Raw genomic sequence first — 72,089 nt, forward strand, 5'->3', positions numbered from 1 at the left:
TGACTCCTTTGCTGCCTTTTGTGACATTTTTTTCTCAAAGTGGGTTACCTTGTCCAGTCTTAATATAAACAGAATTACTTAGTCTTATTACAACTTGATATATATGCCATATTTGATTTATATGCATGGGAAGCCTGCCCTTTATTGAGTAAAAAATAGAGGGAGTGGATTTGAGGGGGCAGAAGGAAAGTTGCAGGAGGGATGGAGAAGAAAGGAGAAAGGGGAAGTTGTGGTTGAGAAGTAAAACCAATAATAATAAAAAACTGATTCTGTGGCCCATGTTCTCATGGTATCTTAAAGCACTCTACCTCCTACAATCCTTCTTCTCCCTATTCTGCAGCATTCCTTTGGCCCTATCTGGTGTTGCGGATGCTTGCATTTGTAGTTCTTCCTAATTTTCCTCAATTTTTCCATCCCCAGGAGTCCTTCAGTTTGTGTATTCTTTATTGCTTCTATTTCCATTTTCAGGTGTTGAAAATTTTTATTCATTCCTTTCACTTTCTTTAAGTTCTAGCTTTCTTGCCTTTCTTGAAGGGATTTATTCATTTCCCTCAAATGTTTGTCTGTGTTATCTTACCATGCTTTAAGGGATTTATTCATTCCCTCTTTAAGAACCCCTATCATCATAAAGTTGATTTTAAATTTGTTTGCTTGTCCTTCAGATGTGTTGCAATATTCAGGACTTGTTGGAGAAGGATAAATTGGACTCTGGTGGTAATATGTTGTTATGGCTGTTGTTGTTCATGTGTTCTTATTCTGGCCTCAAATCATCTGCATTCGTGTTAATTAAAGGTTTGGGTGACAATTTCTGAATTTATCTTTGTTATATTTGTTGTTTTCCTTGGTTTCTCTTTCTTCTATGCTCTGTGGTCTGAGTGTCCTACAGTTCTGATGGCTGAAGAGTCTTGCTTTTGTAAACTTCCTCTATTGAGATTCTTGCTGTCTACATGATCTTGAGTTTCTAGGTGCCTCACATACCTTCTGGTAGAGCAGGTGCCTTCCAACAATGTTGTGGCTCAGAATATGGTGATGGAAGTGGGAGGGGGTGTCTGTTTGTAGAAGGCTGGACACACTCTGAGAAAGTAATGGATGTTGTGGGCAGGGTTCTGGGTACTTGCATATCCTCTGGTTGAGCATGGATCTTCTGCTGGAGTTCTGCGGCAGGATCAACTAAATGCTTCTAACTATGGTGTCCTTGTTCCTTCACTACAGAGCATTCAGTTTATATTAATTTTAGTTGTGAACGCTTTCTTCAGTCTCCATTTGTGATATATAACATTTCTTTCTCAAGTTACTAGTTGACTTCTATTTAAGACTTCATTACCAAGAGAAACAGAGAAGTACACACAAACATCCCTATAGTACAACAGAAGCCTTATTTTCATAAATAACAATAAGCAAATATAGTCTAAATACATTGAAATATCTCCCTCATACAACCTTCTAGTACTTTACTGACGTACTCTGCTTATATATACTCCCAACTATTGTTCAATAAGGTAAATTGAAGTGGAAGTTTCTGGTTTCTTTGAAGACTAAGTTGTGTCACATGGTGCTTTGCTGAAAGCTGTCTTGTGAGAGATCACATGATTTTTTTCTGGAACATGTCTTGTGAGAGGGCATGTGATGTTTTGCTGTGAGCAGATATAGGACAGGGTGCCTGATGGTGGTAAGAAATATAAAAAGAACCACTGACTGTGGGATGATGCTTTGCTTGTCTTTGTTGGTCTTCCTTGGTCTTTGCTTTGCAGAGAGAAATGTTCCAGTGAACTTCTCTTGGGATTTCAGCTGATTCTGGCCACTTCCATGGACTTGTGCTGATTTGACAGAGCTGGGAAGGTTCTGCAAGATTGTGCCACCATGTGGTTGTTTATTGTTGGCTATTGAACTGGACAGCTAGTATCCTGATAACACAGAGTAGAATTTGCCCAAGAACTACTCCTAAACAGGTCCACAACCCTTTTTCCTATTAACATTTATTCTTTCTTCCCTATTTTGGTGGATTAGAAGAGAGGTTGAAGAGGTTAAAAACCATAAATAAAGTAGGTTGTGAAAAATCTAAGATTATTGTGTCATTATTTTTGCTAATTGAAAGGCTTGACTAAAGTCAGCCTTTTCTGTTATTTACCCTGAACTATTTTTCTTTGATATAATAAAATGTAACTGGTATGTTTAAGTTATATTTCCCTCATAAAGAATTATTTCTTCTGCTGTGCATCACATATTTAACTTCAAAGCAAAATGTTTACCATGCCAAATGCCCTCTGAATTTTCAACTTCATTTTTTCTACATTACTTTGAAATATAAAATTTGTTAGACATAGGATTTATTCATCAATACATCCTAGAAAAGTTTTCTTTATGTTATTTTATGACTTTTTGAACCATAGAACTCTGAAAAATTCAATCCCTTCTTGTTAACTATATCAAGTTAGAATATATTTAATTTGTTACCAATACTACTCCTGAAAAAAAAAAACACCCCATTGATGCATCAGAAATTGAAGTCTTTCACTATCAGAGTATGCAAGTCAATGAGTGATTTGAATTATTGTAGTAATTTTTTTTACAAAGATGGTTATGGTTATTCCTATGTTTGAGACATAGATGTGTTTAGAGTTGATATGTTATCTTAATATCTTTTTTCTTTCATGGATATAAATTATCTTTCCCCATATTATTTTGTTAGATTATTTTGTTAGATTATAAAATGGCTACACCAGATTGACTCTTTCACCCATTTGCTTGGAATAAAAATTTCCAACCCTTATTCTACGGTTATGTCTATCCTTGATTTTGATGTGTCTTTCTTTGATTTTGTAGAAGGATGGATCTTGCTCTTGTATCCATTCTGTCTTTGCTTTTTTATTGGGGAATTGAGTCTGTTGAGATATATCAATCATAAATAATTGCTAATTCCTGTTATTTTCTTGTCAGTATTGGTTGTAGTGATGAATATGAGTGAGTGTGTGTGTGTGTGTGTGTGTGTGTGTGTGTGTGTGCGTGTGTGTGTGTGTGTGTGTCCCTTCTTTGGTTTTGATGATATAAGATTACTTATTCATCTGTATTTTTGTCTATTTTTTATATTATTGTGTATTTATTTCTTGTGTAAAGATTAAACTCTTTGGCTTGGATATCTCCTTCTGTAAGGGTGTATTTTAAGATATATATTATTTAAATGTGACTTTACTGTGATATTTTATACTTTATCGACTTTGATGAAAAGTTTTTCTGGGCTGATATCTGTCGTCTACTAGAATCCACAGCGCATATGTCCAAGCCCTTCTGAATTTTATAATCTCTAAGGAGAAGTCCCTTGTCATTCTAATAGGTCTGACTTTTTATACTACTTGGTCTTTTTTTTTTTTTTTTTTTTTTTTAGCTTTTAATATTATTTGTTTGTTTTGTCTGTAGTGTTTTGGTTATTATATGGCAAGAGAACTTTCTTTTCCTTTCCAATCCATTTGGTGTTCTTATACATTTATAGACAGCATCTTCTTTGGTTAGGTTACTTTTCTTCTATAATTTGGTATCAGAGATCCTATAACGTAGAAAGAAGCAAAATTCTCCGACATAACGTTATGAAATAAAACACTACCCAATATTCCATTGAGTTTGTTTGTGTTGGACATCTGCTGCTGAGTATGGTATTTACCCTTAAGAGTGGTTTATTTCCTCACTGGAAGTCCCTTGGAGAAATTTAATTTTTCATTTACAAGGGGCTATTAATTAGAGATAACTTATGGGTTAGGGATGGGATGTGTGTCTACTCCTTTCAACTCTGGGATACCATCTGGTGCATACCTTTGCAGGCCCTGTGAATGATGTCATAGCTTCTGTGAATTCTAATACGTGCCAGCCTTGTTATTTCTAGAATGTCTTGATTCCTAGGTGTCTTCCATCCTCTCTGGCTCTAAAACACTTCCTACTCCTCTTTCCACACAGTTCTGTGAGCTGTGAGGGGATAGATTTTTTAGGACGTAACCTATTTAGGAAGAATGTTCTATGATCTCTCATTCTTTATAAAATGTCTCAATGGGAGTATCAGTATTTAGCCCATCTGCTGCAGGAGAAAACTTTTCTGATAATTTCTAAGCAATGCACTGATCTCTAAGTACAGTCAAATGATGTTATGAGTAATTTTGTTGCTATGTTCCTTTGGCAGATAGTTGTATTTTGTGTTTCCTTGAGTCTCTGAGCTATCTATTCTGTTTTATTTTAGCCACACAAGGAGTGTATCCAGTGGATTCCATCTCACCAAGTAGGCTTTAAATTGAATAAGCAATCAGTTGATGAATCTTACAAACTTTGTACCACATCTTGTATGTGGGTCTTCATTGTAGATTGAAGGGTTCATCCTGGATTGGTGTTTAAAAACCATATAGTTCAGCTCTAAAATAATCAGCTCAATGCTATAAAGCTGTCTCTTCCCAACATTACTGTCTTTAATGATAAACAATAAATGATGTCAGTAACTCTAAAGATACATTATCAGCAGTTGTTTCTGTATTACAGAGATATGATTTTAGCTGTTAAGGTATCAGTCATATATCTGAAAATACTAATGAGATGCTTTATAACTATAGTGGTAGAAACATGAGCTTAGTGAAATGAAAGGAATGATGTTGAGCAAGTACATCTCTCATACACGTTTCACACAGTGATTGCTCATACAGAACCTTGTCATTTTACTTATTCTCTTCTCTTCTGCAAGATTTTTATCCTCTCAAAGATTATTGTTTTTAGAGAAATATTCTTCTCCCTTGGTACAAAAAGTGAAAATATAATTTTAAAAATAAATTTTTTATTATATTATTGTTGTACATTTTGTGCAGATATTTACAAAATCGTCTATTATATTATATTATGACTACAGTGAGATCTGGCAATATTTTGTAATCAAATTTCCCATACATACAGGCTTACAAGTGCATGTACATTTAGGTAACTGATACTTGAACCTACTAAATAGCACAATATTTATTTATATTCATAATCTAGACAAGAATACTAAAAACATATATTTTCAAAGGTGTTATACAAGATGTAATACAAAAAATGTACAAGTGCATGTACATTTAGTTAACTGATATTTGAACCTACTAAATAGTACAATATTCATTTATATTCATAATCTAGACAAGAATATTAAAAACATATATTTTCAAAGGTATAATACAAGGGTGCTTATATACTTATAACTTATATTATTTATAACTCTATTTTAAGGGAGGTCTGTGCATAAAGGTTAAAATGAATCAGTCAAAGAAGACCCTAGTTTTGAGGCATAGGTGGTACTTTCTATGAGTCTCCTGGCATGATGGAACATGGAAAGCAAATCCCTTTATCTTTTATCTTAAGCACACTAATTCTATTTATAAGGTCTCTGCCCTCCCATTATTATCAATTCCAAATGATGCATCTCATATTATTATCACGTTAGTGACTAGATTTAAGATTGAGAGTTTGGAGGGTCAAACTTGTCAAGAACACAGTTATGTGCTAATTTTCACTGGAGCAAGAAAGAAGTCAGAGAGGAAACATTCAGGGGTCATTTTCTATGATCAGTAGCTATGCATTCTGTCATATTCCTGTTTACCTTTTAAAAGACATTTTTATCACAAAAGAACAAGTTCCTATAGTAACAGGACTTTTTCTGTGTGTTCCTGGTCAGACTATGTGGTGTAATTTAAAAATGGGAAACATGAGCTCATTCTTTCTATAGAATTAGTTAGCATATTGAGAGCACAGTGAGTCTGTTCTGTCTCTTAATCCCCAACTATAAATATAAATGAGCTCTCCTGACTTCAGGTTGATACTTATTATAAATAATATGAACATTTGAAATGTGGCATTGGTAGATATTTGATAACAGAATAGTGTAGTTACCAGTTTTATTTATAAAGTTAGCCCCATGACTGTAAGACATGTCATTAGTAAAACATGATGAAATTATAATACAAACGTGCCTTGAAATTGCATGGATCATTCACATTCCCCAAAATTATGGTCTTTTGCTTCACAATCATTTTCCTCAAGAAGTATAGTGCTAAAATGTAACTATGTTAAAGTAATATTAGTTTTAGAAATCTAATTTATAAAAATTATAAAAAAATATTTAATAGAGATAGCGCCACTGAATTACAAGCATACATTTTACTCCCATGGCTGCCCTGTTTATTATCCTAGAAATCCTGAGGTTCTTAGGAAATGTTTCCAGACCAGAGTGCTCTAAGACCTCATGACCATATTTCCACTCTAGGTATCCATCCTTTTTATCAAGTTACATAGATTATTTTGATAGATTTTACCTAACTCACAGACATCATTTTATTCTTTGTAACATTCAAAGACTAAAATACACAGAGCTTTGGTCTTACAGTGGCTTGACAGATACTTCTTTCTTAAAATTTTCTTTGTCAAAAAACAAAACAAAACAAAAAATAAACAAAAAACAAAAAAACAAAAAAACAGAGGCCTACAAACTATATGGGCCATAACTGAAATTGCAGAGTTTTATTTTACCTCAGTTCTCAATATGTAATACAGTACACACACAACTATCTAATGATTGGCAGCATGTATCAAAATGCATGAACTAAAAGAATGTAGATGATTTAATGTTCAGTGTGTGTATGTACTCTAGTTTAAAGTGATATGTTTATCACATTTTTGTGATGTTGCAAACCATTCATATAGTAGAAAATCAGAAATAATTATTGCTAAAGAATTCAATATTGGGATCAGCTATATATAGAGAGAAGACAATACAATATATTGAAAATTTTAATTTGAAACTATTTTATAAAAACTAAATAATGCATTATGTTTTAGTTGTTTCTTTACTTCTTAATACATATGAAACAAGAGAAATTATTAAACTAAACAGATCTATTTGTATTTAGAAAACAACATACAACAAGGGCATTTTTACAAACTGGCCTTGACATGCTCTAGAATGAGCTTGGGAGGTGCATGTTTAACGTGATTTGTACAATATGTAACTGAGGGCCTTATTCTGTCTCATTCATGTCATTGAAATTCTTTGTATTCAGTTTCAGGTGTTTCCTTGATTACCTTTCAGAAAAACAGACTTTAGACAATCACAATTGAATTAGTTTCATGACATGAGTATCCCAATGACATATTATTTTAAACTGTTGTTCAAAAGGTTGCCTATGTAGTTTTCGTTATATGCGGGACACTCTTATCATTACTTCAATGTATACACTAGAGGAAATGGTTTAAACTATCATGGATGGCCAGGCCCAGTAGTGAATGCCAATATACCCAGCCCTCAGAGAGGCAGAGCCAAGTGGAACTCTGTGAGCTTGAGGCCAGCCTGGTCTACCAAGCAAGTCCAGGTCAGCCAAGGCTACATAAATAAACCCTGTCTCAACACACACACACACACACACACACACATGCACAGAACTATCATGGATGTTTCAATATGATTTAATATTTGATGCTGAGGTTTAAACTGCCAGTTTTTTAAATAAATTCTTCTGTCTGAAAGAAAATAAATAATGCTCTGGGTTAAATAACTATTTTATTTAACAAACAAAATGTAGGCATATTAAATGTTAATGAAAGTGCTATATGGTAAAATATTTAACATTGAAGACTAAAGGCTAAATATGATTCAAAATATTTTAACTATTTTCAGTAATTTACAGTTATTATACCTTATCATCTATGAACATTTCAAAACAAGGAGGGTAATAGATTAATCAAACATTAAAGCATCAGTTCCTTTTACACAGTTATGTATAATAATCATAATTCTAGACTCAATTTTGTCCTTTTACTTTAGGAAAAGTGACATTTTAAAATCAGAAACTCATAAATAATGTCATTGGAGGGAATATAAAGATGACTCTGCTTATGTTATCATTTGGAGGCAAGATTTTCTTTGCTTATTATAGATATCTCTCTTCTGTGTGTAACAAGTTGGAAATATTTTTTATCACACCCCAGTTGATAAAAAAGGGTACCATTTAATTAGTACACATAGTGAAAACCATTCTGCATCAAGATAAATGAAAGTGTTAAAAATTTATAGCAGTAGAGCTGAGTGAATGTGCCATAAATCTGTCAAGATTTTACATATTAATGGTACTATAAAACTGCAGAAACAAAAGCAGCCATCAAGAAAAAGGCACATTCTGTTGTTCGGAAATTTTGAGATTTAAACTCGTGTCTAATTGACACCTCTTGACTTCTCATAAATAGATGCTTCACCTGTCTTCTCGTGTGTAGTAGATCTTAACTAAAACTTTGATTTTAACTTCAGTTAAATTACTTTTTCATTTATCAGTGAATATTTTCTTATATATCTAACTGATTCAAAAAACATATGTGCAAAAACAATCCTATACTTTGTGGAAATCACAAATAAATTTCTCTTTTAATTTAAGTGCTGACTTTTATTTCCTACTGCATATAAAACACCTATATAATCTATTGGCCTTGCATAAGAATTGACTGTTGTTTGGGGATTTTTTTATTGTTGTTTATTGTTTTTAATAAATTGAATATGTTTTCTTTGGTCATTTGAATAAGAATGGCCCCAATAGGCTCATATTTTTGAATGCTTAGTCAGCATGGAGTGACACTATTTGAGAAGTATTAGGACATGTGGTCTTGTTGGAGTAACTGTTTCTCTTGGGGTGGACTATGAGTTCATGTCGTTACTCGTCTTCTTGTCTCTCTTTGGGGATCAAGATGTAGCTCTAAAGTGTGGCAAAAGGGAAATGTCCATCATGCCTGGCAACATAATTCCTATCATAATGACAATAAACTAAGACTCTGAAAGTAAGAAGTGCCCCTAAATTAAGTATTTTTCTTTATAAGAGCTATTATTTTGTACCCTCACAGCAACAGAACCACGACTAAGACGCTAATCTAATTCTGTAGGTAAACCATGCACACAGTTTATCATATCTCACACCATAGTATACAATTAGTAATACACTAGAGCTGTGAATTACATATGACTTAGCTTCTAAGAGTTCTATTTTTCCATTAAGAGATTTTTTCCTTTTATTAAAAATATATATTTTCTTACGTAATATATCCTACTTAGAGTGCCCTTTGTCTCTATACTTCCCAGTTCTTCCTCTAACCCCTCCCATCATGGTCTACTCTCTGTCTCACATTAGAATTCAAATAGTCTTCTAAGAGACAATAATAAATAAAATAAAACCTAGTGTAATAAAAATTAAAACATAGGACTTGAACACAACAAATAAACAGAAGAAAAATAGCCCAAGGGAAAGCACAATAAAGAGACCCCACATTGAGGAATCTCTTTTTATTTATTTATTTATTTATTTATTTATTTATTTATTTATCTATTTATTTATTTTTGTTACATCTCATTAGTTATCCCATCCCTTGTATCCTCCCGTTCTTCCCTCCCTCCTATTTTCCCCTTATTCCCCTCCCCTTGACTGTTCGTGAGGGGGATTTCCTCCCCCTGTATCTGCTCATAGGGTATCAAGTCTCTTCTTGGTAACCTGTTATCCTTCCTCTGAGTGCCACCAGGTCTCCCCCTCCAGCGGACATGGTCAAATAAAGAATAAGAACATTAAACTGGAAGCAATAGTATATAGACATAGTACAGAACCATGTAGGATATATGCATGATCACTCATTCTCTGTGAGTTCATATGAGCTTGTATATTGTTGATATAGAGGTCCTTGTTTCCTGGTATCCTTAATTCTTCTGACTCAAATATTTGTGCCTCTTCTGTAGGGTTCCCTGAGCCCATATAGAGGATTTAATGGAGATGTTTCAAAGTCTCTAACTCTCTGCATATTGTTTGGATATTAATGCATTTTCCCACATGTATGGTACAAGAAGGCATTTTGGATGATTTCAGAGCAAGCCACTGATCCATGAGTAAAGAAGCATATTAAGAGTCGTTTTACTGACATATATATATATATACACACACACACAAAATTTTTACAAAAAAATGGTATAAAGTTTTACCTTAGGTTCCTGGCATTTATCTAATTTCAGAGTTTGGTCACCTATGCAGTGTCAGCAATGGGTTTCATCTCATGAAATGGCCCTTAAGTCAAATCAGTTCTTAGTTAATCTCATAAGTTTCTGTCAACATTGCACTATCATATATTGCAGGCAGGACTCCATTGTCATTCAGAGAACTTGTGCATAGTTTTTGGTTACCCTTATGGTATCATGCAGAATGCCTTACAATATCAAAGACACTAGAAAGTAGTGAAGGCTCTATATTGACACCAGCTCAACTTTTCCAAGTTTAGGGAGTGTATAGTTGTTATGTTCAGCAATGACAGCATGCTGTGAATTTATCAAGAACAAGTTATCATCTTGAATTGATTGTTTGTGGATTCTGATGGACCCCTTTGATCAGAAACTAAATTAAATATAACACAATCCTGGTCTAGGAAGCATCATTTTGTGGCAAGAGATGGCTTGTTGGAGCTGTGTCTCCCTTGTTATTTGGAAATTTCCTTTAGATCACCTTCGTATATGTAGTATTTTATAAAGATCTACTGTATCACGTTTCTATATTACACATTAAGTATCCATTAATATTTTGTTTCTATCCATATTTGCTCTTTACATCTACCAATCCCTGCTTGAATCTCTTGTTCCAGGCCCTGTCCATCCAAAATTATCTGTTTTCCTTCTCTCTTCTAACAAGATCACTCATCTGAAAAGCTCGCCCTAGTTCCTTATTCTCCACCTAATCTCTAGCGTTTTATGGATTGTTGCCTAATTGCCATTGACATTACAGCTAACTTCTACATATGAACAAATAAATATCATGTTTCACTTTCTGAATATGGGCTATTTCACTTCATATGTTTTTTTCTAATTCCATCCATTTATCTGTTAGTTGCATGATTATATTTGTTGAATGTCTGAACAATAAATACTTCCTTGTGTGAATTTACACATTCACTTTATTCATTTTTCTGTTAAGGGAAATGTATGCTGCTTCCTATGCCAGGCTATTATAAATAGAGCAGCAACTGAGTGAATATTCTTGCACAATTGTCTTTCTGGTCACATGAAGTTTAGCTTGGATATATGCTCAAGAATGGTATATTTGGATCTTGAGGTAAATTGATTCTCATCCTCATTGAGAGCTGCCACACAACACTGATTTCCATACTGGCTGTACAAATTTGTATGTCCATCAGCAATGGTTGAGCATTCTTTTTTTAAAAATATATTTTATTAATTAATTCATATTACATCTCAGTTGTTATCCCATCCCTTGTATCCTCCCATTCCTACATCCCTCCCATTTCCCCCTTAATCCCTTGCCCTATGACTGTGACTGAGGGTGACCACCTCCCCCTGTATATGCTCACAGGGTAGCAAGTCTCTTCTTGGTAGTCTGCTATCTTTCCTCTGAGTGCCACCAGGCTGCCCCGTCCAGGGGACATGGTCAAATATGGGGCACCAGAGTTCATGTGAAAGTGTGACACCACTCTCCACTCAACTATAAGGAATGTCCTGTCCATTGGCTAGATCCAGTTAGGGATTCATAGTTTAATGCATGTATTGTCCTTGGCTGGTGCTATAGTTTGAGCAGGACGCCTGGGCCCCGATCCACCCATCATGTTCTTCTTGTAGGTTTCTAGTACCCTCTGGATCCTTTTATTTCCCCATTCTCCCATGCTTCTCTGTCTTAGAATCCCAATAGGATGCCATCCCCTCTGTCCCACTTTCCTGGTAAGTGAACACTTTCATAGGAGGTGTGCATTGGGCTAGTGTCCAGATGTAAGTAAGTATATACCATTTGACTCTTTCTGGTTCTGGCTTAACTCACTCATTATGATCATTTCTAGTTCAATCCATTTGTCATCAAATTTTGGGAATTTCTTGTTTTTAATAGCTGAGGAGAGCTGTGGAGAGAGTGGAACACTCCTTCATTGCTGGTGGGAATGGAAACTAGTACAGCGACTTTGAAATCTATCTGGCACTATCTCAGAAAACTGGGATTAAGGCTTCCTTAAGACCCAGCTATTTTCACTCCTTGAAATATACCCAGAAGATGCTCCAGCACACAACAAGAACATTTGCTCAACCATATTCATAGCAGCCTTATTCATAATAGCCAGAACATGGAAATAGCCCAAATGTTCCTCAGCAGAAGAACAGATAAAGAAACTGTGGTTCATTATACTACGGAGTGTTCTTACTCCCATCCTAGCCAGCAAAAGATGACACCTTTTTTATTAGTCTTAGCCACTGTGACTGATGTGAGAAGAATTATCAAAGTAGTTTTGACTTTCTTTTCTTTTATTTAAGTTTTTACCAAGCATTTGGTTTTTTTTTCTCTTTTGAGAATTTTATTTATATCTCTATAGCATTTTTAATTGAGTACTTTTTGTTGATATGTAGTATTTGAGTTCTCTAAGTATTTTGAATAGTACCACTTTATCATATAAGTAGTTGGTGAAAGTTGCTTCTTACATTATAGGCTGCTACTTTATCCACATGGTGATGTCCTTTGCTATATATACTTTCTTCAGTTTTATGAGGTCCTACTTACTGTCAATTATATTATTTTTGCTAATAGTGTTTTGTTAACAAAATCTTCTCTTTTGCCAGAGTTTCAAGTTATTCCCTTCCCTCCTATAAGATTTGGTATAAGTATTTTTCTATTGAGGTAGTTGATTAATTAGGAGTTCAGTTTTGTGTATGTTAAATAGTTTTGATCAATTTTCATTCTTCTACATGCAGCTAGCTATCCAGTTAGACCAGTACCATGTATTGAAGAGGCTGTCATTTTACTAATGTTAATTTCTTGCTTTTTTAATAAAAAATCATAAATCTATAGGTATGTCTATTTATACCTGGGCCTTCAATTCTATTCCCTTGGCCAGTGTGTATACTTTTGTGTCAATATTGTCCTGTTTTTACTAGTTTTTTTTTTTTTTTTTTTTTTTTTTTTTATAGTACAACTTGGAATCTGGGATGGTGATAGTTTTAGTAGTTTTTTTTTTCCTTAAATTGTTTTAGGTATTCTGTTTTTGTTTTCCAGTGTTTTCATAAGAAACTGTGTCAGTATAAAGTTATTTTGTAATTAAAATGCTGATTTCTATAACCTCTATACCTAGTTGCAATCCCAGGTCAGAGAATCTCCTTTCTCTATGCCATGTAAACACTACTCCCCGATTGTCCCCTGGCATGCCAATAAAGCATCTTACAATTAATCACTGAGCAAAGGAGAGAATAGTGCTGGACTTCTTGCCAGCCAGAGGAGGAAGAGTTGAGGAAGAAGGAGTAGATTTGGCCATAGGCAGATATCCAAGAGGCATCACATGAGAGGATATGGAACAGAGAATGCTACAATGTGCAAGTGTCTATGGGATGTACACGGGAAGAAAACCATTTAGCTTATGGGGTTAATAATATATTAATAACTGCTCAGTTCTTGTGTTGTGAAGCCTATTGTTAAAATAATATAAGTCTAAAATATTTATGTGACATGCAGGTTAAGATAGAATTTGAAAACAAACACAGTTTTATAATATTGGCTTTAGCAGATATGAGAATAATTTAGTTGGAATTTTGATGAGGATTATGTTGATTCTGTACATTGATTTTGATAGGATAGCAATTTTTACTGTATTTATAAAGCTGATTAATTAGCATAGGAGTTTTTTCCATCTTCAGATATATTTATATATTTTTATCTTGTCCCAGTGATTGTTTAAAGAGTTCCTTTCAAATTGGAACATAATGAGACATAATGAGTAATATGAACTACAGAATTTGTTATAGAAGATTTCTTTCATGGGACATGCCCCTTGGGCTAGTGTCCAGATATAAGTGAGTATATACCTTTTGACTCTTTCTGCTTCTGCATTAACTCACTCATTATGATCATTGAGTAGAAAGTGGGGTCTGACTTTCACACAAACATTGGTGCCCTGTATTTGACCATGTCCCCTGGATGGAGAGACCTGGTGGCACTCAGAGGAAGGATAGCAGGCTACCAAGAAGAGACTTGATAGTCTATGAGCATATAGAGGGGGAGGAGGTCCCCCTCAGTCACAGTCATAAGGGAGGGTAGTAAGGGGAAAATGGGAGGGAGGGAAGAATGGGAAGATACAAGGGATGGGATAACAATTGATACGTAATATGAATAAATTAATAAAATATATTTAAAATAAAGGAAGATTTCTTTAGAATCAATGTTATTTCCCATGTTTTTACTATAGAGTATCTTTCTATATTATGTCTCAACACAACAAAGATAATGGGCATGTCATCAGTTTCAAAATCTATAAGACAAACACACTTGGATTTACAGTCTACAAAACCATGAGATTCATTCATATCTTTTACTTCTATAGTATCATGTCTCAGAGCTTTTGTCATATCACTAAGAGTTAAAATAATTATAATTTATCTTAGTTTGGCAAATTAATAAAATTATAAAACATCAATAATAATATTTGTACTTTATATTAAATAATAAATAACATGATTTAAAATATCAGAATATAAATGTATCTTGTAGTTGTTTTTAAGTGATAATCTTCTATATTAATGGTTTAATAAAAAAGACACATAAAACATTCTAAAGAACATCTGACAAATCAAAAAGAACAACAGATGTAAGAATACATGATGTCATCTGAAATTGTGGATATTTGTATCTTAATATCTATAAAATGGAAGTTTTATTTAAAAATGAAGCTTGATAATGAAAAATATATAAATAATCAGGTACATGGACTTAGTATAAATTAGTTAAAATAAAATCTCATCACTATGTAACTTTTTCTAAGATCCAGTAAGAGAAGGGTTGTCAGTAGAAAACTTGTTACAGAATACTTGAACACACTGTGAACACTGAGATAGTCTTTTTTCTTGGAAAAGCCTGTTTCTAATTGTGTATGGCTCAGGCTTAGCATACACCTTTAGTCCAAGACTTTTAGGTTGAATATTACAAACAGTCTTAAATAAAGTCAACCGTACACCAAGAGAAGAGCAAGGAAAGATTATACAGGAAGTGAATAAAGGATTACTAAGAAAAGAACATAGAGGGTAAGAGAGAACAATAAGGTCAGATAGAGAGATGCAGAGGTAGGACAAGGCAGGGCCCTTCAGTGTGAAGAGTCTTGTCATAGGACCAGTCATTCTCTCTGAGGTGTTGGCTAAGGAGGAAGATAAGTTGGGTGCTTTCTCTGACCGTTGGAGCTTTCAAACTTTCAGGCAATCATTTGGCTCCTGACTTTTCATTGGTAAAATGGAATATTGTTAAAAACAACGTTTGTCACTCTGATGCATGGCATGTCCACAGAGACAGATATATCATGCTAGCTGCACACAAACTGAAAAGCTATCAGATTTGTTAAGACATTGGGGAAGTCCTCAAGGAGAGAGTTAAGTAATATTAAAAGAAAAAAAAATCGTTCCCACCTTACGAATGGGAAATATCATGATACAGGGTAGTTAGGGCCCTGTATATTGCTAATTTAGATGGCTTGAACATAGGATCAGGAAATAAAAAGATAAGTGACTTAACTGAGCAACCTCAGTTATAATACTTATTATAATTACTTCTAGTCTGGTAATTCATATTTTACCCTTAATAGCCATAGTGGGTTTTGCCAAATATAAAAAGTGTTTTGACAATTGTGCCATAAAAGGAAAGGTGTTTTGATAAGATACAAGCCTTATAAAGACTTGCAAATGAATATAAGAAAATAATCACACACAGAGGAATGTAGACAATAACCTACTGTGAATCTACATGATTAAACTGAAGAGGGGCAGCCCAAGATTGTTAGAAAACATACATTTATTTACCCTGTTTTAATATGAGATCTATCAGCAGATAATTGGAGCCTCCAAGGACATATATAAGTTAATAGAATCATATATATATATGTAAAGTTTGATGTTATTTAAGTAAGTAATGGTTTTATATAGTATGCATTCATCCTAAGAGAAGCAGTTATTAAATTCTTGGACATTTCAAAACAGAATTATCCCCCAAGACTGAAAAGGTTTGACAACAGCAATATTGAGAGCTGCTGCTCAGATAAAATGGTGAACATGGTGGAAAGAGAGAGCTAAGGTGACAGAACAATGACATAAGGCTAGAGGTATTAATATTTCTCAGAATCAGTTTCTAGGTGATTGTCAATATGCTGGGTTAGAAAGGCAGCTTGAATTTAATGTTCACACCTTAGAGCTATGCCATTTATCAGCTTTAAGTTCTTGGGACAAGGTTGAAGAATCAGTAAAGATGTTTGACTGATTTAGTTAAATTATACAAGGCCCAAACAATCCATTCCTGATTTTTGCAAAGAAAACAGAAGCTATAGTTAGGATGGTATCAGATTCAAAATCTTATGTATACTAACCAAGCCTTTGGGTTTTGAAAAATGTTACTTTAGAATGCAAAAGGGAGAGTAACCTATAAAGCCAAAATTAGTATCAATAGATGAATGCATTAGAAATATGGCTGATATTGAGTCTTAAGTTTATGATGCCACTCTGTTAGGAAAGAAATTTCTAAGTGGATCTTAATTAAAATGTCAGATGTTTTAGTTGGGGAAAACATGGTCATCTGAAAAGGGATTGTAGGTGAAAAATTCCTAGAATCAGTTTTTATTCTAAAGATAATTAAAAAAGAAGGCTTGTCTTCTGGAGTACGCAGAAGGTGCAGCAAATGACACCATTAGACTAATGAATGCCGAAGAACAAGAGATAGGCAAGGTAATATTTTGTCTTTGTGGCCTTAGCAGTTCCTGTCAGCATGGGAGAAATGTATCCATAGAACAATAAAAATATTTATTCCCTGTTGTTAGAAACAATACTTCTTTGGATGTAATCAATGACAGAACAGTTTTAATAGTTAAAACAAAAAAAAAATCAGGAAAAATCAATAACACCAACACCCCCCAATTATTTAGGCCAATTGCTATAAATAATCAGAGTACAAAGCAAACATTACAAATAAATGACATTGAAATAGATGATTTCGTAGACACAGGAGCATATTTAACAACAATTTCCCCAAATTTTAGCTTCCAGATTGGCCTTTTCAGGAGTAAATATTCAGCATCCAAGGATAGGAACTTTATCTCAGGTAAAACAAAGAACAATGTAATATTTGTGTTCAATTTTCATTATCAGTTATCATTTGATGGCTATTATGTTGGTTCTGTTTGCTGGATATTGTAGGTAGTAAAGATAGTTATACAAGATTGTATATATACTTAATGCAACTAAATTGTACAATTAAGGTGACAATTTTTTTGTTAAAAATAATATAACATGTGCACACACAGACACACAAACACACACACACACACACACACACACACACACACAAGCCATTTCCAGATTATTCCAAAGCTGTAGACTTCTCCAAAGACCTACTTCCTATGAATATATGTATGTGTCTCCTATCAGTTGGTAATATATGAAAATACACAATTAAAAATGTAGCTTGAAAGTCAAAACAAAACAACAACAACAAAAAACAAAACAAAATAAAAATAAAAGAACAAGATGGGTTTAGTGTATATGGCCAAATGGCCAGGCAAATTAAAGCCATATGTGGCTAATATAGACATGAATTTATGGGGATGTGATTTGTTGCAAAAATGGAAAACACTGATTAACATTCCTCCAGTCTAAAAAGCAAACCAAAAAAATAAAGAACGGTTAGGAGAAAAATAAACAGTCACAGATCATTCACGTTGTATAAAAGCAGGGCACAACAGTTGATGATCTTTTAAAGGTTGTAAGAGCCCTACTTTTAAGATTATTAACTGACAAACCAGTGTAGGTAATACACTGGCCATATCACCTAGTAAAGTTTGGTATAAGTTACTTAGCTCTTGAATAGTTAGTTATTAAGAGTTAAAATCTTCCAACAATTTTTTAAAAAACGTTAAGTGTTTGGAACTGATCTTGCATAATTCATCCATTCTGTGGTGAAAATTTCTGTATACCTTTTTTATACCCTAAATAACTAACAGAATTTCCCCATTGTATTTTTTTCAGGAGCCATTTGTCATCCCCAGGAAGGTAAAATTCTTTATACATAATCAAATGTGTTTTCTAAGGTATGTTGGTCTGAATCAGGCAATCCGATATCATCCATTTAATGATAAATTATTTTAATAGCTGTGTAGAAAATAGTGACACAGTGTTCGACTATTTAACATTTCTTGTTAACTTTCCAATGATACCTTTTAACAGGTTGAGTACTATTACAAGTAGGCAGTCCAAGAAAATTATCAGCTGAGTCAGAGAGTGGCTCTTGTAGAAAAGAAATTACAAGATGCACATGTGGATTACTTAGATCCAAAGATTGATTGTTTTTTAGTTATTTTGCCTCTACTCATTCTTCCATAGGAATTCTTACACAGAGAGAAGAAAATGTATTAGACAGTGTTTCTCTGTGTACGCTTGGCTGTCCTAGACTCACACTGTAGACCAGGCATGCCTCAAACTCATAGGGATCCACCTGCCTCTTCTTAGTGCTGGGAGTAAAGTCATGTGCCACAACCACCCAGTGAATACATATTTTTTTATCACATACAGAGAGTAAAAATTTAAGATCTATGTAGAAAACATTTATGAATTGATTCTGAAAGAAAAAATAAGACTTCTACAATTAGCAGGAATAGAGCCAACAGAAATTCTGGTACTTTTTATTAATTCTGAAATTGCCTTATAATGGGCAGAAAATAAGCATTGACAAAGACCTTGCAGTAATTTTTGGAAAGATTAACTACAAATATTCCAAAATCAAGAGACTTAAGTTTATAAAATTGAACTAACTGGATTCTTCCTCTTATAGAAAAAAAGGACACTAATGTGCGGAGGCTCCACATTTTATACTGATGCAAATAAATCAGCAAAAGTGTGTTTTAAGTCAGCAAAAACAAGTCTTATGATTCAGTTCAAAAATCAGAGCTATGTGCCAATCTTATGGCATTATTAAGTTTCTGTGAATCTCTTAATATTGTTACTGACCCTCAATATTCATAAAGAGTTGTTATACATATTGAAACCACTGAAACTATTTTGGATGATTCATAATGAACTTTCACTATTTATTCAACTACAAGAATCTATTGTATCATATATTATCATACTCCATATGGGTCTATTAGGCCCTCTAGCACAAAGTAATAATAAAATGTATTAGTTATTAAGAAGTATGCTAGAAGCCTCATAAATTCATAGGAAACACAGTGTGTTTTTTATTTGTGGAATCTTACTGTTATTTATATGTTTTTAAATGTTTTATTTTTTCATATTTAAAAATAATTTTTATTACTTTTTCTTTTTTACATATACATTTATATTATACTTTAAGAAAAGTTTTAAAAACTCAGATTAGAGTCTTTAAAACTTTTCTTAAAGTGTAAATATTATCTCAAAATCTATACAATTATTTTTATATATAAACTTTCTGTCATGTTACTAGCAGTTGTACAGAGTACTAACTAGTTCTACAAATTAGCTTCCTTTATGTGTTTTCAGGTTTGAGTCTGAAGCAAGTAACTAGGAACAAGGTCTGTGTAACTCAGAAGTACTTAAAACATTGTTGTCTTCAAACCTTTCAATGATCTGCTGAATGTGGCATTTAAAATGTTTAGGTTTTCTGCAATAATCAGTGACCATTCCTAACAGTAACCTTTGCTGTCTACCAGAAGATGGTGATACCACTGGACTGTGGTAATGTTCTGCCTAGAGGTTCTCTGCAGAAAGTGGACACCTTTGGGATGACTGCTGAGTTCTGAGTCCTACCTAGTTAAATTATCACTAAGCTGACAAACACCACCCAAAGATCTGCTTCAGACTACAAAATGCTCAGGACATTTGAGTTGCTGAGTTCATATGAAATTAAAACATTTTACTGAACTATGAACCCAAATATATTTAATCCAAAGACTGCCGAATACGATGAATCTGGACATTGTGGAAAACTTGGCAGAAATACATTAGTTACTGAAAATAGTTTTACTGTGTTAAAACCTTTCCTTTTTGCTTAGAAAATACTGGAGAAATGTTGCAGGATATATGGTCACATTCTGAACCCTGAGATTATTTACAAGAAAAAAATTAGTCATGAGTCATTTTGTGGCTCAGCCTTAGTACATATCTTTACTGTAATAGATATTTGCTTGAGTGTTGTAAACAGGGTTAAATATAGTCAATCATAGGTCAAGAGGTGGAGCAAACAATAAGTTGACAGGAATGGAATATTAAGAATATTAAGAAAAAACGTAGAGGGTAGAGAGAGTTGGGTTGATGATAAAAAGATGCACAGAAAGGGGGAAGGAAAAGACATTCTGTTTTAGGAGTCCTGCTTGAGACGGCATGAGAGAACCCATCATTCCTTCTGAGATGTCTACTGAGGAGTAAGTTCATCTGGGAGCTTTCTCTACCTGTCTGAACTGGCAGGCTCTCACACCAGTATCTGGCTCCTGAGTCTTCATTGGTAAAATTGAGTGATTGAGATTTTTGTTAAAAGCAATAAAAACTCACTATTAATAAGACAAAAGTCATTGTCCTGCTCATATTTCTCTTCCCAAATTAGTTATTCCTCACCATTCATCAAAAATTTCACTAGAAGAGCTTTGTGATTCCAGTAATAACATGACTCCCTAATAGAGTTATTATTTATTAATTTATTCAGATTACATCTCAATTGTTATCCCCTTGCTTATCTCCTCCCATTTCTCCCTCCCTCCCTCTTCTACCCTATACCTCTCCCCTAGGTACCCTCCTCCCAGTCTATCAAGTCTCATCTTAGTAGCCTGCCAAGTATTTTTCTGAGTGCCACCAGGCCTCTTTACAATGGGGAAGTGGTCAAATATGGGGTACCAGAGTTCATGTCAGAGTCAGTCCCTGCTTTCCACACAACTATCAAAATATCTACACAATTCTTTAAAGACATTGAAAGATCAATTCTTAACTTCATATGCAAAAACAAACAAAACAAAACCCAGAATAGGCAAAACAATCCTTTACAATAAAAGATCCTCCATAGGAATGTCCATTCCTGATCCTAATAGTTATTTGAGGAGGTAGGATTTGATAGAAGTGTTAATATCAGTGACTTTCATTTTGATTTCAGAAAGAGTCTTTCCGCTGTCTTTCTGCTATAGCATTCTTTGGATTTGGCTATGCTTAAGGGAGCATCAGGTTATTTTTACACATCAGTGGCTCACTTAACAAGTTCAGTCTGACAATGTTGAGATGCTCTGGACCCTTGAATAAGCTCACATTCCGGCTTCAGTCCATTTTAGTAGTGACTTGTGTTAATCTTGGTTTCTGAGACACCCATAGGGACTCAGGCTATACATCTAAGGAGGAAAAACTGCCGATTTTAGTCTAAGTAAAGACACTGAAATTGTTATGTAGTTAGATTCCAGAACATCTCAGCTATGGTCTGAGAGAAGTCCCATTTCCCAGGCCCAATATAGGACATTCAACAACATGCTCCAACTAAGGATACTAATGAAAACATGCTCTCTCTTGTTAACTCTCACATATAATATTCCAATAATTTTGTCTAACCAGTTGATGGAGATGCTTTTGTGTTGTCCTAAAAGCAACCTTGTACACCTTGCTCTTGTAATGATGCAATCCTATTTTTGATTGACCCCTGATGAGTGAGTAATAATCTGACCAGTAAACCCAACATTGAAGATTCAATGCTCAAACAAAATGTTCCCAAGGGAATAGGCTGGAGATACCCTAAGAAAGAAACTTGCTGATAAATTATTATTTGCATAATTTGAAGAACACTCTCTTCTCAAGAAAAGCTTCAATGACCAGTGTCCTGGGAACAGTCAAGCGGTTTACAGAAAAAGAACTACCCATGCCCAATAGATGTCTCAGTGACAGGGTTATAAACATAAACCTCACTGTGAACTAAATAGCTGCCGTGAAATAAAAGCCTGTACCTCAAGTCCAGCAACTGCATTAAATGAGTCCCAAAATATTTCTAATGTAATTTGGCTCTAGTTTAACCTACACTTCAGTTCCATAGACAATCACACTAGCGATTCAATACAACTGATCTATAACCACAGTACAACGAGTAGAAAAGATACGAGATATTTTTTTTTTCAGAGACAGTGATGCTAACCAATAAGGATTGTGAAAAATCAAGAAAACCACTGTTTTTAACAAGGTCCATTGAAATGGAAAAACTATTAAGTCATGACAAAGAATTAAAAATAAACATCTTAAAATTAGAAGCAGAAAAGTCATCTTATCAAAATAATGAAAACTATACATAGAAAAAATAATTTTACTACAAATAGAAATCACACAAAATCAACCAATGTTTGCAATCAATCAATTGCTTATGTCACATTATGAAACACAAAAATTCCTAAGAATATTTGACAATGATCCAGCCTTTCTATTTTTATATAAAAAAGCTACTCTTCAGTAACTCACTCTTCTACCATTCTTGAGGATACAGAAACAAATACAAGGGCACTTTCTGGGTTTCAAATACCGTTGTCAATTTAAGAAAATAGAATAGAAGTATAGATAAGAAAATTGAACATAATATATGTGGTGTTCTGAAACAGTTTCCAGAGACTGGAGGAAGATATTTCTTAAACATTTCCTTCAAATGGCTGTTTGTTGATGAAAGAAAAAAAAACACTTAAAACATCTGAGATGTTGATTTTGTTTTATGTAGGAACAAATATCAGTTGACAGTTATATCTGAGACTCAGTGTATGTTCAGTATATACATTTAGGTTTCACATTTCATTTATTTATTTGTTTGTGATAGTTCTAAGAATTTCTAAAATTTCATAAACACAAATTTATCTTCTATTCAATTTTGATGTCCTTTTTCATTTATTTGTGGGTAATGGCTATAAAGATTATTAAGTTCTAAAAAATAAATATATATTCTATCTAATTCAAAGATATAATACAATACTTTGCCAGAGAATAAGTGGCGCACAAAACAAAATGACTACAGTCTTATAAATAGTCGTGAATGTTCACTGAAGTCAGGATACCATCATTGATGGTACCTTCTGAGAGCCACAAAATGAAAACTTCTTCCAATTTTGCACGTTGTCAGTCTGTCTGCTACGTATTATGGCTGAAACAAGACAAACCCAACATCATAAGTTCATGAGTTTGGTACATTTTTGGCAGCTAGTGAAGTTGTTTAAGAGGCTGGGGTGAAAGATAGGTCTGGAAGTGTTCAATCATTGTAGTTCCAGCTTTGCAAAGTTACAGCCTAAGCCCTATACTTCCTGTTTGCTACCTATTTCTGCTGAGAAAGTGCTAGCTACCTCATGTTCATCTTGACCCTGTTCTAGATACCATCCATTCCTCAATAGGCTAGTAGGGATAACATTAAACTGTAAGCCAAAGTGAGCCATTTCTTTCTTTAGTTTTTTTATTCCAACATTGTGGCACAGTGATAAGATTAATTATAATTATGGGTGGGTCTTTAAATATTTTCTGTTGTGTGAATGTTTATACAAGTTCTCCTTTTTTACAATAAGGAAATAATTTACCACAAAATAGGTTCTCACTAAAGCAGCCTATTTTAGGTAAGTTCAACTTTTAAAGAATCTTTGTCTAAAAACTGTCACATTCTAAAGTAACTAGGATTAGAACTTGAATATATAAATATCATATAGAAGTAAAGTTATAGAAATGTCTATTGTCTCATTCAATTATAATATATTTTTTGGTAATAATATTTCAACTGCTGCTGTTTTTTTTTTTTACTTGTGTATATTTATTCTTTTGTTTTTGTTTTTTTTTTTTTTTTTTTGTTTTATTTTATTAAACATTTTTTTATTAATTTATTCTTGTTACATCTCAATGTTTATCCCATCCCTTGTATCCTCCCATTCCTCCCCCCCCCATTTTCCCATTATTCCCCTCCCCTATGACTGTTCCTGAGGGGGATTACGTCCCCCTATATATTCTCATAGGTACTCACTTATATCTGCATACTAGCCCAAGGGGCATGTCCCACAAAAGCCTTCACTTACCAGGAAACTGGGACAGAGGGGAAGGCATCCTATTGGGACTCTAAATGAGAGATGCATGGGAGAACAGCAAAATAAAAGGATACAGAGGGTCCTAGAAATCTACAAGTAGAACAATATGATAGGCAGATTTGGGCCCAGGGGTCCCGCTTAAACTAAGGCACCAGCCAAGGACAATACAGGAGGTAAACTTTAAACCCCTTCCCAGATCTAGCCAATGGTCAGAATATTCTCCACAGTTGAGTGGAGAGTGTGATACGACTTTCTCACATACTCTGGTGCCTCACATTTGACCATGTCCCCTGGAGGGGGAGACCTGGTGGCACTCAGAGGAAGGACAGCAAGTAGCCAAGAAGAGACTTGATACCCTGTTGCTGTTTTAAAACATACAATTTATTAATATCAACTGTACCCTTTGACTTTCTCTTCTTTATACATTTCCCTTGCTAAATGAGTCTCTAGGCTAACACATATTCACAAAAATAACATGATTTTGACTGTTTTGTGGTGAAAGCATAAATGAGTTCTGAAGTCATGGAAAAGAGTGAAATTAGTATACTATCCTCCAATCTTACATTTCAAAACAGATCCAATGTAAACAAAAATTAGTATGTTAAAGAATAATGTGATATCAATATTTTGAACATGGTAATTGACTTAAATATCAGTTAAGGGGTGATTAGAAAAATGAATAAGAATATTATCCATGCCTTGGCCTGGCATGCAGATATAAGTGAATATATACCATTTGATTCTTTCTGCTTCTGGGTTAACTCACTCATTATGATCATTTCTAGCTCAATCCATTTGTCCACAAATTTTGGGAATTACTTGTTTTTAATAGCTGAGTACTATTCCATAGTGTAAATATACCACAGTTTCTTTATCCATTCTTCTACTGAGGGACACTAAGGCTGTTTCCCTGATCTGGCTACTCACTTACCAGGAAACTGAGACAGAGGAGAGGACATCCTATTGTGATTCTAGATAAGAGACGCATGGGAGAATAGCAAAGTACAAGGATCCAGAGGGTCCTAGAAACCTACTAGAAGAAATTATGATAGGCAGATTTGGGCCCAGGGGCCCCGCTCAAACTATGGCTCCAGCCAAGGACATTACAGGCCATAAACTTCAAACCCCTACCCAGATCTAGCCAATGGACATGACATTCTCCACAGTTGAGTGGAGAGTGGGGTATGACTTTCACACGTACTCTGATGACTCATATTTGACCATGTCCCCTGGAGGGGGAGACCTGGTGGCACTCAGAGGAAGGATAGCAGGCTACCAAGAAGAGACTTGATACCCTATGAGCATATATGGGGGAGGAAGTCCCCCTCAGTCACAGTCATAGGGTAGGGGAGTAAGGGGAAAATGGGAGGGAGGGAAGAATGGGAGGATACAAGGGAGAGGATAACCATTGAGATGTAATATGAATAAATTAATAAAATAAAATTTAAAAAAGTTTATTATCCCTTAATTTTTGTTATTTAGAATCTATAAATGAACTGTCTGACTCAAGATTTTTAAATAATTGTGACACTTTTGTCCCTGTATGGAGATTTTTAAAGGATCTGTTGACTATCCTTTTCTATATAGAACAGCTTGAATGGGCAAAAGTTAAGAAAATTATTTCTCACAATGCAGTTTGTATCAGTAAATTTTATATAAAGTCAACCTTTTCTTATTTATGAAATGTAATGTACATTTTGAGGCAATAATTTTATAATATGCTGAACACAGATGATATATGTTTAAGCCTCACCTGTAATTTAATTGATAATTTCTATCCTATTTATATTTGGAACAGAATCACCTTTTACACACATCTTAGAAAATGCCTTTCAAAACAGTTAGCAGACTGATTACTTTTGCTTGACTCGCTCAGATTTTGATGTAGGTCATAGCAATAACTCTGGCTTCTGATAACCAGTTTTAAGATGAATCCCAGAGGCTGTCAGTGGCTCAAAGAGCATCAGGACCGCTTTTAACTACAAATGTGGTGTCTAGAAAATGCCTGTCAATTCACTCAAAGTACCAGGCATATCTTTACTGCCAGAAGCTGACAAGAGCTCTAGTGAGGAAAAGATAGGGACAGTTGTCATATACGACAAAGATTTCTGTATACACATTTTAAAGACAAAAAGCATTTGAAAATACGATGTACATGTATTATTTATAGGAATGTGTAACTTATAAACATTTTATTATTTCCAAATAATTTTTATTCTGTAATGCTTACAGCACTCTACTTTCATAAAACCATTGATTATATTATGTAAATTCAAGCTATTTACACATTCTGTGAACTTAAAGTTCATTGCAAATACAGAAGGTCATTGACAGTGAAAATTTGATTGAAATCTGTATCCAATGACATTTTTAAAAAGGCAGAATGGAGGTGAACATCAATATTTTTTTTAATTAAAGAGAATTAAAATTAACAGGTTCCCATTGCAGGAAGAGAAATCATTTTTCTTTGAAGTGCCTTGGATGGAATATATTTCTTTAATTTACTCAATGCAAAGTATGGTATTGAAAAAATATTTAAACGTGATTCTACTATATTAAAATGTGATAGAAATTTGAGTGTCCTCAGAACATTAAATGGTCTTAAGTAACATTATCTAGAGCATTTATAGATGATCCATGGATTGATGCTAGACTTTTCTTGCAGCAGTGTATAATACAGACAATAGTCAAGGAAAACACAGTTGTAAGTGTGTAAAAAAAAGTAACTCCTTATTGGTTGATTGATGAAATTGATAAATTTTGGAATAACTAAGAAATAAAAGGAGATATTCACTTAATTTATTTATCTTTAGTTGCAATTATTTTTCTGCAAATGACATGAATTAACTACTTATGGCAGAAAAGTTTTATATACATAAACTACATGATGTCCAGTCTTCTGTTATTTGAAATTAAGTCTTTTTTCACAGTTTAACAATTTTCACTAATACCTACATAAGAATTGTATGTAGCAAAAAAGAGTGGTGGCAAAGACAGTCTCACACTTCACTTTAAGTTATTATATAAATTCATTGTAAACTATACACTACAGCTTTCTTTTAAAGATCACTAGAACAGAATAAACACAGATAAATTTTTGTTGAGGTCTCACTGCCCAGTTATTGCATAAAATAAGCTGATATATACATTGAACATAGCAACACTTTTCTTCTGCAATACATTGTTGGTAGAAAGCTAAAAATCCTGGTTTACATTTGTCAAAAATTAGTAAGATAGGATTATGTACTTTACCTCCTTCCCCTGGTGCCTGAACTTATTTTGACAGTTTGAGGAAAGGCTTTTGTGTTAGATTCAGGTAAAAATGACTTCATCATTTTCCATCCTATTCTGAGATACATCACTGACTCTGACATACATATATTACCTGTGGATTTGGCTATTCCCTTGTTTTCATTAGCCAAACTTGTTGCTAACGAAGTAACAAACACAGTGGGAAACAAAGGTACTTGAAGGTCTATATACATTAGAAGTATACCAATAGTTCTCATTTAAAAGCTGGTAATTATGTTTGAAGTTAAAGTTTCTGAAGGACAAAACAGTATTTTGTAGAAAAAGATTGTATTGACTTTGATATCTTTCCATCTTTTCCTATATTGATTATAAGGGGAGAATTTCCTCTGTGATGGGATAACGACTGAATTGTAATCCGAAAAAATTGTTAAAAAAATAATAAGAAAGGAATTTACTTCAAGCCAGAAAGAATTAAAAATTATTCCATAAGAATTTATAAAAGATTAAATGTACTATTACTTACAGAATACTTTGGAAATTTTTCAATAAATGCTAGAAACCCAACAAATAATACAAATTCAGTCATATTTCTCAAGGACAATATGTTCAGTGAACCTAGACCACCTTTTTAGATCTATCCAATGGACAACTCATTCTCCATGGTTGTGGGGAAAGTGGGGACTGTCTCTGACATGAACTCTGGTGCCTTTGATTTGACTACTTCCTTTGGTGGAAGAAAGGCCCTGAAGGCACAGAGAGGAAGGGCTCTCTGTATAAAACCTTATAGTCTGAGGTCATATGGTGTGGGAAAAGTCTCCTTCTGTCAGAGGTCAAGGGAAGGGGAACAAGGCAGAAAACAGAGGGAGGGAAAAACAGGAAGATACAAGGAAATGGATAACAATTATGATGTCGTCTGAATAAAGTATAATAAAATTTAAAATTCATGTGTTCATTATATTTGCCTCATTCCTAGGTTTGTATACAAATGAAGTGTAAAAGCTTCTCTTTCAACCCAAAAATCAAGAACATTTTCATTACAGTACATTTTATTTTCTTTAAGTGCGATCATAGAGAAGGCGCTGCTGCACATAAAACTGTAAGAAGTAATAGTCACAGAACATTGCTGTTCAAATGAGGTCACAATAAATTTTACTCAAGTTGAAAAAAAGCTACAACTTCACAAATTAGTCCACACTTACTACTGTACAGACAGTGCTGTGTAAAGGAGCAGAATATTGACAAAAAGCAAAATTCTTTCCAAAGTGTTTCAGTGGCTTTTTCATGTTGTTTGCTTTATCATTTTCTGGATTTTATCAGTTGAATTCTACAGTAATTTTATGTGGGGGGTCAAAGAATGTTTACAGTAGAGAAATCTTATCTTATTTCTGTCCACTCCATCACTCATCCACTTAACTTCTGTCCATCAATGTTAGAATACAAGTTTCTGCAAGTTTTCTTATATGCTTCTTTTCTGTACCAATGTATACCATGCTGGCTCTTTAAGGAAAAAAAGCTGTTTTATTGCATGCACACTAGCCAGAGAATGTCCATTTACTTATGGCTTTTTGAGGTTGTCTGTCTGTAGTTCTCTAGTTGTGGTTATCATCTAAAATATATATCAGATTTTGTATTCCTAGTTAAATCACAATCTTCTAGTTTAAATACTTCCAAGTGCAGAAGGTAGAAGCACAAAATGGCACAGTAGGCTTAAAAGGATTTAGGTCCTTGTTAATTGCCATAATCTCATATATTCTAAAAGCCACAACTAAATGTTTGACATTATGGCATAATTCTGTTGTCAAAACTGAAACTGCACAGTCAAGCTACATAGTAAAAAGCCCCCACAAAATAATGTATAAAGTAAGTTTCCATTTCATGTTTTACTGTTTTCATATGTAGTCTCATATGCAGCGTGCTAATGGTAATCTGTTGGATGAATTCATTTGGTACACATACAAAAAGCACTGCGCTTCAGTCCTTTCAACTTGCATGGCATGCCTTGCCATGGAGATATTGAAATAGTCTCTGTGATATACTTTAATAATATTTTCATATACTTTCCCCATAGTCTTGCTTAAATTATCTATTCAGATGAAATTTGCAGGAAAAAATCTTCCAATAATTAGAAAGTATAAAGTTATTTTCATACTTGTGCAACTACTATTACTATAAAATAATGTCCTTGGAATAATTTAAATAAAATAGAGAAGATCAGCTCCTTGTCTCTTTTCAATGCAATTACATAAAAATATGAAAAGAAAGTGAGAAAGTTTATGAGTATATAATTTTAAAATAGCAAATAATTTTAATGCTCATTTTGGTGATTAACATTTATATGTCACTGATGTTATCTTATTTAAAACTAGGTGGCCTTCAATCACGTTTTTCTGTATACTTATTACTATCCGTGATACAGCAGACATGTTAACATGTTTATATTTTTTCAGTATACATTTTAATATCTGTGATACAGTAGACATGTTTACATGTTTATATTTTTCTGTATACATCTTACTATCTGTGGTACTGTAGACATGTTTACATGTTTATATATTTCTGTATAAAACTTACTATCTGTGATAGAGTAGACATGTTATCTGTGATACAGTAGACATATTTAAATGTTCATATATTTCTGTATACATCTTAATATCTATGATACAGTAGACATGTTTACATGTTTATATTTAACCTGTATACATCTTACTATCTGTGATACAGTAGATATGTTTACATGTTTATATTTCACCTGTATACATCTTACTATCTGTGATACAGTAGACATGTTTACATGTTTATATTTTTCTGTATGCATTTTACTATCTGTGATACAGTAGACATGTTTACATGTTTATATTTTTTCTGTATACATCTTAATATCTGTGATACAGTACATATGTTTACATGTTTATATTAAACCTGTATACATCTTAGTATCTGTGATACAGTAGATATGTTTACTTGTTTATTTTTTTTCTGTATACATCTTACTATCTGTGGGAAAATAGACGTGTTTACATGTTTATATTTTTCTGTATACAACTTACTATCTGTGATACAGTAGACATGTTTACATGTTTATATTTTTCTGATATATCTTACTATCTATGATACAGAAGACATGATTTCATGTGTATATTATTCTGTATACATCTTACTATCTGTGGTACTGTAGACATGTTTACATGTTTACATTTTTCTGGCACATCTTACTATCTGTGATACAGTAGACATGTTTACATGTTTATACTTTTCTTTATACATCTTACTATCTGTTGTACAGTAGACATGTTTACATGTTTATACTTTTCTGTATAGAACTTACTATCCATGACACAGTAGATATGTTTACATGTTTATACTTTTCTGTATACATCTCACTATCTGTGATACAATAGACATGTTTACATTTTTCTATATACAACTGACTATTGTGATACAGTGGACATGTTTACATGTTTATATTTTTCTGTATACATCTTACTATCTATGATACAGTAGACATGTTTACATGTTTATATTTTTCTATATAAATCTTACTATCTGTGATACAGTAGACATATTTATATGTTTAAATTTTCTGTATACAGCTTACTATCTGTGATACAGTAGACATATTTACATGTTTATATTTTTCTGTATACAACCTACTATCTGAGATACAGTAGACATGTTTACATGTTTATACTTTTCTTTAAACATCTTACTATCTTTGATACAGTAGACATGTTTACATGTTTTTTTCTCTATACATCTTACTATCTGTGATACAGTAGACATGTTTACATGTTTATATTTTTCTGTATACATTTTACTATCTGTGATACAGAAGATATTTTTAAATGGTCATATTTTTTCTGTCTATATCTTACTTTCTGTGATACAGTAGACACGTTGTCATGGTTATATTTTTCTGTATCCATCTTACTATCTGTGATACAGTTGACATGTTTACATTTTTATATTTTTCTGTATACATCTTACTATCTATTTTACAGTAGACATGTTTATATGTTTATATTTTATTGAATACATCTTTTTATCTATGGTACAGTAGACATGTTTACATGTTTATATTTTTCTGGTACATTTTACTCTCTGTGATACAGTAGACATGTTTACATGTTTATATTTTTCTGTACACATTTTCCTATCTGTGATACAGAAGATATTTTTAAATAGTCATATTTTTTCTGTCTATATCTTACTTTCTGTGATACAGTAGACACGTTGTCACGGTTATATTTTTCTGTATGCATCTTACTATCTGTGATACAGTTGACATGTTTACATTTTTATATTTTTCTGGTACATCTTACTATCTGTGAAACAGTAGACATGTTTACATGTTTATATTTCTTCTGTAAACAACATACTATGTGTGGTACAGTAGACATGTTTACCTGTTTATATTTTTTTGTATACATCTTACTATCTTTTGTACAGTAGACATGTTTACATGTTTATATCCCTTCTGTATACATCTTACTATCTGTGATACAGTAGATATGTTTACATGTTTATACTTTTGTGTATTCATCTTACTATCTGTGATACAGTAGACATGTTTATTTCTTTTCTGCATACATCATTTTTTCTGTGATACAGTAGATATTTTTAAATGTTTATATTTCTTCTGTCTATATCCTACTATCTGTGGTATAGTAGACATGTTTACATGTTTATATCTTACTGTATGCATCTTACTATCTGTGATATACTAAACATGTTTACGTGTTTATATTTGTTCTGTATACATCTTACTATCTGTGATACAATAGATATGTTTACATGTTTATATTTTTTCTGTATACATTTTATTACCTGTGATACAGTAGACATGATTACCGGTTTATATTTTTTCTGTATACATCTTATATCTGTGGTACACTAGACAAGTTTTCATGTTTATACTTTTCTGTATACAACTTACTATCCATGATATATTAGACATGTTTACATGTTTATGTTTTTCTGTAACGCCTCACTATCTGTGAAACAGTAGACATTTTTACATCTTTAAATTTTTCTGTATACAACTTACCATCTGTGCAACAATAGACATGTTTACATGTTTATATTTTTCTGTATACAACTTACTATCTGTGATACAGAAGACAGGTTTACATGTTTATATTTTTTGAATACATCTTATTATCTGTGGTACAGTAGACATGTTTACATGTCTATATATTTCTGGTACATCTTACTAACTGTGAATCAGTAGACATGTTTATATGTTTATATTTCTTTTGTATACATTTTACTATCTGTGGTACAGTAGACATGTTTACATGTCTATTTTTTCTGTATACATCTTACCACGTGTGATAGAGTAGAGATATTTACATGTTTATTTTTCCTGTATACATCTTAGTATCTGTGGTACAGTAGACATGTTTACATGTCTATATATTTCTGGTACATCTTACTAACTGTGAATCAGTAGACATGTTTATATGTTTATATTTCTTTTGTATACATCTTACTATCTGTGATACAGTAGATATGTTTACATGTTTATTTTTTCTGTATACATCTTATATCTGTGATACAGTAGACATGTTTACATGTTTATTTTTTCTGTATACATCTTACTATCTGTGATACAGTAGACATGTTTACATGTTTATATTCCTTCTGTATACATCTTACTATCTGTGATACAGTAGACATATTTACATGTTTATATTTTTCTGTATACAACCTACTATCGGTGATACAGTAGACCTGTTTACATGTTTATACTTTTATTTATACATCTCACTTTCTGTGATACAGTAGACATGTTTACATGTTTTTTTTTCTCTATACATCTTACTATCTGTGATACAGTAGATATGTTTACATGTTTATTTTTTCTGTATACATCTTATATCTGTGATACAGTAGACATGTTTACATGTTTATTTTTTCTGTATACATCTTATATCTGTGATACAGTAGACATGTTTACATGTTTATATTCCTCATGTATACATCTTACTATCTGTGATACAGTAGACATATTTACATGTTTATATTTTTCTGTATACAACCTACTATCTGTGATACAGTAGACATGTTTAAATATTTATACTTTTATTTATACATCTTACTCTCTGTGATACAGTAGAAATGTTTGCATGTTTATATTCCTTCTGTATACATCTTACTATCTATGATACAGTAGACATATTTACATGTTTATATTTTTCTGTATACAACCTATCTGTGACACAGTAGACATATTTAAATATTTATACTTTTATTTATACATCTTACTATCTGTGATACAGTAGACATGTTTGCATGTTTATTTTTTCTGTATACATCTTACTATCTGTGATATTGTAAACATGTTTGCATGTTCATATTTTTCTGTATACATCTTACTATCTGCGGTACAATAGACATATTTACATGTTTATACTTTTCTGTATACAACTTACTATCTGTGATACAGTAGACCTGTTTACATTTATATATTTTTCTGTATACATCTTATTATCTGTGATACATTAGGCATGTTTACATGTTTATATTTCTTCTGTATACATCTTACTATCTGTGATACAGTAGACATATTTACATGTTTATTCTTTCTGTATACATCTTAGTATCTGTGGTACAGTATACAAGTTTTCATGTTTACACTTTTCTGTATACAACTTACTATCCATGATACAGTAGACATGTTTACCTGTTTATATTTTTCTGTAACACCTTACTATCTGTGATACAGTAGACATTTTTACATGTTTAAATTTTTCTGTATACAACTTACCATATGTGCAACAATAGATGTGTTTACATGTTTATATTTTTCTGTATACAACTTACTATTTGTGATACAGTAGACATGTTTACATGTTTATATTCCTTCTGTATACATCTTACTATCTGTGATACAGTAGACATATTTACATGTTTATATTTTTCTGTATACAACCTACTATCTGTGATACAGTAGACCTGTTTACATGTTTATACTTTTATTTATACATCTTACTATCTGTGATGCAGTAGACATGTTTACATGTTTTTTTTTCTCTATACATCTTACTATCTGTGATAAAGTAGATATGTTTACATGTTTATTTTTTATGTATACAGCTTATATCTGTGATACAGTAGACATGTTTACATGTTTATTTTTTCTGTATACATCTTACTATCTGTGATACAGTAGACATGTTTACATGTTTATATTCCTTCTGTATACATCTTACTATCTGTGATACAGTAGACATATTTACATGTTTATATTTTTCTGTATACAACTTACTATCTGTGATACAGTAGACATGTTTAAATATTTATACTTTTATTTATACATCTTACTCTCTGTGATACAGTAGAAATGTTTACATGTTTATATTCCTTCTGTATACATCTTACTATCTATGATACAGTAGACATATTTACATGTTTATATTTTTCTGTATACAACCTATCTGTGACACAGTAGACATATTTAAATATTTATACTTTTATTTATACATCTTACTATCTGTGATACAGTAGACATGTTTACATGTTTATTTTTTCTGTATACATCTTACTATCTGTGATATTGTAAACATGTTTGCATGTTCATATTTTTCTGTATACATCTTACTATCTGTGATACAGTAGACATATTTACATGTTTATACTTTTCTGTATACAACTTACTATCTGTGATACAGTAGACCTGTTTACATTTATATATTTTTCTGTATACACCATACTATCTGTGATACATTAGGCATGTTTACATGTTTATATTTCTTCTGTATACATCTTACTATCTGTGATACAGTAGACATGTTTACATGTTTATTCTTTCTGTATACATCTTAGTATCTGTGGTACAGTATACAAGTTTTCATGTTTATACTTTTCTGTATACAACTTACTATCCATGATACATTAGACAAGTTTACCTGTTTATATTTTTCTGTAACACCTTACTATCTGTGATACAGTAGACATTTTTACATGTTTAAATTTTTCTGTATACAACTTACCATATGTGCAACAATAGATGTGTTTACATGTTTATATTTTTCTGTATACATCTTACTATCTGTGATACAGTAGACATGTTTACATGTTTATATTCCTTCTTTATACATCTTACTATCTGTGATACAGTAGACATATTTACATGTTTATATTTTTCTGTATACAACTTACTATCTGTGATACAGTAGACATGTTTACATGTTTATACTTTTATTTATACATCTTACTATCTGTGATACAGTAGACATGTTTACATGTTTTTTTCTCTATACATCTTACTATCTGTGATACAGTAGACATGTTTACATGTTCATTTTTTCTGTATACATCTTACTATCTGTGATACAGTAGACATGTTTACATGTTTATTTTTTCTGTATACATCTTACTATCTGTGATACAGTAGACATGTTTACATGTTTATACTTTTATTTATACATCTTACTATCTGTGATACAGTAGACATGTTTACATTTTTTTTCTCTATACATCTTACTATCTGTGATACAGTAGATATGTTTACATGTTTATTTTTTCTGTATACATCTTACTACTGGGATACAGTAGACATGCTTACATGTTTATTTTTTCTGTATACATCTTACTATCTGTTATACAGTACACTTGTTTACATGTTTATATTCCTTCTGTATACATCTTACTATTTGTGATACAGTAGACATATTTACATGTTTATATTTTTCTGTATACAACCTACTATCTGTGATACAGTAGACATGTTTACATGTTTATACTTTTATTTATACATCTTACTATCTGTGATACAGTAGACATGTTTATATGCTTTTTTTCTCTATACATCTTACTATCTGTGATACAGTAGATATGTTTACATGTTTATTTTTTCTGTATACATCTTACTATCTGTGATACAGTAGACATGTTTACATGTTTATTTTTTCTGTATACATCTTACTATCTGTGATACAGTAGACATGTTTACATGTTTATATTCCTTCTTTATACATCTTACTATCTGTGATACAGTAGACATATTTACATGTTTATATTTTTTCTGTATACAACATACTATCTGTGATACAGTACACATGTTTACATGTTTATTTTTTTCTCTATACATCTTACTATCTGTGATACAGTAGACATGTTTACATGTTTATTTTTTCTGTATATATCTTACTATCTGTGATACAGTAGACATGCCTACATATTTATATTCCTTCTTTATACATCTTACTATCTGTGATACAGTAGACATGTTTACATGTTTATTTTTTCTGTATACATCTTACTATCTGTGATACAGTAGACATGTTTACATGTTTATTTTTTCTGTATACATCTTACTATCTGTGATATTGTAAACATGTTTACATGGTCATATTTTTCTGTATACTTCTTACTATCTGCGGTACAGTAGACATATTTACATGTTTATACTTTTCTGTATACAACTTACTATCTGTGATACAGTAGACATGTTTACATGTTTATATTTTTCTGTATTCATCTAACTATCTGTTTTAGAGCAGACATGTTTACATGTTTATATTTGTTTGAATACATCTTATTATCTGTGGTACAATAGACATGTTTACCTGTTTATATTTTTCAGGTACATCTTACTATCTTTGCTACAGTAGACATGTTTACATGTTTATATTTTTTCTGTATACATCTTACTATCTGTTGTACAGTAGACATGTTTGCATGTTTATACTTTTCTGCATACAGCTTACTATCCATGATACAGTAGATAAGTTTACATGTTTAAACTTTTCTTTATTCATCTTAACATTTGTGATACAGTAGACATGTTTACATGTTTATATTTTTTCTGTATACATCATTTTTTCTGTGATACAGTAGATATTTTTAAATGTTTATATTTTTTCTGTCTATATCTTACTATTTGTGGTATAGTAGATATGTTTACATGTTTATATCTTACTGTATGCATTTTACTACCTGTGATACAGTAGACATGTTTACATGTTTATATTTTTTCTGTATACATCTTATTATCTGTGATACCGTAGATATGTTTACATGTTTATTTTTTCTGTATCCATGTTACTATTTGTGATCCAGTAGACAAGGTTACATGTTTATATTTTTTCTGTATACATATTACTTCCTGTGATGCAGTAGACATGATTACCTGTTTATATTTTTTCTGTTTACATCTTACTATCGGTGGTACACTAGACAAGTTTTCATGTTTATACTTTTCTGTATACAACTTACTATCCATGATACAGTAGACATGTTTATCTGTTTATATTTTTCTGTAACACCTTACTATCTGTGATACAGTAGACATTTTTACATGTTTAAATTTCTGTATACAACTTACCATCTGTGCAACAATAGACATGTTTACATGTTTATATTTTTCTGTATACAATTTAATATCTGTGATACAGTAGACATGTTTACATATTTATATTTTTCTTTATGCAACTTACTATCTGTTTTACAGTAGACATGTTTACATGTTTATATTTTTTGAATACTTCTTATTATCTGTGGTACAGTAGACATGTTTACATGACTATATTTTTCTGGTACATCTTACTAACTGTGAATCAGTAGACATGTTTACATGTTTATATTTCTTTTTTATACATCTTACTATCTGTGGTACAGTAGACATGTTTACATGCTTATATTTTTCTGTATACAACATACTATCTGTGATACAGTATACATGTTTACATGTTTATTTTTTCTGTATACATCTTACTATCTGTGATACAGTAGACATGTTTACATGTTTATATTCCTTCTGTATACATCTTACTATCTGTGATACAGCAGACATGTTTATATGTTTATTTTTTCTGTATACATCTTACTATCTGTGATACAGTAGACATGTTTACATGTTTATATTCCTTCTTTATACATCTTACTATCTGTGATACAGTAGATATGTTTACATGTTTATTTTTTCTGTATACATCTTACTATCTGGGATACAGTAGACATGTTTACATGTTTATTTTTTCTGTATACATTTCACTATCAGTGATATTGTAAACATGTTTACATGTTCATATCTTCCTTTATACATCTTACTATCTGTGGTACAATAGACATGTTTACATGTTTATACTTTTCTGTATAGAACTTACTATCTGTGATACAGTAGACCTGTTTACATTTATGTATTTTTCTGTACACATCTTAATATCTGTGATACATTAGGCATGTTTACATGTTTATATTTCTTCTGAATACATCTTACTATCTGTGATACATTAGGCATGTTTACATGTTTATATTTCTTCTGTATACATCTTACTATGTGTGGTACAGTAGACATGTTTACATGTTTATTTTTTCTGTATACATCTTAGTATCTGTGGTACAGTATACAAGTTTTCATGTTTATACTTTTCTGTATACAACTTACTATCCATGATACAGTAGACATGGTTACATGTTTAAATTTTTCTGTAACACCTTACTATCTGTGATACAGTAGACATTTTTACATGTTTAAATTTTTCTGTATACAACTTACCATCTGTGCAACAATAGACATGTTTACATGTTTATACTTTTTTGTGTACATCTTACTATCTGTGATACAGTAGACATGTTTACATGTTTATATTTTTTCTGTAGACACCTTACTCTATCTGTGATACCGTAGACATTTTTAAATGTTTATAATATTTCTGCCTATATCTTACTATCTGTAGTATAGTAGACATATTTACATCTTTATATTTTTCTGTATGCATCTTACTATCTGTGATACAGTAGATATGTTTACATGTTTATATTTTTCTGTATGCATCTTACTATCTGTGATACAGTAGACATGTTTACATGTTTATATTTTTTCTGTATACATCTTACTACCTGTTATACAGTAGACATGTTTACCAGTTTAAATTTTTTCTGTATACATCTTACTATCTTTGGTACAGTAGTCATGTTTATATGTTTATACTTTTATGTATACAACGTACTATCCATGATACAATAGAAATGTTTACATGTTTAAATTTTTCTGTATGCATCTTACTATCGTTGACACAGTAGACATGTTTACATGTTTATATATTTCTGGTACATCTTACTATCTGTGATACAGTAGACACGTTTACATGTTTATTTTTTCTGTATACAACATACTATCTGTGATACAGTAGACATGTTTTCATGTTTATTTTTTTCTGTATACATCTTACTATCTGTGATACATTAGACATATTTACATGTTTATATTTTTCTGTATACATCTTACTATCTGTGATACTGTAAACATGTTTACATGTCCATATTTTACTGTATACATTTTACTATCTGTGATACAGTAGACATGTTTACATGTTTATTTTTTTCTGTATACATCTTACTATCTGTGATACATTAGACATGTTTACATGTTTATATTTTTTCTGTATACATCTTACTATCTGTGATACTGTAAACATGTTTATATGTCCATATTTTACTGTATGCATCTTACTATCTGTGATACAGTAGACATGTTTACATGTTTATACTTTTCTGTATACAACTTACTATCTGTGATACAGTAGACTTTTTTACATGTTTATATTTTTCTTTATACATCTTACTATCTGTGATACAGTAGGCATGTTTACTCGTTTATATTTTTCTGGTACAGCTTACTATCTGTGATACAGTAGACATGTTAACATGTTTATACTTTCTGTCTACATCTTACTATCTGTCACACAGTAAACATGTTTACCTGTTTATATTTTTTCTGTATACATATTACTATATATGTTACAGTCGACGTGTTTACATGTTTATACTTTTCTGTATACATTTTACTATCCATGATAGAGTAGATATGTTTTAATGTTTATATTTTTTCTGTATACATCTTACTATCTGTGATACAGTAGACATGTTTACATATATATATTTTTCTGTATACATCTTACTATTTGTGATACAGTAGACATGCTTATATGTTTATATTTTTATGTATACTTCTTACTATCTGTGATACAGTAGGTATGTTTACCCGTTTCTATTTTTCTGGTACATCTTACTATCTGTGATACAGTAGACATGTTTACATGCTTATATTTTTTCTGTATGCATCTTACTATCTGTGATACAGTAGATATGTTTACATGTTTATATATTTTCTGTATACATCTTACTACTTGTGATACAGTAGACATGTTTACATATTTATATTTTTTCTGTATACATCTTACTATCTTTGGTACTGTAGACATTTTTACATGTTTATACTTTTCTGTATACAACTTTCTATCCATGATACATAGACATGTTTACATGTTTATACTTTTCTGTATACATCTTACTATCTGTGATACAGTAGACATGTTTACATGTTTATATTTTTTCTGTATACATCTTACTATCTGTGATACAGTAGATATTTTTAAATGTTTATATTTTTTCTGTTTATATCTTATTATATGTGATATAATATACATGTTTACATGTTTATATTTTTCTGTATGCATCTTACTATCTGTGATACAGTAGACATGTTTACATGTTTATGTTTTTCTGTATGCATCTTACTATCTGTGATACACTAGACATGTTTACATGTTTATATTTTTTCTGTATGCATCTTAATATCTGTGATACAGTAGATATGTTTACATGTTTATATTTTTCTGTATCCATGTTACTATCTGTGATACAGTAGAAATGTTTACATGTTTATATTTTTTCTGTATACATCTTACTACCTGTGATACAGTAGACATGTTTACATATTTATATTTTTTTTGTATACATCTTACTATCTGTGGTACTGCAGACATGTTTACATGTTTATATTTTTTGTATACAACTTACTATCTGTTATACAGTAGACATCTTGACATGTTTATATATTTCTGTATGCATCTTACTGTCTGTGTTACAGTAGACATGTTTATATGTGTATATTTTTGTTTAATATCCTTCTCTAGCAGGCAAAACAGTGTTTCTTTACTCATTTTTGAATAAATATATCTTATGCATTATAATAATATATTGTTTTTCATCCTAAATATAATACCTGATAGTATCATTAAATTATGTAAATGTTCAGGTTCTTCATCTTATTAATTGAGATATAAATATAAGGAAAGTTAAAATCATTACAAAAAGTAAAATTGATGATTTCTTGTATTTCAAGCGAATTCCTCTCTTTTAGAAAAAAGAAAACAATAGTTTTAGATGTAAATTTCTGGAAGATTAATATCTGTAATGAATACAAAATGTAATAAAATACCTCATGTAATTCTCATATTCACTGAGAAGAAAACTTATGTTACATTCATATATTTATTATCTATTTTCAGTATTCAATGTATGATATATAGAGAACAAATATCAAGAAAGAAAGAAAAAACAAACATGACAAACATGTAAATAGTACTTGAAAAAAAAATAAACAAGACAGTAATTTGTGCAGAATCCTCATAATAAGTTCAGTAGCAGCTGCTAGATGTTTACTAAGCAAATTTGTTCATTTATTATTAGGAATTTGCATATATCTCATTAGAATAGAAAATACTCACTTTACTTTCAAAGTATTTACTTTTCAAATTTGTTCATATTTATTTCTGTGGAATAATCTAATATCATCAGATCAAACAAAATAATAAGCACAAACATTACTAAAATAGACAGATTCTCTCTACTCTGAAAACTAAACTAGGTATGGGAAATATTAAAATAATATAAAAGATATATAAGTAATAAAAATTTTGAAAATTTTCTTCTCTTATTAGAAATAGATTAAATTTTATTAAGAAAACTATGCACAATAAAGACTCCAGGGTACTAATGATTTTTCTTATTTTTACTTTGTCTTATTGAAACATCAATAAATATGTAATTACACAAAAAGCAATATCTATTTTTCTAGTTCATTTCGTACAGTATGTAAATAAATCAAAATGACTGACTTTAAAAACAGAGATTAATGGATGGAGAATGAGAAGTCTGATATGTAGATGATGAAACTAGTCTGTTGAAAATCTTTTTTTTTTTAATAAAAAATTGATGTTTATCGTACAATATCTTATCTTTCCCCGCTATCTTCCCTGTTCCTCCAACCTCACCAACCACCAAAATCCAAATACTTTCTAGCCAATTTTAAATAACAAACAAACATGCACATAATAATAATATAAGATAAAAGAAAAACATACAAATCTAAATTGTATAAAACAAACAATGAAAGAAATAAACAAGCAAACAAACAACAAAACCAAAGAGCCAAAGAAAAAGCACAAGAAATACACACACACACACACACACACACACACACACACACACACATACACTCAGTAGCGCACACTTTGGCACAGAAAATCTCTAAAAATAAGAATTGAAATCCATAATGTATAAGCAAAAGACCTGCAGGGTAAGAAGAAAAAGAAGTGTAGGTAGGGCAAGTGTATAGACAAAGCATTGGAAGACAAAAAATCCAAATATAATATTGAGTGAGTTTTCTCTTGACCATCTACTGCTGGCCTTACCTTGGCTTAGAGTCATTTATAAACCCAGTGAAATTCTGAAAATATTTTCTAATGAACTTCAGAAATGCTAACTTGCAGCTAGATGCTCATATTCTTTTTCCTTCCTCAATTGGACACAGACATTCTCTCAGGTCTATTTTCATGGAGCTAATCCTAGTCACAGTGCTCTACAACTGTTATGTTAATATCTGAAAAAAGCTCTGACTCCCAGGAATGTCAGTGTTACAGTTTCAAAATTCAAAGGAATTTGGAGTTTGAACCGTCAACCCATAAAAATCTGTTTTCCTTTTTCAGTATTCTGCAAACACACACACACACACACACACACACACACACACACACACACACACACTATATATATATATATAGATAGATATAGATATATAGATATAGATATATAAATAGATATATAGATATATACTTTATATACTATATATACATTTTGTAAAAGTATTTAGGTAAAGTATTGAAGTGTATATATTCTAGTGTGTGTGTATGTGTGTGTGTGTGTAAGGATTGTAAGTTTAGCTTATAAGCTATAAAATTACAAAGATCAGTAGAAAATGAAAGAGGTATTGAGGAAGGGTAAACAAGAAGACACATGTAAATGGAAGAACTGTGGAGGACCTAGCCCATCCATATTGGTGGTGACACTGCTGGCTGGTAATCCTTTGTTCTATAAGGACACGGTAAACAAGCCACGAGGAGCAAGCCAGCAAGTAGAACTTCTCCATGGCTTCTGTTTTTTGACGATGAACTCCTATATAGAGCTGTGAGTGAAATAAATCCATCCACCCCACCCAAATATTCGATCTGCTAAAATGCTGTTTTCTATTTTCCAGTAACTTTATCTGTGAGATAATTTTAGTTAATTTTTTATTGCCTATGGTGTATATTGTCTTTCTCAGAATGTCATAAACTTGTCCCCAAGTAAAACAATTTTAAGGTAACACTTGTATGGGAAGGAGTAGAAAGATTGTATGAGCCAGAGGGATGGGAGACATTAAGAAAACAAGGCTCTTTAAATCAATATGAACAAAGCTCATGTGCATTCACAGAGAATGAGGTAAAATACATTATGTCCTCTGCATATTTATTATGATGCCTGGTTTAGTGTTTTTATCATATTCCTAGTAAGAGTAGTTCAGTGATGGTTGTACTTTCTCTTGGGCTCCTTTCAACCATTGGTGTGTCCTGTACAACTTCAATCAAATAATTTTTGTTTTATCTTACTGCATTTTATTTTGGTGTAGTTAAAAAATATAGAAATGAATGACTGAAACCCTAGGTATTAGGGTAAAGATTCTACTTGCTTGGAGAGAAAGTGTCAGTTTTCTCCATTTTAGTTTTACAGGTTATATCAAACATTTCAGAAAATGATTCATCTTCAGGATCAATTGGAGAACATGTAATGGACTCCACAGATGTGTGTGTGTGTGTGTGTGTGTGTGTGTGCTTTTATCTTAATTGCAGTTTGTGGGTACCTTTTTTTTGTTGGTATTTTATTTAGTTTTCTTAGTTTTGAGAGATTGTGTTATATTGAGTTTTTTGTTTACATTTAGAAAGAACTTAAGTTTCGGTGAGGATGTTTATACTTAAATATCTAATTGAGTCATTTCTAAGTTTGAGCTTCCCAACAATCAATACTAATATGAAAATGGTGTTACACAGTTTCATTGATAAAACAAGAGTGAAATTGTAAAATAACATAAAGTGACTGTTAGGCAAAACATATTTTCATACTTTTCTTTCAACCAATAGGAGATTATTACTATTTCAATAGCTTCTAAGAGCTCAGTTAGATTATTAGAGTTTTCTATCTTCCAACCAACCCATGAGTAACATTTTTAAATTTATGTATCCTAAATTTTTCCTGAATAGGAGAAGAAGTTTTGAAAACAAACAAACAAAAAAATAGCATGTCAAATTAGTAAATGTTCATGGATAGGAAATTAAATTAAGGGTCAACATGTATGGATATTTAGGAAAAATATGTGAAATACTGCCAAAGTTCTCAGAGATTCAATTCAATGTTATATAGACAAACTAAGTTATATATACTGCATTTCTTAATAGAAAAACCAAGACATTAACAATATCTTTCAGTGTGAGTATATGTGTGTGTTCTGTGTGTTGGTGTTGAAGGTGTTTGAAAGAGTGTGTGTGTATGGTACATGCACACAAATGCTTGTGTTTGTGACTCTTCTTGCCTATGTATTTATTCCTTCAAGTAGAGAAAGGCAAGGTTACCTTTCTCTGTCTATCACTCTTTATTGCCTAGGGACAAGGTCTCTCAGCTTGCTGGCCAACAAACTTCTGTGATCCATTTGTATTCTTCCTTGATGCTGAAGTTAAAGATATGTCACCTATGCCAATTTATGTATATGACTGCAGAGAGTTTGAACTAACTTCTCTTGCCAACTGATCTATCTCCCCAGTCTTTAACTATCTGATTTAATTAAATATCATTAAACTGCTTACCTAGTGTGTGGCCTGATTACAACTGAGATGATCCTCCAGGCCATTGTCATGCATCCCAGGCAAGCTGAGAACTCCTAAGATCACTCCAATCCAATGTCACGAGGCCCAGGAAGGCAGACTATGCCCAAGATGACCCCTGCCCCATGACATACTGCACTGACAAGGAATAGCACTGTTAATAATATTCCAGTCACCCGTAGGCCCAGGGTGCTAATAATATGAACAAGTAAGTGGTGTAGAAATGGAAGAGAAAGAAAATCAGAAGGACTAGTGTATAAAAAAGAGGTTAAACTGAAAACTCCAGCATAGCGAGGAACAACCTGATATGAGCAGCTCGTGATGCTACCTAACTCAATGATGATATCCAGGCCTGTGCTGCCACCAATGGGGAATGTCTGGGTCTGTGGACCTGGATAAGCATGGGGTCTGTTACTATCAAAGGCCATGCAGACATCTTGGTCTGTGCTGTTACCTGGGGACAAATGCATGTCTTAGGACTGTGAAAACATCTCCCAACTTCTTTGAGCATCTTTCCAGAGTTGAGCCCAAAGACCCAAAGACATGAGAGCAGAAGAGATGTCCCATTCTTTATCAGATGCAGCACTTGGGAGTGGATTAAACATTTTGAGAAGGAAACATAGTAGAACTGGCCCTGGTTACCAGGCTTGCAGGTGAGCCTACCTGAGAGTGTAAGTGCAGAAAAGCAATCCCTCCCACTCATTGACTATGACATGGTGTGGGCATTAGAGATGCTCTATATCCCTGACCCCTTGCTACCTACTGCAGGCAGGATAACTGGCCCAGATTTCATGAAAGTGGAAAATCAGACCCTATACCACATCTGGGCACCTGTAACCCCACAACTTTACCACATAGAGCTGACCCTGTGACAAGGGTATGAGTGAGCTGGCTACAAGGGTATGAGCTTGTGAGAGCTGGCTCTATCACTGGTTTGCCATGGGGTGGCATACATGGAGAAGATATACCTTCCCTCCTCCCTGTCCCCTTGCTACCTTCAGCAGATGGGAGATCTGGCCCCCAAAGTTGTTAAAGCAAGAGAGATGATCCTACTCTTCATCAGCTGTAGTAGTCAGCAGAGCAAACCTTCTACCTTGCCTAGGCAGCACAATAAAGCTAGCCTTGCTGGACAGGGCATAGTTGATCTAGCTATAGAGCATAAGACTGGGAGATCTAGCTCTGCCCTTTGCTGTCTGCAGCATGGGGTGACCTAACTAGCCATGTGCTCTAGAACTGCCCAGCTGGTGTGGGTGCGGATATTCTGGCAGGCAGGCCAACTCATCTACCACCTATGCCCAGATCCACATATAAACTGCTTAGTGAGGATCCAGTATTGATAGTGTAGCAGAAGCCTGAGGCCTTGCAAGTAAAGAAGTATAAACAAAAAGTAATGCTGTGAGACAAACAGTGACACACTACACCTTCCACATTGGATTTTGCTTGTTTGTCTGTTTTTGTTGGGCAGGAAGGTTGCAGGGGTAGAGGATTGGCCGTAAGGGACAGGGAGATGAGTGAGATTGGGGTGCATGATCTGAAATTCAGAAAGAATCAATAAAAGTTAAACATACAACCATTCAACTAGAGTACCAGAAAAAACATAACAACATAAACAATTTTTATGTCTATGGAACGTTTATTTATATGCTGTTGCATATAAACATTTTATTACATTGTTTTCTATAGGAACATGCACAAACTATTTATATATGTACAGTTAAATGATTGTGTGACTGAGTATTCAAGCCTCATCTATCTTATCTAAGATACTTAAGTATTCTCTGACAGAGCTATCAAATAACTGTTGCATGACTAATGTACACATAAGTCTTGATCATGTAAATGTCACATAATTTGAGGCTAAGTTTTCCCTGTATTCTGAAGCTGAGTAAGAGCCTATTCAAGACAAATAAAGCAAAAAAGCAAAGTTTAAGTGAAAGTGAAGATTATTCTCTTGATAGCATAACTGTCTAATTCTGTGACATTGTTGAAAGGAAGAGAAAAATGAGGCAAAATTATACTTAAGATGTTTTGAAATTTTCTCTTCAATGATCAGTTGTATTTTGCACAATAGCTATATCTACCACAAATTTACAGATCATTTGGAAATTTCATCACTTTGCTTCTTCTTTGTAAGAAACTATGACAATATAATTTGCATTGTATTTGATTTTCTTTGTGAAAATAAAATAATTAATAATGCCAATCTTTTTCATGTTGCTCAGAGATGAAATATTTTAAATTTTGGTTTCTAGTAAAACACTGCAATAATTGTAAGTTTGGAATTTTTCCCTCTGTAAATCAATCTCACATTTTATTTGTTTTTTGTTTTGTTTTGTTTTGTTGGTTTTTAATATATGTACATCATCTTTTCTTTAATTTTCAGGAGATGGAGTAGTAAGCTACTGTGAGTTGTCTAATGTAGGTTCTGGTAACTGAATTTAAGCACTTTTATTTTTTAGAGCTCTTCTGCCCACATCAGTACTGTTTTGTCCAGGCTGTTATTATCTTTGCTGGACTTATTTTAGTTTCTATTTTGTATATTATGTGTAAGATTATTTTCTGCTTACATGTATATCTGTTTACCTGTTGCATGGATGCTTCCGAAACAAATTATAGGAGTGCGTGGAATCCCTGGGAGCTGCAAATACAGGCAGCTAAATGTTGTCATGGGAATTCTGGATGTTGAATAAAAGCTTTCTTGAGAGCAGTGAGTACTTTTACCTGTGGAGCAATCTCTCCAGTTCTTACCTTTTCTTTTTTGCTGCTGGTATCAATATTTTAAAATCAATTCCCAATTGGGGTGATTACATTCACTACAGCCCAAGTCCCTAGAAATACTTAAAGCTGTTGCACATAAGAGTTGTTTACCACTGCTGAGTTCAAGAAGAACCCGGAAACCGGCGCCATCTTGCAATGGCAAATGTCGGCTCCTGACGTCTCCCTCTTAAATATTTATTAAGATGCATGACAAGAGATGGGTGATGATCAAGCTTTGCTTTCTACAGCGCAGCGATCAAGACACCGAAAGAGGAAATGGGTGTCGATCAAGCCTCGCCTTCTACAGCTCAGCGATCAAGATGCCCTTAGGAAAGTGGGGGAGTCACCTTGTCTCGTGCAATGAGGTAAGACTCAGAGATGTGCAAAGGCTGACATCCCAAGATGTTTCCATGCCTTCTCTGGTGCAATGGGACAAACCCTCAGAGTGCAAAGGCCATGAGAGCAGAGAGGAAATGCATCAACAACTTATCAGGGGGAGACAAGAGATGGTGGTGTTGAGACAGCGATAAGCCAGAGAGACAATGCAATCGATCACACGATTACTCTTTCAGAGTGGCCAGCCATATGCTTGGGGATTGTCCTAATTCAATAGCTGCCAAAGCTTGCACAACCATAGCATTATCATGTGCTCTTTTTTTTGTAATTTTGCAAAAACACCAGAAACAAATACAGGCAGAGATAAGCATTAGAATTCCCAATACAGCAATCCCTGCCCATTCCTTAAAGAAATTAAAAGCATCCTTAATCCAGTCAACAAAAGCTCCCAGGGAAAGTGGTTCTAGTCTAGTTCCATTCAAATTAGCAATAGACATTAGCAGATCTTTAGGCAATTTTTCCACCTTCAATAGTCCAGTTGCCTTTTAGATAATTAGACAACAACATACTCTCATTTCTAAATGAAGAATTATATGCCAATGGGGTTATGCAAAGGCCCCGCATCGAGGACACACATGACAATTGGATAACATTGAACAACTCATCCACTTTGCTTTGTACCAAATCTACTCGCTTATTAACCAAGAGAATTCCTGATGCCAAATGTGAATCAATCTCTCGTTGGACTGCTAGTGCTGTTGCAGATTTCTCGACCACCTCATTGATGACCTCAGCAGTTTGGACCTGTTGAGTCATTGCTATAGCCGCTGTAGTCGCAGCAGCCGCTGAGATGACTATCGCGTATATAATGGCTGCAGTTACTCCAAAGTCTCTTTTTTGTCTCATAAGATTTAGAATAGGAAACGTCTGTTCATTCACTTCTACTGGAATGGGGACAAAGGTTGGCAGTTTTACCACAATGGCAGTGTCGTTCTTCTCATCTTTTCCATTCTAACATTCCACTAGATAGCAAGTCCTTTCAGTAGAATTGCAATTCACAAAGTTATTTTTTGGTTCCTTCAGCATTAGGTTTGAAACAGGGTATTTCCCGATCACAAGAGGTTGATAAAAATTTGGGTATAACTGATGATTCGCTATGCACTAGCATTGGCACTGGCCACGTCTTTGTCACTGCCCATAGTTGGATCGTCTCTCCTGGGTTGGTTATCAGCGTCAGCAGTGTCGTTCCCATCAGTGTAAGTTTCTTCCATAGTAGCATCATGCTCGAGTGCCTTCACAATTCTTGTTAATCTTGTTGGTACCCAGATAGGATTCTCTTGATCCTGCGGAAAAACACAGATAGCTCCCCTGGATCTTATTATTACTGGATCCGGGCCTTTCCATTGATTAGAGAGAACATCTTTCCATTTTACTTGTTCTCTGATAGGTGGCGGAGACATAACATGTCTGTCTGCCGCAGAATGTCCTGCTGTATCCAAATTTAAAAAACATTTAATGTAAATAAGGTAAGGGAGATAGTGCCTTTAGGTCCCATAGAGTGGCCTATTCCCCATTTTTGTTTTTGTAAATACATTTTCAAGGTGCCATTGGGACGTTCCACAATCCCCTGTGCTTGGGGATTGTAGGGTAGACCCGTGCGATGTTCTACACCAAGTCGCTTGCAAAATTGTTGAAAAGTTTTTGAACTGTATGCGGGACCATTATCAGTTTTTAGGATTTGGGGTTTACCCCAAGCTGCCAAAGCCTCCAGGCAATGAGTAATCACATGTGTTGTCCTTTCCCCTGCCAGTGGTGAAGCATGTATAACACCAGAGCAGGTATCTATAGAAACATGAACATATTTTAATTTTCCAAATGTAGAAATATGTGTCACATCCATTTGCCAAATATGTAATGGTCTTAAGCCCTGCGGATTAACTCCGATGGTTTGCATGGATCAGAATTCGGCACAATTGTTGCATTGAAGAACAATATCTCGCGCTTCGGCGTGGGTTATATTAAATTTTAATCTCAAAGTCTGAGCTGGTACATGATATAGATCATGAAACTGTTTTGCAGCATCAGAATTTATACTTACCCATAACATCTTTCGTGTGGCTTCATCAGCAATGGCATTGCCTTTAGCCATAGGTCAGGGCAATAATGTATGTGCTCTGATATGTTGTATAAAAATGGGTTATGTCGTTGTTGAATCTTAGTCCTTATTTCTGAAAAAAGGTGGGCTACCGAACTCTTGGCATTGATTGGTCCTGCAACTTCAAGTGATTTGACAGCATTGACCACATAATGTGAATCTGAAATAATGTTTATGGGGTCTGAAAATTTATCGAGCACATAGGCCACCACTGCACATTCTACTAATTGTGGAGAATGTAATTGAAATTGAATTTGACAAGGTTTATTATGTATAACATAGCTACCAATACCTATTTTGGATCCATCTGTGTAAATATCAATACCATTGGTTAAAGGTTCTGGCTTAGTAATCCTTGGAAAAATAAGGGCATTAGTTAAGGTGAATTGAAGTAATGGATGTTTAGGATAATAATTGTCAATAATACCAGGGAAAATACATCTAAGAATAGCCCAAGAATCGATGTTGGCACATAACACCTGAATTTGATGAGCAGTATATGGGCTAATAACAGTCTCAGGATAACGACCAAAATGGGTGATGGCCAATTGTAGTCCTTTATGGGCCAAGTCAGCAACACTAGTGGGATAATGTCCTATAATTTTTTCTGGTGAGACGTGAGGATGTACCCATAACAAGGGTCCTTGCTGCCATAACACTGCTGTAGGTAGAGTAGGAGATGGCAAAATACATAATGAAAATGGTTGTTGTTCATTAATCCTAGTTAGTTGTGAGTCTTTAATTACTTATTACTTGTTCTATTTTTTCTAATACCTTTTCTGCCTCAATGGTCAAGTGTCTAGGGGAAGAAATATGAGAATCACCTTCTAATGTTTGAAATAAAGTTTTTAATTCTGATGTAGATAATTTTAAAAATGGCCTAATCCAATTAATATCACCCAACAAGTTTTGGAAATCATTAAGAGTCTTTAACGAATCTCGTCTAATAGTAATCTTTTGAGGCGTAACCTTATCTGAATAACTTCTTGTTCCTAGGAAGTTTCCTATTGTTCCTTCCTGTACTTTCTCAGAGGCAATTTTCAGTCCCATTTTTTTGTAGTTCTTGACTTAGGTATACAAAAGCCTCTTGCAGCATTTCTTGATTATTACTACAAAGTAGAATATCATCCATGTAATGGCATATACGCAATTTTGGATATTTTTTGCGAACTGGATCGATGGCTTTTGCTACATAGAATTGGCACATAGTAGGACTATTTGCCATGCCTTGTGGCAATACCTTCCATTGAAATCTTTTATCTGGTTCTTCATGATTAGTAGAGGGTATCGTAAAAGCAAACCTGCATCTATCATTGGGATGTAGAGGAATTGAGAAGAAACAATCCTTAATGTCAATAATAACCAAGTCCCAATTTTTTGGTAAAGCTGATAAAAGTGGCAGGCCCTTTTGAATGGGTCCCATGATTTGCATTTGATTATTAATTGCTCTTAAATCATGCAATAACCTCCATTTTCCTGATTTCATTTTAATTACAAAAATAGGCATGTTCCAAGGTGATTGGGAAACCTCTAGATGTCCCATCGAGTTTTGTTCCTCTACTAGTAGCTTAGCTGCTTCTAATTTTACGGAGAAGAGAGGCCATTGAGGAACCCACACCGGATCCTCCGTTAACCATGGTATAGGAATAGCTTCTTCAATGGCCCCTAGGAAAAACCCAAACCTGTCCTATCTTCTTTAGGTTGTACGTCAACAGGGTTTAGTCGTCCTTGTAAGTTCTTTCCCAATCCTTTTCCAGGAATACAGCCCATATTCTTCATAATTTTCTGACTTTGAGTAGAATAATCATTGGTTTACTTAAAATTCATTTGTTTTAATAGGTCCCTTCCCCATAAATTTACTGGAAGAGGAAGGACATAGGGTTTGAAAGTTCCCTCCCTTCCTTCTTCGTCATACCATGATAAACTGGAGGCACTTTTTGATGGAGAGGACTCATAACCTAATCCCTGAAGGGTCTGGGAGGCCTGCATTAAAGGCCAATTTTTCGGCCACCAATGAGTGGAGATGATACTTGTATCAGCTCCAGTGTCTAATATCCCAGTAAATTTTTTATTGTTCACGTATAACGTTAAGGTGGGCCAGTCATCCATTTCTAGGGAGACATACTATGACCTCCTCCCGAGGAGCCAAATCCTTTATCTTTTCTTTGAACATCATGAGCAGTAAACAGTTTGTGCAAGCTGGGAAGAACTAGCAATTGGGCAATGCGATCTCCTGGAGAGATACATGTAATTCCTTGTGGGGAAGAACATAATATTTTAACCCATCCCTCATAGTCTGAGTCAATGACTCCAGGATGAATGATTAATCCTTTAAGTGTAGATGAGGATCTTCCTAGCACCAACCCTACCGTATCTTTAGGTAAAGGTCCAAAGAAATCAGAGGGTATAGGCTGGCATCCCATCTGTGGTGTTAGTACTGCTGTGGCGGTGGAACTGAGGTTCAGTCCTGCCGAACCTGGAGTGGCTCTTCTGGGCCCAGGAGTCTGAATGACACCTTTGGCAGGTTCGGCTGGATGGCCCCATACATTTGAGGGCCCTGGGGAATGTGGGCCCTCCTGCCCGTTTTTTGGCAGTCGTTCAGGTCTGGTTTCAATTGGTCTGCCTTCTATGTCCTTTATAGACCTACATTCATTTGCCCAATGCTTACCCTTCTTACATTTGGGACAAATTCCTGGTATCTTTTTATTTTTGGGTGGTTTCTTTTGTTGCCTACACTGTCTTTTTAGGTGTCCTTTCTTTCCACAATTAAAACATGTCATGTTATTGGACCTCTGAGCCTCAAGAACGGCGGCCGCAATTCCGGAGTTAGACAGAGGGCCTCCGAGTTTCCTACAGGCTTTCATCCATGCATTTAATCCTTTTCCTTTCCAGGGTGTGATAGCATTTCTACACTCCTTAGTACATTGTTCAAATATCAATTGTTCCACTAAAGGCATAGCTGCATCAGGATCACCAAAGATCTTTCCTGCTATTTCTACCATCCTAACTACAAAATCAGAGAAAGGCTCGTTAGCACCCTGAATGATCTTTGTTAAATTTTTAGCCACCTCTCCCTTGTTAGGGAGACATTTCCAAGCTCTAATGGCATTATTATTTATTTGTGTGTATACTTCCACAAGTAAGGCCGTCTGATTTGCTGTCCATTGCCCCTGTCCTGTAAGCATGTCAAAAGTCCAGTGTGGCTGGCCTGCGGCAAAATTGGCCTTAGCTTGATTCTGACAAAGATCATAGAAAATTGATTTCCAGTCCAAATATTGGTCCATAGTAAGGCAAGCCCTTACAGTAGAAGGCAAATCATCGGGCGTAATGGCTGTGGCTGCCAGTCTCTCAATCTGTATCTGAGTATAGGATGCATTAGCACCGTATGCTCTGGCTGATTCAGCAAGTTCCTTTAACTGTTTATGTTCCAATGGTCTGTGGAACCTTGCTTGATTCTCATCTTCAAAAACTGGGAATGTCTGCAATATTTTCTCCTATCCTTGGATTTTATAAAAGATGTTTTTGCCCCTGTGGTTGTTTTAGGCCTTGCCTCAGATGCTGGAGGGGCCAATGGAGCATATGGAGGCAGTCTATACTTTTCTTCCTCATACTTAGCTGCTTCCTCCTCCAGCTCCTCCTCGTCTGAAGTATCCAGCATCCCTGGCCCTGATATATCGGTTCTTTCTGACTCAGAAGAACTGCACTCAGATTCTGTCACCTGAAGATCTGTGAATTCTGTTAATAAAGGATACAGACTCTTTTCTTTCCTCTTCCCTTTTTCTGGAATCACCTGGTCTATTTCTTCCTTTTCTAATTTACCCTTTTTTATCTTTTTATGTCTAGACTTTTCTCCCTTTCTATCTGATTCTGACATGCTCTCTTGATACTCTATTAATAGTTTCTGTCCTTCCTTTATTCTTTCTCCACATCTTTTGTCTTCTAAACATGCCTTTATCAGTTTCCATATAGGATAGGCACCTGGGCCCAAGGTACCTTATTCCTTTTCTCGTGCTAAGTCTCGTCCCAGTTTATCCCAACATGGTATAGTCAACGATCCTGACACTATAAACCAAGGAGCCGCTCGATCGGCTTCTTTTATAAACCCCTTTAAGGTCTATTCTGGAATCGTTAACTTCCTCTCTTTGAGGAGCTCCTTCAAAGCTTGCACCAATGTCTTTGATGAGGAGTTGCCCATGTTTCTCTTTTATCTACAAGAGCGGGCGGCCAGCACGGTTATCTACCCGTGACTTACAGCAATTCTATGGCTCCCCACAGACACACTCGTGCCCTGGACGATGACAATTCAGACAAAGGCAAATTATAAGAACAACGATGACCAGACAAACGAAAATGAAAGTGTAAAGGAGAGGATGCACACCTGCAATGAGCATTCCTTTCAGTAGAAAGTCGGATCCGATCCTTCCCTCCTGTCAGTTCTGAATCCTCCTCAAAGAGGGGTCTCCGCTGGTGCCTCGTTGGTGTTAATTCAGGTCCCGGGTTTCGGCACCACTTGTCGCACCTGCCTCGCCAGCAAGGAAGACGTCACAACAGGATCCTTCTGAAGCACGCTTTATTGGGGATACATCATGATGCCTGGCTGCGCAGCTGACAGCTAAGAACGGAAGACCCAGAGCACAGAACTGGCGCCGCTTATATAGAGCAAAGGGAGGCGTGTGTAGATTCGATTGGTTCGTGTCTCAAAGCTTCATTAGCATGGCTTTTGGCGGGCTTCACGCATGCGCATAAGAGTTGTTTATCACTGCTGAGTTCAAGAAGGACCCGGAAACCGGCGCCAACCTGCAATGGCGAATGTCGGTTCCTGACAAAAAACATCTTGAATTCTTGACCCTGTGAAAAGACTAAACCTCCAAGATAATGGGTATCAATAAATGAGGAATAAACATACATGTCATTGACACAAAGTGATTTTAACAAAATCAGAAGAACTGACATTTAAAGTAAAATATGTTTATCAAAGTGCAAGATGCATATAGAACACCAAATACATAGCACCAGAAAAGAAATTCACATCATTTCATAACCAAAACATTAAATGTACAGAACAAACAAGATGGGTATTGAATTCTGTAAAGGGAAAATACCAAACCAAATATAAAAAAGTATGTCCATTTGAGTAACATTAACTTTTCAATAAAGACTAAGGCAAAGGGCCTCAGTGAGATAAGTAAATTCTAAACACAATATCAGACCAGAATAATTTATTCAGCAAAATTACCACTAAGGAGAATGGAAATATTTCATGATACTAATAATTTGAGAATTTTATGTCCTCCAACCCTACTCTACTGAAAATACTACAAGGAAAACTTGAGTCTGGTGAATAATTTAACTACACTGAAGAAAACAAATTAATAAATAATTATAAAAGAGTTAAACAATTAGCAGTTAATCAGAATTCACCAATGTCATAAAAGAAGCACTATTCTATCTAAATTCACATAATGGTAATTTCCCTAATACAGAAATACTCACAAACAAAAGAAAAAATCAAGGGTCATATAGATTCAGCAGAAAATTCCATGATATGTTCAATGAAGAAATAACACCAATATTTATCAATACATATTGAAAGAATACTTTCATAGCCTTTTATGAGGTTACAGTAGCTAGAACTTCAAATACAATAGTGAATATAAGTAGAGGGTGAACAGCCTTGTCTTTTTCCTATTTTAATGTAATTGCTGACAGTTTGTCTCCATTTAAATTAGTGTCACATACTGGCTTTCTCTAAATTGTCTTTGTTACTTTTAAGTAAGTTCCTTGTATATATGATGTGACCAAGGCTTTTAATCATGATTGCATGTTAGATTTTGTCAAAGGCTTTTTCATATCTGATAAGATGATCATGTGATTTTTTTTCAGGTTGTTTATATGGTGGGTTACATTGACAGATTTTCATATATTGACAATCCCTGAATCTTTGGATGAAGCATAGTTGATCATGGTGTATGATCTTCTGGATGTGTTCTTGGATTTGGTTTGCAATTTTTTTTTGAGTATTTGTGCACTAATGCTCAAGGAAATTGGTATAATTCTTTGTGTTTGTTAAGCCTTTGTGTGGTTTGTTATCAGCCTCATAAAATGAATTTGGCAATCTTCTATCTGTTTCTGCTTTGTACAATAATTTGAGGAGGTTTTTGAGGAGCTATCATTTGACAGCTTTGCTGAATTCTGCTTTAAAACTATCTGATCCTGTTTTTTGGGGTGGGGATAATGGGGGAGGTTTAATGACTGTGCCTTCTATTTCCTTAAGGGTTATAGCTCTATTTAAATTGGTTGCCTGATATTGACTTAACTTTGATAAGTGATACTTACCAATAAACTTGTCCATTTGATTTAGAATTTCCAATTTTGTGGACTATATGTTATTAAAGTATGACCTTTGGATTTTCTCAGTACCTGCTGTTTTGTTCCTGTTTTCACTTCAGATTTTGTTAATTTCTATATTCTCTCTGGCCTTTCCTTAGTTTGGATAAGGGTTTGTCTATCCAGTTTTCTCAAAGAAGCACCACTTTGTTTCATTGATTCTTTGTTTTATTTTCTTTCTTTCTATTTTATGGGTTTCTGCCCTCAGATTGATTATTTCCAGCAGTCTACTACTCTTAGCTGTGCTTGTTTCTTTTTTCTAGAGATTTGAGGTTTGCTATTAAGTTGCTAGTATGAAATCTTTTCAGTTTCTTTAGGAAGGCACTTATTGCTATGGACTTTCCTCCTGGAAGGGCTTTCATGGTGCTCAATAAGTTTGGGTGTGTTGTGCATTCATTTCTTTGTTCTAGAAACTCTAATTTTTTTCTTTATATTTGAATTAGTCCAGCAGTCATTCACTGTAGAGATGTCCAATTAACGTGAGTTTGTAGGGTCTTTGTTTTGATTCTATTGTTGATATCCAACTTTCATCCATGGTGATCTAGTAGGATACAGAGTGTTATTTTAATTTTTTGTATATGCTTAGACTTTTTGCTGACATAGGTTGTGGTCAGTTTTGGAAACTTTCTGTGAGGTGCTAAAGAGAAGGTACATTCTTTTGTGTTTGGGTAAAGTATTCTATTTATAACTGTTAGGTCCATTTGAGTCATAATATGTTACCTATATTTTTCTGTTCAGTTTTGTCTGGATGAATTGCCCATTGGTGAGAGTTGAATATTACAGTCTCCCACTATTAATGTATGGTGTTTTATTCCAATTTAAGTTTTAGTAATGTCTCTTTTACAAATGTGGATTTCCTTGCATAGATATCCAAACTGAGACATCATCTTTGTGGAGTTTTTTGGTTTCTTTGTTTCTTCTGGTGAGTTTAAGGTGTGCTCCCTGACTTCTTTTGTTTATTTTAGTTGGAAGTCTATTTTGCTAGATATTAAAATAGCTATACTTGTTTGATTCTTTGTCCATTTCCATGGAAAATTTTTACACCTTTTACTCATAGGTAATGTGTATCTTTAACTTTGAGTTGTGTTCCTTGCTTGCAACAGAATGATGGATCCTGTTTGCAAATCCATTCCATGAGCTTGGTCTTACTATTGGGGAATTGAGTCCATTGACAGTGAGTGATATTAAAGAGCAATAACTGTCATTTTGGTGTTGGTGGTAGTAGGGGTAGTGTGTATGTGCTTTTGTGTGTGTGTGTGTGTGTGTGTGTGTGTGTGTGTGTGTGTGTGTGTGTTCTTCAATTTTGGTTCTGCTGTAGTGAGATTTTTTTCCTTTTTTAAAAAAAATCTGAGTAGTTAACATCAGTGAGTTAGAAGTTTATTGTTAACTCCTTATGTAGGAATAAACTCGTGGATGGATGTTTAAAACTGACCATATTATGTAATATCTTGTTTTCTACATCTATGCTGATAAAAAGTTTTACTGAACATTCTGGTCCCGTACCTGTGTTCTCTTAGAGCATGCAAAATATGTTTCCAGAGCCTTATGGGTTTTAAAGCAGTCAGGAGTAGAAAATCAGTCAAGAAGATTTGCCTTTTTATATTGCTTGGCATTTTTTCTTTATAGGTTTTAATATTATTTCTTTGTTCTGTTGGCTTTATGACTATTTTCTTATAGTTCATCTGTGTTGGATTATCTAATTTATGTTCTGTAAGCTTTTTGTACTTTTATAGGCATCTACTTCTTTAAGTTAGGTAAGTTTCCTTCTATGATTTCATTAGAAATAACCTCTGGGCCATTGAACTGTGTGATTTTTCTTCTTCTATTTCTATTGCTAGTAGGTTTAGTCTATTCACGGTGTCTTAGATTTTCTGTATGTTTCAGCGATTTTTTTGGATTCTCTATTTTAATTGATAGATGTATTGATTTCTTCTGTTGTCTCTTCTATGCCTGAAATTCTTTCTTCTATATATTACATTCTCTTGTTGATACTTGCATCTCTAGTTCCTATTCACTTACCTAGAGTTTCCATCTCCTGAGTACCCTCAGTTTGTGTTTTATTTAGTGCCTCTATTTTCATATTAAGGGTTTCAATGGTTTTATTATTTTCTTTCATATTTTTGGCTCTCTTTAAAAAACTTTTTCATTTTCCCAAATTTTTAATTGTGATTGTGTGTGTGTGTGTGTGTGTGTGTGTGTGTATGCATGTGTTCTTACGAGATTTATTCATTTCCTATTTAAAAACCTCTATTATTTTTATAAAGTTGGTTTATGATTATTTTCTTGTGCTTCATCTGATTTTTGAGTATCCAGTTCTTACTGTAGTAGTATCACTGAGTTATAGTGGTTGTATCATATTGCCCTGGCTGTTGTTGGTTGAAATTTTATCCTGGATCCTAGGCACCTGGATTTGGGGTAATTATAGATTTAGGTGTAGATTTCTGAGTTTATCTTTGTTAGATGAATGTCATTCCCTAGGTTTCTGTTTTTTTCTCTTGACTTCTAGCCTGAGTTGCTTGTTGTTTTGATGACTCAGGAGTCCTCAGGTCTAATAAGGTGTCTTTACTGAAGTTAGTGACCTGTGTCACCTCTAAGGTTTTGTGTGTCATTAGTGTCTCAGGAGTTCTGGGGGTCTGTGACCTGGCATGATCTATGAGGTATGTACAAGATTGGCTTCTAGTAGGATCAGGAGGCCTCTGGGTTTACAGGTGTCAGCATGGCCTCTTGATTTTTTGGGTTCTTAGTACTGCATGTGGCCTCTGGTAGAAGATGAGTATTATGTTGGAATTGTGAGTAGGGATCTTCTGAATATTTTAATTTTTTTTTTAAAAAGCAGACTTCAATACAAAAAGTAAATGGTACAATATATTAAGTAACATTCAATCTTCTTTTTGTTAAAATACAGGGGAATCATAAGCTGTAAAGAATTATTTTAATATGCCATTTATAATCAGGATGTGTTTACAGACATATTAAGTAGCTCCTCCATTCTAAAACAAACTAGTCTACTTATACATTTTAAATTATAATTAAACATGCTAATTAAGAAAAGTTCTTGGGGGTGTTTATCAAAATAAATGGACAATACCAAAGTTGCCTTTCTCCAGCACAAGAGAAGTGAAAGCTATATTTGTTAATATATACAAAAAGACGTACTTAGACTTCAAATTACTCAAAAATAAATTTAAGACCTGAGATTATCATATTATGTCTATTCTTAATTGACAAATGGGCAGGAGATAAAATGATCTAGAAGAAACACACTTAAATATATGTTTACGTATTCTTCTAAATGGTTTCAGACCTACAGAACCCATCTAGATATTAGTGTCAGCAATCCATGAGCTAGAGATTAAAATTTAATTAAAAGAAGAAAAAACAAAAATTAGCACCATACAAGTCAACCTCTCTCTCTGTCTGTCTCCCTCTGTGTCTCTCTCTTTCTCTGATTGCAGATGCACTAAGCAATAGAAACAACTACTTTACACAACTGCTGACATGACTTCTCATGGTAAAGGACTGTATATCTAATTATAAAATAAAAATAACTCTTATTTTTAAGTCCTTAAGTTATTCTATCTCATATTTTGGCATAGAAATGAAAGAAAAGAAGCAAACATAGAAGTTCCTTATGAAAAAGTAGGAACATTTCTGGGATAAACCTAAAGATGTGGTTGATAGACCTTTGAAACTACTTTCCACAAGAAATGTAGATGAGCACGAAAGTTATAGTATGCTGTTAGACAGAACTTAATTATCGTATAGTGGGAATTCAGAAACCCAGAATGCCAAGTGAAATTTTGCCATTGAAGGTCTGGCCTATGAGATTCTGATAGATACAAGGACTCTATTGAAAACTGGACTAGAAGATAAGATTCCTGTTACATATTTGGAAAGAATCCTGGATATATTTTCACTTTAGCCTGAAATTTTGAAATATGTTGGATTCAACAGTAGTGAAAATATTTTTCACAGAGGGAATGTTTCAGGAATCATTCAGACATAAGCATTGTCACACCAATAAGAATAAGACAGATGGGATGCTGTAGGATGACCAAAGGCAGGACAGCTCTTGATGCCTTGGGTCCTGTTTACACTCCTATTTTATACTCCAAAACCTCAACATGATTTGTTGAGCAAGTAAGAGATTACAGAATCATGCATATATATCAGCAGCTTGTTAGGGTCACATGACTCACTGCTTTATTTATTTATCCAGATCATTCTTTTCCTTGTAGCAATTGTAGCTTGATAAATAGGAAGTGAAAGTAATGATTTAATTAAATCTCTAAATAATTAATAAATATATATCTAATAATTGGTCTCCTACTCTGTTCTCTTTCAGAATTTACAAGTCAGAAGAGATTGTTCTTCACTGTGTTTATTGAGGTTTATGATGAGAATTAAATACAGAATCACATCAAAATATGTTCTGATTGAAGATAAAAAGAGTTACATTAATGTTGAGGATAAGTAGGTTGAAGATAATACAGTTTAATTGTTAAGAAACTGATGTCATTAATGAAACTGAGTCTTTGCGCTAAGACATTGAAAGAAGAAGTACCTGGGGTATAAGTAAGATGCCACAGATTTAAAGCTCCAACTAGTGAAAAACCAAATGCATTTGAACAGAGAATGTGTGAAAAGATATATTACTAAAGTGGTTCCTTCCTTAAAACAGATATGTAAGGGAATTTATTTCCAGGTTCAGCCATTAAATTTCAAAGAGGACACTAATCTTATAAAAAACAGAGGGTCAGACTACCACCAGAGTGAACATCAGATCTTGGCAGTACATCTTATGTGCTATTGGTTTTGCAGATACTCACAATACAAGAGTTCGGAACTTAGGAAGAAATTTATCAATTGCTTCAAACAATTCGGAGATTTTTTTTCTATGTGTAAAAAATATCAGTATTCATGAGAGATTGCCCTTGAAAATCACTGGGCTGCTCCGAGAACAGGGAGCCTAAATTGCTATGGACAGTTCAGAACGTTAGAGAGAGCAACAGGAAGCTGAGAAGCTCACTACACATAGAGGCTGTATTTTATGTGTGAGATCTAGAGCCGTCAAATGAGCTAGATGTTACAGAGTTGCAAGATTTAATGGCTTTTTAGTTGAGTTTAGATTTTGCTTTGATCTGAGCATTACTTATTATGTCTGTAATCCCTATTTTAAAAGGAATGTTTATTATTTGCCATCTTATATTGAAAGCATAAGCTATTTTGTGTGTCTTATTTTTTATTTTTTTAATGTTATAGGCATCCAGATTTGAGAAATCAGCTTTAGCTTCACACATTTTGGACTTTGGTCTTTTCTCTTATTACTGATTGTTTTGGAATATTCTGCCTTTGTTTTACTTTTCTTATCAAATAATTTTTCAGACGTAACTGTTGTTAGGTGACCCTTTACTTGAAACTACAGCCAAGGGTCATTCAGTCAAATTTCCCACTAAGATTCATTCCACTTGTTAATAAAAACATGGCTAAGAATTAGTCACCAGTAAATAGTTTATATTATGGCTTACAAATAGGGTGTTTAGGAAAACTTTAGATAGTGGTGGGAGAGCTAAGAAAAAAACTGTCTTGACTCATAGAGGTTTGGCACAATGAAAAAATATTGATCTTTGATAAAGATCTTTGATACCAGTCTAATAACATATGAATGATTGTTCATGACTGATGACAACATAATTACATTGCATCCTGTATTTTGATTTGTATGGAAAAACCTGTGAACGCCCCTGTTTTAAAATGTGTGTATATACCTGGCTTGCTAGTCTCCAAAATACACTCAGATTCAAACTTCCCCTGAGTTGGTCTGTTTGTCACTCTCCTATCTTCTGCCCACCGACGCTTTGAGAACTCCTGACCCAAAGGACCTATACCCGAATGAGACAGTCCACAGGAGATTTTGTAATGTAACTATTTATAACAATAATCAAACTTTTAAAAAAATATCACACAAACAGACTAGGTACCTATAGAATCAAATGGGGGCCAGATTGAGACAGATTTTATGATTGAGATGTTTTATGATCAATTTTATTTGGTATATGTAGGAAAGGAAAAAGTAATGTTATTATTATTTTATTCATATTTTACTTTTAAAGGTGGTATTTCAGATGAAGAAATAAAATAAAATTGTAAAAAGTAGACATATTGTAATTTTGAATGTACCCATTTTTTAAAAATCTTAAATACTTAGAATCTAAAGACAGAATAAACCATGTTCCTTATGCTATGGTTTTTTTTTTTGTTTTGTTTTGTTTTGTTTTTTCGTTTTCCAAGACAGAGTTTCTCTGTGTAGCCTTGGCCATGCTGGACTCACTTTGTAGATCAGGCTGGCCTCGAATTCACACCAATCCGCCTGCCTCTGCCTCCAGAGTGCTGGGATTAAAGGCGTGCACCACCATGCCTGGCTTATGCTATGTTTTTGTTCTTTCAAAGATGACATAGCTATAACTGGGATAGATTGTCTAAATGCCATAAATTTAAAAAAATATCCAAATAAAGTAGAGATTATTGGTAGATTAAAAGTTTTTTCTTCAGGTTTATATTTAGCATAATCAGTGAATTTAAAAGTATATATTCTCTCTATATATATAATATATATGCATATATATGCTTGTATAAGGATATATATTAGTCTTAAAAAGGTAGTATATATTCTTAAACATTTTATGTGTTTGAAGTGTACATTAAAGTTAAATTGTGATACTTATTCTATTAAAGAAAATGTATACCAATTTTATTGTTTTAATCTCAAATAACAATTTCTGAAATGAAAGTTATAGCTACATACTAGAAAATGTGGTCATTAAAATCAGTTTTCACGTACTTCCTCATTATTTAAATAGGAAAAATAATAGGTGTCACTTCATTTCTCTTCATATACTTTCATGCTAAATTGTGAAAAAAGCTTAATAGCAAAGTTCCTTGTGTTCTCATTACTGGTATGCCTTAATCATTTTCTATGACTTTGAAAATTACCTTGTACAGTAGTGGCTTCTTATTACCCAAAAAATGTACCAGGAATAGGTATAATCTCATTACACATACAACTACTCAGTAGAAAATATGTAATATTCCTTAGAATATCTATGAGGTAACAGAGTAAAGTTGAATAGCTTCATTTTCTCTGTTATAACATAGCCCAATTACATTTATTTTTTAAATGAAAAACTCATAAAATTATACAGTAACTACCATCTCAAATGCAGTGGCCATTTGCTTAGGAGAAATGGGTTGTGGGATAAACCTCTAATTTAGATAATGGAAATTTGAGGTGTAGCTTAAAACAAAGTGAAATTAAACACAGTGGTCTTAGTTATTTCAATTTTATAATCACATTTTTATTTCTGTTTCACCCAATTGAAGTCAGATATAAACACAGCATAAATTCTTGATAACTTAGGGTTGATATTTGTGTTAGAAATATATTTAATCTTGCCAAAGATGAAAAATATGTTGAATATTTCCATAATTCTGGAAAGCAAACAATTGAAATTATGTGTTCTACCTCAGTTCTAACTATAGTGTTTTTGGAATCATAGTGACATTATTAGATATATAGTTATCATTTAAATTCTTAAAATACAATGTGTTTTCTGTAAAAATTGCAGCGAGGAAAAATCGTTAAAATGGATTCTGAAAAGACAATATGCATAGAATTTTCATTCTATGTGAATATTTTAATTTGAAACATAAATATACTAGTCTTTTTATAAAATAGTTTGGAAATGTTAACATTCTAAAATACTACATAAGTAACAAAATTTCCAAACTGTATCAAAACTTTAAAATAATGAGATTTGGTCATCTTTTCAGATCTTATGGTTTTCTTTTATGTTTAGGAAACAGTAAAATATTAATCATATTGTAAGGCTCTGTGCACTCCTTTAAAAAATCAAATTTGAGGAAATTATACTCTTTAATTGAATTCTCTTCAAAACATCAAGGATATTAATTGGTTGATAATAGGTAAAATTACTGTTTTTTATAATCTAGGAATTCCAAAGGTATGTGATGTACATTGAATAATTTTAACCCTTTGTTACAGTCACTGATGTAGTTACTACTATTGTCTGCACATTATATTATAGAAGGCTACTAGTTTGAGTTGCAGAGTCTTTCTTTACACCTTATCAGAATTGAAAGAACTCAAATGTGTTTGAGCCAATGTTGTCACGAGACAATGATTTTATATATATTTATAATAAAATATACTTTAAGTTAATATGAACAATGATTCAACCTCTTTCCAACAATCATACTATTGGTTGAAATTATCAGGTCACATCTGTTGCAAGGAAGATATGATTTTGTAAATACACAGATTTTTAAGTACTTTTATTTGGAATTCATGCTATGTTCATTAACTAAAATATTCTCTCATGTATTATTAATATATATATTTATTTATGGTTGAATATATTTTAATTACAATAAAAGTCTAGTTTTACATATCCTGAGAGTCTTCTTTTTTTGCTCATTTTCAGTGTGGAACACGGATATTGTAAAATAAGTTTGCCTTAGTCAATGTTCTATCAATATGAAGAGTCTCTATGACTAAGGCAACTCATACAAGGGAAAATATTTCATTGAGGGTAACTTGCAGTTCAGAGGTTTAGTTCATTGTCATCATGGTAGAAAGCATGGAGGAATGCAGAGAGACATGGTGCTGGAGAAGTAGCTGGGACGTTTTATATCTGGATATGGTGGGAGAAAGCAATAGGAGAAGGTGGCCAGGAATGAGAATTTAAAACCTTAAAGCCAGTTATAGACTTTCTCCAACAGGGCCACATCTGTTAATTCCTGCCAACTAGTGCCACTTCCTATGATCAAATATTCAAATATATGAGCCTATGCAACATTCTTATTCAAACCAAAACAGTGTTACTTATCAATACTTAAAATTTGATAACTATTAATAATAATTTTGCCTTTTGATATTTTTTTCCTAGCAGAAATAACTTTCATATATCACTACTTTCATACAACTCTGTTCCTGGGATATAACATGGCCATTGATATTTTGAAATTAGAGCATTTATAAGTACTTCCTTGACAAGCTTACAAAGTTTCACCCAATAATTTGCACTTATAGAGGCTCAAGAGACATTTTTCCTTTTAAGTATTGAAATAAATTAATGGATACCAGAAGAAACGCCTTTTCTTCAATGTCCTAGCTGCTGATAGATAACCTCGCTGTGTTTCTGAAAATAACCACTCACCCATGGGTCTCTATATAACTCCAACTAAACCATGTCATTCACCGAGTTAGATATGGGTGCAATTATTTTCTCTATCATCCGTGCCTTATCTAGGATAATAGACATTTGTTAATTCATCTCTAGAAAATGTCGTTTATCATCAACATTCAATTTTTCTTTCCTTCTAAAATAGATAAGAATTCGTAGGCAATTTATGGTATCTGGACAGTATGTATGACTTGGTAGTATGCATATATATGTATATAAATGTATATATGTGTGTACATACATACACACATATGTACACATATATATGTGTATATACTGATTTTTAAATATTCAGGATTAAAAATTTTATCATCAGATAAAAGTTATCTAAGTGATAATTAACTTTCATTAAGACAATTTTAGAAAATTTCTAAATAAATCATTTATGCACATATATTGAAATATGTGTATTTTAGCAATATTTTAGCTTTTTATTAAGGAATCAACAATTAAGACCCATTAATATTCTCTATTTCTTAAATTGTGAGTATTATTTTTAAAATATCATCTTAATTTGTCTCTTGAGTTTATAATTTTGGTGGAAAATGATTTTTACCTCACTGTACCCATAAACTGTTGTCACCAACAGTATTGAAAGTTATCAGAAATTTGAGCTCTTGGGAAGCAAGAAAAGATAAATTCGTGTATGTTTTTCTGTTTATTATTATTATTATTATTATTATTATTATTATTATTATTATTATTAGTTTTTTGAGACAAGGTCTCTCTATGTTAGCCTTGGCTGTCCTGGAGTCACTTTGTAGACCAGGCTGGCCTCAAACTCACAGCAATCTGCCTGCCTTTCCCTCCCGAGTGCTGGGATTACAGGCGTGCGCCACCACATCTGGCTTGTTTTTCTGTTCTTAAAGGGACTTATTTTGTGGAACTACATTCTCCTTTCTGAGTAAAAGAAAAATGTAGATTATCTATTTAATTAAACATAGGAACAGATATGCCAGTACAAAGTCTGAGGATTTTGTTGTTCTTGTTCTTGTTTAAATCTACCACTGAACAGCACTCCAACCCCTCCCCGACAGTCAACATAAACAAATACTTAATAAACAGAATTTGGTTAATATTTTCTCCTTCCTTACATCTCCTAGACTTCCAAGAGCCACCCTGTTAAGGGATCTCACTAGGCATGTGGGCTGTCTAGGAGGTGATCAGGTATTTGCAAGGTCTTGTACCATGATGGACCTCCAAACTGCTTCTAGCCTCTGATATGCAGTCAGGAGTCATTGAATTGAGGAAGTACAGTAGGCATGAGAGATGTCTGGAGGTGATGCAGTATTTGCAAGGTCTGTATCATGATGTACCCCAGAATTGCTTCCATCCTCTGACTACCCTGTCAATTGTGCTTTGTTGCATTTCTATAAAATCTGGCATTAGAGCCAGGCATAATGGTGCATGCCTTTAATCCCAGCACCCAGGGAGCAGAAGCAGATGGATCACTGTAAGTCAAAGGCCAGATTGGTGTACAAAGCAAGTCCAGGACAGACAGCACTACATTCATGGACAGCCCTGTGTACAAAGCAAGTCCAGGACAGCCAAGATTACACAGAGAAACTTTGACTCAAATAACCAAAAAGTAAAAACATCTGGCATTGGTGTGAACTGTTACTTTCTGGGTATTGCCTAGCTCTGATTGAGCAAACTTCCTACAGTATCTTGTTGAAGATGTGCTGTTTGTCATTCAGATGAATTAATCCCTGTTTATGGAATTCCTGATTTGATCCAAATAGTTCTAAAAGTTAAAGTTACTTTATATCTGTAATAAATACCTTTGTGAACCTCCAGATGCCTCAGTAGGGATAGCCTTGTAGCAGATTTATGGTTTCAGATAAGCCTCCACTCCAGATGGCACCACAAATCCTGGTATTTCAGTATAAATATAGGCAACTTAGTTTAAAATTCTTGGGAACCTGAGTTGGAATGAAGCTACCTAGAGACGTCTGAGTCTACTCTGTTTCTTAGAATGAAAGGCAGATAAAATTATTGTCCTGAACTCATTATGAACCAAGGGATAGCTGGATAGTGTATAGTCAGTCAGTGCTAATTGATAAATCATATACTGTTGTAACTTTTGGGCCTTGTCACTCTGAACTCACTGTGAACTTATGTAATGGATACTTAGATAAGAAATGTTTAGATTTAAGACACGTAACCTGTTGTATTTTAGAATTCATCTGTTTTCCTGATTAATTGCCTTTTTTCAACTATGAGGTAATACCTTTTCTCAGAAGGATTAGTATGGTCATCTGCAATAAATGGGGCTGAAATCAGGAAGCTTAACTTAAGTTGAAGATAAGCTGCCTGAATTCATCCACCTTTGTCTCTTGAATGTATGTGCTGAAATTGAGAAACTTCACTTCAGTTGAAGTTAAGGTGCCTGACTTCAGCCACCTTTTCTCTTGAACCTTTTCTCTTGAACCTTTTCACTTGAAAGTATGTGTGGAGGTTGGAAAACCTAACATCAGTCGAAGTCGATATGTGTAATTTCATCCACCCTTTCTCTTGAATGCATGTGTTTGAGTCGTTTATTTTCTATCTTTTTATTTCTTGTTTCCCTGTAGATTCACAAATAAGTTAGCAGACTCAGGGCCAGCAGCCTTCTGAGGCTAATAAGGCTAAGTTTACATTGACTTACTGGAGATCTCTGCAGGGAGGCCTATCAACAGACCAAAGGAGCCTCCTTTTATTACCCCAGTGCAGTTTCTAGCCAGAAGTCACTTCAAAGCCTCAGCCATAGGAACCTTGTGGTCAGTTTAAGTTCTCCTCCTCAGGCACAGTATAGCCAATCCCTAGAGAAGAAACCTTGGGCTCCCTTTTCTTCTTTGTCCTTTCAATCCTGATCAGTTGCCTGATCCATCAGCTCTGGCCACCCAAGAGATAAAGCGAACTGGAAGGGCATCCACATCCAGCCCCAGAGACCATATCCTGGACCTCTTCAGAGCCACAGCCAAGTATTAACCCTAGATTTTGTCATACTTTGGCCTAAGTCAATATTGGTTATTCTTTAAAGTATAAAAACAACTTCATAAAGAGGCTATCTCCAAGGTATACTGTTCTCTGATTTACTGTTCTACGAACAATTGTTTATTTTAGCATCTAACTAGGATTTTTACTGTGGTTCCCTTTCTTATATAAAATAAAAACGTTTTGAATGATTTGAGGTACAAGCCATAGTAATACAATATTTTCCATAGCTGAACTCCGTTTATTTATCTCCACTATTGAAATAATTCTTCCTATCAAAAATCTCCCTATACTACCACTGCACGTTAGAGTTTTGGTTATTCCTGGTGTTTTGAATAAGTATAAACAATTTTATTTGGTGGTATAAAAATAGGAATCACATTCCAGTGAGTTAACAAATGGTTATCAGCTATTGAGAGGTCTGAGCCAATAATCTGCTCAGGATATTCTGGCCTGTCAGTGTCATCAGCCTTTTTCTGTTTCCCAGAGGTTACTGATCATGTGTTTTATTCAACATTCATTGTCTTGGTCATTAATGGATCTCTCTTAGTCTGTTTCAAAAAGTCTACTCCATAGCGCCAATGATTTCCTTTCCAATTTTCTCATTTATTGAACCAAACCATTTGTTTTTTCTTTATTGGAATTTACAACTGATAATGAGTACTATCACATACCACACTCAAATAATTTTCTATTTTTCACAACTATCATATTTCATTGCTTTTAACTTTCAGTTCTTTGCTATATTGTTAGTATTTATCATTATTCATGACAACCACATAAAACCTATCTACTCTTCCCTCATCAGTTTTATTTTCTGAATGTCAACTTCATGAGACTATAAGTGTTTCTTAGTGGTCATATTGTTTTAAAAATATGTTTCCTTCTCAGTTTTTTTCCCCAGGTAGTGAGGTGTTTTTAAATGCAGGGTTTCTCAGTGTTGCTTTGGCTGTCCTGGAATCTCTTTATAGAGCAGGCTGGCCTTGAACTCACAGTGATCCACATGCCTCTGCCTCTGCATCCCTGAGTCTTATAATTAGGGGCATGAGGCACCATGCCCAGCATTTTCACTTCTTTTAAGTTATTGCTTTATGCTTCCATATATTTCTTTAAATCAAGTAGATTATCTCATAATTTTTGTACTCAGTTAATGAATTTGACACACAATTTATAGTGATATTGTCACACTCATAAAAGAATGTATTAAAAATGACATCATGTATCATCCTTTTAACTTGTCAGTCAACACATTTTCTTCTTTCTCTGTAAGAAATTAGATCCTTGTATCCAAATATCATCCACTGCCCTCGTGCAGTAGATACACATTCATCTTATTGTTTCAGTATTATTAATTTTTATCCACCAAAACCATTATCCTTTCTACAATACAAAAATCTATTCAATCCAACAAGTGTGGATTCTTTCATGCAATATATATAATGACCATATGTTTCCTCCACTTGTATGTTTATTCTCTTTTCAACTTAAAAAAAAATTCTTCCAACAGTAAATGCATAAAAAATGTCACTTAATAATTCTATTATAGTTCTATTAGCGTACCAAAATTCTTGTTTTTGATAAATGCATTTATTGACCCTTGAATTTACATATACTTAGCTAGCAGCAGCTTTTTTCATTATCACTTAATCATCTTTGGAGAATATTCTTTGCATTCTGAGATGAAACATTCTCCTCCTTTGCCAGCTTCTCTTCACTCCATGCCTTCACAGTGGACAGTTCTAGTACTCTGACTTTGAATTTTCTCCCTTTTATGTCTGCATCTACTAGTATCTAGCCTATTGGCTTTAAATAAATAATTGTATTTTTATGACTTCCAAGTTCATACCTGTAACCTGGACTGCCGATCTCCTATATTACTGCTTATTCTGAATTTCAACATGGATATTTTTACATCTGTGACAGCTGGAATTTTTATAACAGTATAGCTTTACCCTCAGGCTGACTTCAAGTTATGTATTAATATTGTTTCATTTCCAGTCCTCTTTATTCTCCCTTCCACTCATTCCATTCAAACTCTTTGTATAAAACATTGAGGTATCACTTTCTTCTGTAATTTAAATTGTACTCATCAGAAATTAGAGTGGATCTTAATTCAAATTACAAATTGAATTTTAAACCTCCACAGAGATTATTTGTATTATAAGACTAAAGTTTTCTACATTTGTTTACTTGTAAGGGTGTGTGTGTGTGTGTGTGTGTGTGTGTGTATGTGTGTATGTCTGTGTGTGTGCATGCATTTGGGTAAGTATAAATGTAAGGATGAATTATATATAGAGAAAATGGAGGATTCTTCAGATTTTACTGTACAGAAACTATCTACATAGTTTGAGAAGGTATGCTATGGGCACCTGAAGCTTACTAGTTGTGCTAGAATGGCCAAAGAGTCCTGGATATCTGTTTATGTCTGTCTCCAAAGTTTTTGGTTTACAAATGAACACTACTACTTCACATCTTTATGTGTTGATCTTAGGTTCTCATGTTTTCATGACAAACACTTTATCAACTGAATCATCTCCCGCTAACAAGGCTTTTCATGTGGCCCTAGATATAAAGGCACACTATAAACACATATGGGTTGCCCTCATAGCTTTAACCTGGTAATAGAACCTAGAAAATATCAAGTCTGGACATTTTAAATAGTTTTTTTAAACATTATATTCATTTTACCTGGTACAGTGTCTCATGAGGACTTTTTCATACAAGTGTTTAATGCATTTTGACGTTTATATTTTCTGTACATGAGGAATGAAAGTAACTCTAGTGTCTTGAAGAAACAAGTGAAAATGCATTCATAAGGGAGGAAAATATGACACTTATAACTGCTAAGAATGAGTTGTTTTTAGTGTCCATCCAAGTTAAGCAGGGACTTTACCCTAGAAAGGTGTGCATGGATTAAATAATCAATAA

This window comes from Acomys russatus, chromosome 18 (assembly GCF_903995435.1).
Source record: "Acomys russatus chromosome 18, mAcoRus1.1, whole genome shotgun sequence".
NCBI classification, from domain to species: domain Eukaryota; kingdom Metazoa; phylum Chordata; class Mammalia; order Rodentia; family Muridae; genus Acomys; species Acomys russatus.